Below are 60,948 nucleotides of genomic sequence, written 5' to 3' on the forward strand. Positions count from 1 at the left end.
ATAATGACCTGAGCCGAAGACAGCTGCTTTAACAAACTGAGCCACCCAGGCGCCCCTATTAATACTTTATATATGCGTCTTTTACATCTGTATCTTTGTCATCAGTAGAACTACATTTTGAACTATCATTAATTTTTTTATATGAAGCAGTTTTTGAATCTATATGAGGCCACCACTGAAAATTCTACAAGTATCCATTATCACAAGTTTTTTTATTTTGTTTTTGTACTGTAGATAACTGTTTATTATCTGTACATTTAACTATCTGCTCAGTTGCTTTTTAAAGTGGTCTCTAAAATGCTCTGTATATAGTGACATGCAGCACTCGCAACTGTGGAATCTTGGCATCAGAAACTAAGTTAATGTTAAATTTGTCTCTCTCTCTCTCTCTCTCTCTCTCTCTCTCTTTTTTTTTTTTTTTAAACAAGTTCTGTCAGGTGAATTTAAGAGTTCCCAAACCAGCACTGGTTGGGGTTTTATTCACACTAAATATCTTCTCTGATAAATACTTTTTTTTCAAAATACATGGATCAAGGAAGCCTTTTGTCAAATAAGCAACTTGGTAGAACTCTAGACACAATAGATATTTACTATGGATACATTTTGAAGAATAATTTTTCTTATATTCAGGCATACTAGGTACATACTCTGTAATGCACCTGTATGTGTTGATCAAAATTGAGATCTTATTTAAGCATTTTATTTAATCAGATTTAAAAATCCAGGATTCTGTTTCATTGTTCGTATGTACCATTTTTGAAATAACTACATTTGATTCTTTAGTCACTGGCTGATAATTTTTCATTATTACTAAAGAAAATAAAATTTTAAAACAACAAAATTTGTTTTTCTATGAATTTCTAAGCTTTTTTGAAAACAGATAAAATTCATATGACATAAGATGAGCCATTTTAAAGTAAACAGTTCAGTTTATTTAGTATATTCACAGTTTGTACAACTACCACCTCAATCAAGTTCCAGAACATTTTCATTGCTTCTAAAGAAAACTCCGTACCCTTTAAGCAGTCCATCCCCTTTAACTCCTCCAATCCCTGGCAACCACCAATGTGCTTCCTGCTTCTGGACTTAACCTATTCTGGATATTTTATATAAATGAAATAATATATTATGTGACCTTTTGTATATGGCTTCTTCACTTTGCATAATGTTTTCAAGGTTCATCCATGTCGTAGTAGTGTATTAGTATTTTATTCCTTTTTATGGCTGAATAATATTCCACTGTATTATGTCTTGATCAGTACAGGCTGCTATAACAAAACACTAGAGACTATGTGGCTTAAACAACAAACATTTATTTCTCAGAGTTCTGGAGGCTGGCAAGTTCAAGATCAAGGTGCTAGTAAATTTGATGTCTGATGAGGGCCTACTTCCTGGTTTGCAAACCGGTGCTTTCTTACTGTGTCCTTATGGTAGAAAGAGATTACCTCTCTTGTTTCTCTTACAGGGCCACTAATCCCATTCATGGGGGTTCTACCCTCATGACCTTAATTGCCTCTTAAAGGCCCCATTTCCAAATACTATTACACTGGGGAGTAGGGTGTAAGCATGTGAATCTTAGGGAGACACAAACATTCAGTCCATAGTGTATGGATGGATACACAACATTTTTGTTTATCTGTCATCTGTTGATGAATATTTGGTTTGTTTCTACCTTTTGGCTATTGTGAATAGTATTGATAAGACCATTTGTGTACAAGTATATTTGTTTGAATACTTCATTTGAATTCTTTTGGGTATTGCTGAGTCATGTGGTAATTCTGTGTTTAACATTTTGAGGAACTGCCAATCTATTTTCCACAGTAGTTTTGCATGTTTTACATTCTCGCCAGCAAGGTACAAGAGTTCCAATTTCTTCATATCCTTGCCAATACTTTTTTTCCTCCTCCTCTTCTTTTTCTTTTATTGTGCATTGTGGTCCTGAGTTTATTGCAATATAATGAATCATGACCAGGTAAATGCTATTTTCCTATTCTCTAATAAATTATACTCATAAGACAAATGGACATGAAAATAAATTGGCTTAGATTTTTAATATGGTATTGAAAATATTACAAAGAGTTTTATGAATGGGCAGTTTTCATATTGTAAACTAATAGAATCAGCTAATCTTAACATCCTTAAAAGTCTCTAAAGTTTTTATTAACTTCAACTGTGACACATGCCTTTAAAGTAAAGGCTCAGTTTGAAGAAGAATATTTGGTTTGAGCTTTATTCATACATGTCTGATATATATAAAATTTTTAAAAGGTATGAAGATTGTTTTATTTTGACATTTCAAATTGTTATATTTCCCAGAATATCAAACATAACTATGGTTCTCTGTATGTCTGAATTTCCATATGTATCTTTGAGGATTTAAAGAATGTGTGTATATTTGGTAGTGGTTTGTGTAGATGTAGTATGCAATCTCTATAGCTCCAAGTGTTTCTATGACTCTGCATATTAGTTAAAAGGATGTACATGAGTCTTTGTGTCTATCCAAATGAACTCTGTAAATATGTCCTTGAAATTATTTTCCATAAAACTAAATGTATTAAATTGAAAGTACCATCATTTTGAGATATGACCCTTCTTTTTTAAGTATTAAAATGCCCTGTCCTCGTAGCCATTCTGAAACTGAGCTATAATCTCCTTTGGTACTTTCTCCCTTTCTTTCTACATCAGTATTATGCTTGAACGGTATTTCTGTGTACGGACACAGCTGTCCCGGAAAGAAGTGATATTTGATGTTGTTATATTTGATCCTCTGTATTACGATTTTGGATCAATGCTTCCAAAGGATGATCTTGTTTACCAAGGCAAAGTTGTAACTGTTGTGCAGATGTGATTTCAAAGCACGTATTATTTAATAGCATTTAATGAATGATCAGAATAAAATGGGGTAATACAAGAGCTTGAAAAAAGGAGAATCAGTCACGCAATTGGTTATATAGCTAGAGAGAGTCCAGAGATAGGAAACTCTAGGGGTGGGAGGGTGTTATTGAAGTTCTGCTGTAAACACTTCCCCATCCTCACAAATTTTCATGGTCTGTACTAATTCCCCCCAAATGAAATAAAGATAATTCACTGTCTGCATGTAGTAGGTACTCAATGAATGTTTGAGTGACATATGCCACTTTTAAGTAAACATAGTATTGATTCATGCAACAAATATTTATTAGATATTTCTAGTGTTCCTTCTAGTTGCTGTTAGTGTTGGTTTTTTTTGTTTGTTTGTTTTTGTTTTTTGTTTTAAAGAGAGAGATAGAGATAACGAGAGAGCACAAGCCGGGAGGAGAGGGAGAAGTAGGCTCCCCGCTGAGCAGGGAGCCAGATGGGGGGCTTGACCCCAGGACCCTGGGATCATGCCCTGAACCAAAGGCAGATTCCTGACTGAGCCATCCAGGCACCCCTGGTGTTGTTTTAATTAACAATGTAAACCTACCCTTTGACTAGAACCATGAAGATTAAACACTTGAGTAAAACACAGGGTTGTGTTGAAGTAAAGCTTAACAAAGCTAACTGCACTTTGATGTTTATTACTGTGCCATGAGTAATTAGCTGTAAATAATAATTAATAGTATACTCATATAATTAAAACAAGTATTTCTGTGATCAGCTAGAGGAGGAAAAGAGAATGAACAGATACGGAACAGAAACCTTGGAGATCCTTTTGACCTTCTGGATCCACAAGTCAGATTATCAGATGTCTCATTTTTCTGCCTCTGGGGCTTCAGTGTTCTGGGACCCCCTGACTAATACTGTCTGCATCTAGACATTGGAAACCTAGACATACCTTTGGCACACCCTCTTTTCCTTTAGTCACTGGATCTCAAAGATGGGACATGAACTGAATCAGACCTTAAGCAGGTGGAATCAGGAAATTCCAACAGGGTTCATTATTTTCTTTATTCACCAATTCCTTGCCTATTCCAAGGGTGGAAAAATTGGGAAATAGGTTGCTTTCTGTATTTAAATGTGAGTTTCCAGTTAATCCCACTACACATTCCCAATACCAGTTCTCTACCTAATTTGTATGAAATTTTACCAAGTAAAGTTATTTTAGCAAACATTGTCCCCCAAGGGCAGGACAAGTTGGGGGTTGAGCAAAAGTGAGTAAAGATTATCAAAGCATTAGTATGATTTAGTTTAAAGAGTTTACTGTTTTACTACTTAGCTGGGTTATCTGAGAGATTGGTAGCTTTGTGGGGAGATATAGAGGAGTGGTGGCTTATTGGCTGGGCCTATTTAACTCTCTAATGAAAGTTAACATAGGATATGTGGGGCTGCCAGAGAGCACCATGCAAACTCGGGCAAATTGGATGTCTTGGGGTAAAGGGTAAGAGTATCTGCACATGAGGAAAGCAGATGAAATAGTAAAGAGCTTCCACAAAGCAAATGGAAAAAAGGACCAAAATAGAGAAAACAAAAAAATAGGGAAAAAGGGGGTGCCTGGGTGGTGCAGTCGGTTCCACATCTGACTCTTGATTTCAGCTCAGGTCATGATCTCAGGGTCCTGGGATCCAGCCCCCAAGTTAGGCTCCATGCTTAGCATAGAGCCTGCTTGAGATTCTCTCTCTCCCCTCTCCCTCTGCCCCTCCAACTTGTGCTGTCTCTCTCTCTCTCAAATAAATAAATAAAATCTTTAAAAAAATAAAAGGTAGGAAAAGGATCAGAGAGGTTTTTAAAAGAGTGTAAGTGTATGTTACAGAATAGGAAGTGATGAAAATGGAATTGAGAATAAGTTGGGGGTGAACAATAAAAGCAAGTGTTCTAGAATCCCAGTTCATCAAAGGGTTATACTTCCTTCATTTGAAAGCAGTAGATTACTTATTTATAAAATTTATTGTATGGAATTAAAAACTTTTTAAGTTATTGTAAATCATTATTTATCATCATTAGGAGGTTCCATGATCTTTGTAGCAATGAATTTTAAACCAATTTTCCTGTTATAGAATAGTGATACACATAAATATGGTCAGCCACCTTCTTAGCTGCCTTTCTATGTCCTGAGTATTTTCTTTCAGCCTGTCTCATCCTCAGCTACAACTAAAATGGCTACAGTGGGGACGCCTGAGAGGCGCAGTGGGTTAAGCATCTGACACTTGATTTTGGCCCAGGTCATGATCTCAGGGTCATGAGAGCAAGCTCTACATCAGACTCCACGCTCAGTGTGGAGTCTGCTTGAGATTTTCTCTTGCTCTCTCTGTCTGTCCCTCCTCCTCCTCCTCCTCCTCTTCTTCTTCTTCTTCTTCTTTTCCTCCTCCTCCCGCTCATGTTCTTTCTCTCTCTCTCCCTAAAACAAATAAATCCTTTAAAATTAATTAATTAATTAAATAGCTACAGTATTTCAGTGACCTGAGGTTATGATTCTTCTGATATTACTCTCAAGTTATTGTAAACCCTGAGTTGGGGTTTTTTGGTTTAGACCTAATATAGTTTATAATAGCAAGGATAAATTTACATAAAATAGAAACTCTTGATTTATATGTAGGATATGAATCAAATCACAAAGTGAAACTCATAAACTGTTCTAATTTGCAGTGCCCCTCTGCTTTTTTTTTTTAAAAAGGCTGAACTGTAAACTTTTTATGTGGCTATCCCTGTTTCCTTCTGTGTGTTCTTTTGAGTGAAAATGACTATAAAGGCCTTTATAGAACAATGGACTTGAGGAAATTTGTTTTAAACAAGTGGATTATTTTGGTAAATAAGAAGTGGAGTTGTTCATACTTATCAAGGGAGTTGATATCAAAGTTATTCTTTAATATTTCATAAGTAATCTAGAAGAATAAATTTTCTAGGTAAGCAAGTTGTACTATTCTAGGTCATAAAATGCTAAACCAACAGAGATACACTACAGGGAGAATGTAAGGAAATTCTTGAGTACACTAAAAGGAGGCAGATAAGTCTCTCAGTTCAGGTAGCTAAAGAACTAATGACAAAAATGTTGACTGTATTCAAGATTTTAGACTCTAAATTGTTAATTATTTATGAGAATTAATTGTCATTTTTCCCTGAGACTATTTTGTCCACTCTGTTTCTTTGACCTCAAACAATCACAAACTAGTATCTTAAAGTTCTGTGTGTGCTCTGGACAGATAGACTTCCAGGAAGACCAGACCACTGGTAGTATATGATGTATAACCAAGGTAATAAAGATATGCAGTATTGCATATGAAAGGAGGTAAGTAAGACCTAAAGTCTAGTTCTCAGTTTTTAACTAGTTGTAGATCTTAGTCCAGGTACTATCTCTGAGTTTCCTCCCTTTTAAAAAAAAGTGGAATAAAGAATATTCAAGGACACTTTCAGCTCCCAAATGCTGATTATAAAAATGAATTGACTTTAGAAAGATGAAGGAAAGAAGGGAGGGAGGGAACTAAACACCACAATAGGGTGAGTAAACAAACTCCATCTCCCAGGATTGAAAATATCAGCAGTCTTATTTTTAGATGCCTCAAAAGGTTATTAGCTAGATAAAATAATTCATAGTAATACTACATTTATTATACTTCACCAAGAATGGATTGATTTTTATATTCTTACAATAATGTAAGGTTTTTAGGTTATTAAGGCCTATTCTTTTTAATCACCAGAACTTTTAATATACTAGCATTTTGCTAGATAACTTTCAAAATACATCACTTCTATAAATGTTGTATACAAATGCATTCAGACATTTTTGGGTGACTGGTATAAATTGCGATGCTCCCTCTTGGGCAGTTCCAAGGCAAAGTAGACTTGGATTTGTGTAGATAATTTTGTAGTTCTCACATTAAACATCATTATAATCACCAAGAAACAATAGTGAGCCTTGTAATTATTTGTTTACTATTTGTCTTATCTAATTAATTTAGTTATTTAATTTTAACATTTAGTTAGAAACTTGGTCAGGGATTTTCTGGGCACTTTGAAATTGTTAGAAGAGGAGAGGAGCCATTAGGATAGGGCTGTTTATCTTTAAAAAAAAAAAAAAAAAAATCCAGATAAGCCACCTTAGAATTCAGTACTATGTGAGATCAAGTTGCACATCCCAGCCTTTGAATTACTGCTCAAAAAAAGGGACATGCCATTGTGAAAATCGTCTGAACCTTTTTGTAGAGAAATAGTACTTATTATAGAGAGCCACTGGCAATTTTCATATGTAGATAGGAAGCCTGATAACACAAGTGAAGACCTCAAACTAATTGTAGAAGAAAGAGTAAATCTGTCTCTTTTAGGGACTCCTTTCTAGAGATCTGCAGGGTCAGTTTCAAAGCTAATGAAGAAGATGACTTTCTACCTGATGACTGGTATTTTTTTACATCACCGTAAGAGAAGGTTTGGTAAACAAAGGGATTGATTTCTTCCCTCTAGTTTACACGTTGATTGCTTCTCTCAAATTTATCCTCAGCTTTCCCACTATCCACAGTTTGAACAAACATATACCCTACGTAGCCACTGACCCACTATTTCTATCCCCGTCCCCCCAGAAAAAACCAGGAAGGTTTCTTGTCTACCTCTTATCATTAAATTTAGGACTCATATATTTGGAAGAATAGAAACTTCAAGGAGTACTTAAGATTTTGTCAACTAGATTTATGTTTTGTTTTAATATTTTAAAAGATTGATTTATCAGGCAATCAAGTATGGTTAAATTCATTCAATTTATCTTTTCATGGGAATGTTTCTTTTTTCATTTACATTACAAACAATGGTGCAGCAAAATTCAGTTCAATGAATTTGGTCTGCCTTTTGGTTGATACCTATTTAGTTTTATTGATAACTTTTTTAATTCATTTGGCTTTTCTTTAAATAGTCCATTGAAATATTTAGTTATGGATCATGTAATGATTGATAATGCTATCAAAAGATTCTTGATAGTCCCTGATAAACTATATGTGGTTTTTGATGGCACAGTTTTATGGCATCTACAGTTAGTTAAAGAAACTTTTTGTTGTTGTTTTTTTTTAATTTTTTTATTTCTTTTCAGCGTAACAGTATTCATTGTTTTTGCACCACACCCAGTACTCCATGCAATCCGTGCCCTCTCTAATACCCACCACCTGGTTCCCCCAACCGCCCACCCCCCACCCCTTCAAAACCCTCAGATTGTTTTTCAGAGTCCATAGTCTCTCATGATTCACCTCCCCTTCCAATTTCCCTCAACTCCCTTCTCCTCTCCATCTCCCCTTGTCCTCCATGCTATTTGTTATGCTCCACAAATAAGTGAAACCATATGATAATTGACTCTCTCTGTTTGACTTATTTCACTCAGCATAATCTCTTCCAGTCCCGTCCATGTGGCTACAAAAACCATTGTTAACTTTTCTAAAACCTTCTGAATCTGTTGCCATGTTATTTTGAGCCATGTCTCTGAGATAAAGCATGGTCTGTCTTATTCTTCCTCTTCTACAAAGCTAGGCCTACTTCAGTATTATGGACCTCATAATTCCCTTAATTATCTCCCTAATCTCAAGCCTCGCAATGTTTATTCAATAAATATTAGCTTTCTTTTTAGGGGCGCCTGGGTGGCTCAGTGGGTTAAAGCCTCTGCCCTCGGCTCAGGTCATGATCCCGGAGTCCTGGGATCGAGACCCGCATCCGGCTCTCTGCTCAGCGGGGAGCCTGCTTCCCCCTCTCTCTGCCTGCTGCTCTGCCTACTTGTGGTATCTCTCTCTGTGTCCAATAAATAAATAAATAATCTTTTTTTAAAAATTAGCTTTTTATTTTCAGTCTCTTCTACTACACTGCTTATTCTTTGTCTAAGAATATACCCACTCTCTCTGATCCTGAAAGGTTCTTTTGCTCTGCTGTTCCTGTCCTCTAAAATACCATCCTTTTTTATATTCTTATGCTCACTCTGCAGTTTTTATCCACATTCATTGTCTCAGTTTCCTTACTGCTCACTGTCCTAGATAGACGGGGAGACTGGGAGTGGGTAGTAATTATCATGAGCAAAAAATCATTTCAACCATTTTGTGCCAGCCCCATAGTCTGTCCCCACAAAAGGGACAGACTTTAGTGTAGAGAACAGGACTATAACAAAGTATAAGGAGGCTTCCTCTTTCATAGAGGCAAAAGTTATGACAACAACCTCTCTGAAGTAGAGGAAAGCTGATGGAAAACAGTGAACCTCAAGGAATTCCTATAGTTAAGGAAGAGAACAGTGAGTTATAGAGATTGGGGAGGTGGTTAGAATTTCTTAAGTTTTAGAATGTTAGATTCAAACAAATTTGCAAAAGCCCTCCCCTCCACCCAAAGACTACTTATTGACTCTAGATTAAGAATCTAGTTCTTTTAGTTATTTTGTGGACTTTACTTACTCTTCTCTTTGTCTTTGGATATGGCAAAACCTCCAGAATCCATAGCTTCTCCTTTACTTGCCTCTTATTTTCTTAACTTTTCTCCTTTCCTTTCATTAGTTACCCCTCTTTCCCTACTCAAAACCAAAATGGCTATCTCCTCCCTAAGGAAAAAGAGGTTGCTTTTTTTCAAGCCCTGCCCCTGTGTATGTGACATCCACAAAATGTCACATAAAACCACCAATCCCCCTCCACTGGGCAAACAGATACACAGAAAGATGGATGATCTGATAAAAGAGAGTAAATAAATGGGAGAAAGTGGGCAACATGGGCCACATGTGACGATATTCAGTTTATTTTAAAGATTATCTTAAAAGTGGCTTTGTCAGAATGTCTTATCTTAAAATCTCTGGTCATCTTTTCCTTTTTTAGATTTTCTTTTAGATGTTGGGCACTTGGTCATAGAGATCTTTTAATTTAAAAGTGCTCGTATCCTAGGGACGCCTGGGTGGCTCGGTGGGTTGAGCCTTTGCCTTCGGCTCCGGTTGTGATCGCAGGGTCCTGGGATTGGGTCCTGCGTCAGGCTCTCTGCTCAGCGGGGAACCTGCTTCCCCCTCTCTCTCTGCCTGCTTGTGATCTCTCTCTCTCTCTGTCAAATGAATAAATAAAATCTTAAAAAAAAAAAAAAAAAGTGCTCGTATCCTGAATAGGTTGAATGCCTTTCTTGTTAGCTTATTTGTCTTTCCATTTTCAATTTCTGTTGATCAAAGACAGTTATCTTTTTCTCTGTCCTGAGACCTACTACATGAAACACACTGTTTCTTGCTCAGTATTGATGGGTGGATGGGAGTATGGATGAATGGATAGATGAATTTTAAAGAAGCCTTTTTAGCAGATTTTAATTGTAAATGGGATGGTGAATCTTCCTTTTTACGTTAATGAAGAGTAACTACCACATCCATTAATTTTATTCTAGAACTGTAAGAGTCATCAGCCATGGTAATAAGGATTCTCTTGCTTTGCTAGGTATAAGATTATAGGTTAAAATAGGACTAATGTGAAATAAAACACCCTAGGATCTTCCTGTTCCTCAGTGACAACAAATACAGCTACTAAAGCTGATTTTGAGAAAACAGCATCTCTTCAAACCTGATCAGTAGAGTAGTGGTTTTCCAACTGTCTTCCATCTATTAATTTGAGAAGCTGCCCTACATCTTCTCACTTAAGCAGAAAGAGTCTTCTTTCAGTTTTAGGCTTTTGCTCCCATTCATCTTTCACAAATCTTGGCATCAGCTTGCTGGTTGTTTTTTGTTTTGTTTTGTTTTTTAATCAGAATCTGGTATCATTTAGTACAAATTTTAGATATTTAGATGCCAATTTGAATAAGTCAGTAATGGAGCTTTACAACAGAAAATATTTTTATTTTTTTAAATTTGTTTTTAAAGATTTTATGTATTTATTTGAGACAGGGCAGGAGGAGCAGAGAGAGAGGGAAAAGCAGACTCTGTGCTGAGTGTAGAGCCCAGTGCGGGGCTCAATCTCATAACCATGAGATCATGACCTGATTTGAAATCAGGAGTTGGACACCCAACTGACTGAGCCACCCAGGCACCCTCAGAAAACATTTTAAACTATAGTATTAAAACACTGTTTTCTTTGCTAGGGTCTCATGGGGAGGGATGAATCAGGAGTGACTGCTGAAAGGTTTTCCCTTTTGAGTAATGACAGTGCTTTGAAACTAGACAGAGGTGTTGAATGGTTATACAACATTGTGAATGTATAAAATGCCACTGAACTGTGCACTTTAAAATGGTTAATTCGGGGGTGCCTGGGTAGCTCAGTCGTAAATGTCTGCCTTCAGCTCAGGTCCTGATCCCAGGGTCCTGTGATCGAGCCCCGTGTTAGGCTCCCTGAGCCCCGTGTTAGGCTCCCTGCTCCGTGGGAAGCTTGCTTCTCCCTCTCACGCTCCCTGCTTGTGTTCCCTCTTTCGCTGTCTCTCTCTCTCTGTCAAATAAATAAAATAAAATAAAATAAAATCTTTAAAATCTTTAGTTTTATGTTATGCAAATTTACTTTAAGATTGTACTATTTAATTTTTTTTATTCCATGCCATATCTGTGAATTGTCAAAATGTATGCTTTAGCTCAGAGAATAATGTCTTCCTGTAGCTAGTATGGTTGATTCCTTCAAATTACAACACTTACTAGAGTGAAAATGAAAGCCACTGGGTAAATGCTCGAATTACAAAAATTAACAGAGTTATCCTTGGAGGACCAGGAGAACGGTCACATTACCTAAAGCTAACACCTACATACAGAGACTTGTATGTAAAAGTTCACCACACTCTATCTGTCTACATCACTAGATTGGACTAGATCCAATATCATCGTAAATTATTTCTTGAGACTTACATATAGGACTTGATTCTTTGAAGAAAGCCACTCTGTATAGAATTGATAGAAACTTCCACATGCTGGTAAAAAGCCTATTTCAAAGTAACAATCTTACTGAGTTAGAAAGCAAAATAGAATGGAATAAAAACATTCTTATTTTTAATAAAGCAATGAAACTTTAACAGGTAGATTGGTCCATGCATGCAGTGGTGCCTACACACACATACACACACAGTATATTTAAATTAATGAAAGATGGAAATATATCTTAGTAATATGCTTATTCTCAAACTTTTGGCCAGTGTAGTTCCCCAGGCTCCCTTTAATTCTCAGACATATCCTAATTTTAGCAGATAGTGCCTTAGTTATATGTACAACATTTCTGTGGACTTCCTCTGTAAGTTGATTATTAGCTCATTGATTTAGTTTTAGACGTACTTTTATCATGTCTTTTTTTCTTTTAAGCCAATGTTTTAATGTACTTTATGTTTATTGTTACCAATAAAAGTAGTTTCACATACCGAGTTAAGAATGGGCTCTAATATGTGTCTTACCTTTTCTTTAGAACTGTCAAGTAATCCACCTCTAGCTACCATCCTTATTCCTCCTCATGCTCGGATTCAAGCAGCTGCTTCAACCCCTACAAATGCCACAGCAGCCTCAGGTGAGAACATAAGTGTCTTCTCTAAAAACATTCTATTTTTTTTAAAGAGATAATGATTACCTCCATTTTATTTCATGTGATGTATGTGAACATTTAATACCCTCCAAATTTCAAAAACATAGCACAGCCAAATGAATAAATGTGAATAAAATGTTGCTTTATTTTCAAAAAAGCACAAAAGGACCCCATAAATTCTTTATATAAATTATAAATATCTTACTATAATGTTAAATTCTGTCCTCTTAGTTACCTTTAAAGTCATGCTTTCTGTATAATTTCTTGATAAATATACATTAGATGAGATGCCCATAGCAGAAAGCAATCTGTACAAATGTAATATTATTGAAGATATTTTACTTCAGTTTCATCATTCTGAGTATGTATGCTGGAGAGGCAAACTTTCAATAAGTATAAATAAAATACAGATTGGTATAATTTGAGCATTTGAAAGGACTAAAACTAATGCAAATACATTTAAGATTTAGATCAGTATATGACTATATCTTGTCTATCTTTTAAAAAAAAAAAAATGCCTTCATGGTCTCCCAGGTTAGAGCTCTGGTATACTGCTGATCTCTTAGCCAGCTAATGGGGCCTTGTTTAGTAGAATTGCAGATATTCTGAAAATATCCAACTTTTGAATGAATTTAAAAGTTCTTTAAAGAATCACTGGATGCTGTTTAAATTAAGTAAGAAATACAATAACACAGTTGGGCTCAGAATTTGGTACACTTTTTTATCCCCCTCTAAAAAGCAAATGTCAGGAGCTGACTCTCTTTTCATTAAATCATCTAATACATTGAACTGAGTTGGATCAGACATATTTTTGCCTAAGGGCATTGATGCTGCACGAGATAAAATCTTTCATTATCAGTTCTTGCAATTCCACAATAAGGTCATAATCCATCTCCTGTTGTCTGGCACACAGTTGTTTGTTTCTGTGCAAAAGTTTTTTAGAGCATTGCTAATAAAGCTGAGAAACGTTTGTAGTCCATGGCCTACATTTGTTCCAGAAAAAGTCTGGAAAGAAAAGTTTCTTTTCTAGTTCTAGTTCCATCTAGTTCTAGTTCCAAAGTAGCACATGCTACTTTGAGAAAGTCATTTGAACTTTATTAGTTTTAATATGTCTTACTAGTTTTCTCGATCTGTAAAATGCGTGGCATTGCTCTCCTAGAATAATGTTGTAAAAATAAAATAATGTGCTGAATTGTGGTTTAAATGTTTTAAATATAAGAATTTTAAAACTATGACCAATTTATTTAGAAGGAAGATAGAGTTGCTTTTGTGAGCTATTAATAAACCTAATAAATCCCTAACCCAAGTTAGATTTTATATGACATTGTTTGTTCAAAGCATGAAATAGCCCCTAACCCTGAACTAATGCAATTACTTGTTGAGCTTATTCCAGGAGTTTTATTAGAATTGCTTTAGAGTATGATTAAAAATGAAGTTAGAAATACAATAGCACCAATTATGATTGGTGAGTTTTGGGTAATTTTAAATGATTTTCTTTAGTGTGAGATACTAAACAAGTTAAAGTAGGTTTTTTGGGCATTGCCTAGTATAACCTGATTTTTATGTGGCTTCAATACAAGTTACAGCAGACCCCCCAAAATATTTCATTGCTATATATATATTCTTAAAGCCATTTATATCACATTTTGACATAAATATGCAAAATGATTGGACTCTGATCCTGAGAGTTTACTTCAAAGTTGAAGTACATAAGAGTATAAGGAATTTAATAGAGGAATAGTAGGCTGAGGCTAAGGACAGACTTAATTAGTTGAGAAAAATGCCTGCCTTCAGTATCTTGATAGTTACCAAAGAGGATATCAGATACTACTTTGAGCTTCCTAGTGGCTAAATAAAGGAATGTTACATGTTAAAATTTGTTCATTGTTCATTAGATTAACACCCTGATGGCTTAGGAGAAACAAAATGTTTCTGGGCCTGCTGTTTGAGAAGTATTTCTCCCTTGGGGCCTCAAATTTGTTACTGTAAGAGATAGATTAAATGAAGTTCCCTTTACCATTCCAACAGTAAATGTAATAATGAGCCTCATATGGATACTTTTTTAAGTGCCCCTCGGTGTGAGTCTGTGGCAAAACACCACATTATGGTCAGGGGAAAAGTTTTCTTTGGGGCCAAAGTAGTGAGAACCAAGTATGTTACCAAACATATCTCAGGAAATGCTGATCTAGATGGAGGACTTGATCGTGTGACATTGATGGCTATCTATATTTAAATAAATATATATGTATGGGTATATATATTTTTTGAATAAGAATTTGGCAGTGTGGGTTATATTCTTTAATAAGACCTTAAAATATTTATGCTCTTGTTATCTCTCTTGGCTTCAGTTTCCTTATCCATAAAACAGGAATAATAAATACCCGCTATATAGACTTGTAAGAAGTAAGATGTAATGTGTACAAGGTACTTAGCTTGTGTTATGCTCAGAGTTCAGAAAGTGACTGCAAGTGAATTGATTAAGACCTGTTGGAAGGCATTATTATATAGAACAAGAACTATCATAGTTCATGCTTTTTAGTTCGCTAATCCCACTTCAGAAATCTTCAGGATACTTCTAACAGAAGACAGAAAGCTACCATGTACAGAGGTAGAAATAGGAATAATTATATAATAACAAAAAGGAGATCCAGTCTGATCTGACTGGTCAACAGGAAGAAATTGTTTTGCTACATTATAAAATCTCCATCTTTATATAATCACAAAAATATCAGTTATGTAGCTTATAGACATTTGTAAAAATCTTCACCAGATCTTATGTGGCATGTTGGTAACTGCCAAAATGAATGTTTGCGTGTGGATAGGGACAAGATAAAAATATACAAAAATTGAAACAGTTGTGTTAAATTAGTGGGTATGGATTCTGATTTTTTTTTCTCTCAAAAATTCTCATACTCTTTCTAAATTGTTTTTAAAAAGTACCTCAGTATCAGGAGGCATTATAGTTGATCATGGCTCTGATGAGAAACTTTTGAAATTATATATACTATTCTTAATAGTCCATAAAGTATGATTTTATATATGTGTAATATATAATTTTAGTATATAACCTTAGTATATATAATATATAATATATAATTTTAACATATACATGTTTTTATATATGTAAATTCTTATTTTCTCCATGACATCCTCTCATTTACTCCATTTGGGAGACCATTTGTCTAAACTATTTAGAAAAATAAATCTTGAGAAATTATAGTTTTACTGTTCAAATATAAACCACTTTAGAGATTCATGTAGTCCAATGCCATGTCAATTAAGTGTGAGATATGGTAGCGAATTTCAGCTAGAGCAGTTTTCTCTATCTTTATATATCAGTCTTCTGAGTAAGGTTTCCTTCAGTGCAGTGATCATGCTATTAAATTTAAAAAACACTGATTTCCACTCATGTTCTTACTGTCTGCTAAGAAGAAGCCATCTATCCCATGCTTCTGTATATCAGTAACTGGAAGCTCATTACTACAAAAATAAGTACATTCCATCTTTGTATCATTCTGTTAGAAAGTTTATCCTTATTTCACCCTGAAATTTGTCCTCCTATACTTTCTTCTTCTCAGTGATCCTATTCTTGGGTTACACACAAAGTTCCTCAAATTTTAATGATGGCTAACTGCCTTCCATATTAGTGAGGGTTTCAAATCCTAATCCTGAATATGTTCTAAGTGTCAGGTTGTTGGGTTTTCTATACAATTATATATCACCTACACATTTCATAAACATAACAGTTTTTTGCCACTGTTAAGCAGCTAATAAAACATACCAAACAGTACAAGGCAGGGCCTCCTTAGAGATGTTTTTGCCTTTTCTCAAATTACTGATAAAATAAGTTAAATGGTACTAAAAGCAAGACTTGCTAGAGATTATTCTTCTGGGGGTTTCTGAATGATTGTTTACCCCTCTTATTGTTTACTTAGCTACAGACCAACCTTACAATATTCATTTTAATGATGTTTTGGAAAACTTTGTAAAATGCTTTGTTGTTGTCAAAAAAATTTAAGAAAGTTTTCCATCCTTAAGTTATCACTATCAAGAATGGAAATCAGACTTTTTTTTTTTTTTTTTAAAGACTTAGGGAGATTTCTAATGTCTGCTGTTTGTCCACTGTGAGTTTCTGTAATCCATTTTAGAATTTGTTTCTTGGACTTTAGATTCTGGATTTAAAGACATTTAAAATGTGTAGATTGCCCTCACCTTTCTTGGGCTGCATTTTGTTTATTAGGATTTTTGTTATATCCTTTCCAGGTTGAAAACCCTTCTAACAGAAAAGGGAATCATGATAGGAGTTGGACAAGGTCTGTCTTCTCTTTTTACCTGGTCAGGGGGTTTTATTTTTTTTTTTTGACCTTGCTTTGAATACCTTATGCTGTTTATTTAAACCAAATCTGACCTGTTTTTATAGGTTCACATTGTTATTTTCTATTCTTCCTTGAATGTGTTCCCTTCTTCTTAAAGTTACCTGTATTTAAAATGAGCTCATCAGAGAAAACCCTTTTAGTTGACTTCTTTGGTTCTTCTCCCTTTATTTTGCATTGAGATTATTTGCAATTGCTTGGTCAGAGTTTTGTTTTTTTCTAATTTTCTACTTCTTGTCAGTTTTGAGCTCTTTTTGAAGACTATAGCTGTAAAATAAAACCTATTATTCCCTGAACTTTTTGAAATCCATTTTACTGAGGTCATGGCTCAGATTTAGCCAGGGCCCATGGTTCCCTTTACATACTGTTACTTCAGAATTCCTGTCATCTACATCACCAGCCAGTTATTTCTAGTTGGGCAGAACTAAACCCAGAATAATTTATCCCATTGTTTGTTTGTTTCTCCTAATTTTGAGAGTTGAAATGTTAGACAAATTAAGCCCATGGATCAAATACTTTCTAAAATCATAGTTACCATCCTTTCATCCCCTCCCCAAGTACTATTATCCTTTGCCTCTTTGCCAATGTACAGTGTGCTTTGGGAAAGCTATATCCATATCTTGTCTGGTTTTATCATCATCAGGGTATTGCCCTCAAGTGTTCCTTTTCCCAACCCTTTCATTTCTGTTGTCTCTTTATCTTAACCCAAATATATATGGAATTTCTAAAAATACGTAGCTTTTAAAAATATGGGGATTTTTTTCTGTTAAAAAATAATATATAGTTATTTTAGAAAATAAAAGTCTTCCGTATTCTCAATTCCAAAGATAATGAAAGGTAACGTCATTTTATATTTTAGTCTGTGTATGAATGGGCAAAGAGAGAGATGCCTTCTTTTTTTTTTTTTTTAATGGGCCCTTCTATTCAAGGGATGGGGGTATATAACTGTGTATCCTAAGCCTGTATCATAATTTATTTGACTTGATTTCTTATTCTTAGACATTTGTATTATATCTCAGTGCTTAGAAGTATAATTGCCAAGTCAAAAGATAATAAATTTTTTAAGATTTTGATATATATCAAAATGCCTACCAAAAAGCTTATCCCAGATTATACTGCCCGCTTGCAGTGCACGTATTTTTCCATTTCTCCCATTACCTTAACATTAGGCAGCCCAGAGTGGGGTGGGGAAGGTGCCGCATGCATGTGTGCACATATGTTTTTAGGTATTACCAACTTGGTAGCCAAAGAATGTGGGTGTCTTTTTTAGGTACAGTGCTATACCCCTTTCCTCCTTTTGGCTTCTTTTGGTTTTCTGTGTAAAGTTACACAGAAAACCAGTCAAGCCTGCTTAGTCATTATTTTCCTCAGAGCGTCGTTAAGTATCACTTCGAGGAAATTGTTTCTTTTTATTCAAAACATGTTTTCTCCTATTGAGTCAAAATTTTTACCTTAATTTCTCCCCCTCCAAAAGTAATGTAACATCATCTTAAGTTGAGAAATGTTGTATGAAACATTCTTCTAGATGTTCTTCAAATGTTCCTCAGTTCCTTGCCTGAAGTCACCTATTGATATTCATATTCCTTTTCTCATTCTTTGTTCCAAATTAGATCTTTTAACCTAAAAGGCGAAAATGTTTCCTGTGTTCTCACGGCCTTCAGTTACCTACCCTGAACAACCAACCCTCCTAATTAAAATGTGCTCTACCCCTGAGCCCAGAGTGTCTAAGATCTCTCTGCTGCTGGCAGATAAGATATAAGGTCTTATTGACAGGCCCTCCAACTTTGTTAGTTTTTTGGTTGGCTCACTGGCATCTGAATTGCAGTCATGTTTTTGAAATGAGTGAAGCCACTCTGGTGTCTTGTGTCACACCTTTTCCTCAGAAAAATGAAGAAAGAGAGGTAATAATACTTTGCTGAGGAGGGGTTACCCCCCTCGTTATTATACACCCCAAATTGTCAGAGTCATAGTAGACATTATAAAGAGAAAAACGAAAATTGAGTCCTTCCCTTTATACTTTATATTTTTATTTCACTAATGTAGATTATGATTTCAATTTAAATGTAAGTTTAGAGTGTACATTTGATTCTCTGTGAAAAATGGTCTTTTTTGTTCCTGTGTCAGTTAGTAACACTAACACCTGAAACATAGTTGTTGTTTTTTTTTTTTTTAATTTTATTTATTTGACAGAGAGAGAGAGATCAGAGGTAGGCAGAGAAAGAGGGGGAAGCAGGCTCCCCGCTGAGCAGAGAGCCCGATGTGGGGCTCGATCCCAGAACCCTGAGATCATGACCTGAGCTGAAGGCAGAGGCTTAACCCACTGAGCCACCCAGGTGCCCCTGAAACATAGTTTTTTTAATAAAGATATTTCCACTTGGAACGGCTTGAATAGGAACTTTCTGAGTATAAATTTTATCTTTTAGAAAAGTTAACCTGTCATGAGACATTTGTAACTATTATAGAATGAGATAGTAGTAAATAGAAACACGTGAAATGGGCTCAGAGAGCATAAAGGAAATAAGGAAATAAAAGTGTACTTAAAGTTAACCAAACATACTTATAAAGTACATATAAAATATGAAAAGAATTTGATATTTGAAATATGTGCTTTTGCTAATCTGCCAATGATAAAAAATATTAAGGATTTTGTAGCTTTTGAGAACTTGAAATGTATTTATGATAAATAGGGAACGAAGTTTTTATTTTTACTTAATTTCAGTTAAATTAAGTAACCATGTATAGTTAGCAGCCACCCTATAAGAGAGTACAGATAGAACATTTCAGGCCAAACAGTGAAAACTTGTATCACTTAAAAGGCTTTATCTTTTAGATAGATCCATAGTTGCAGAACACTGATTCATGGTGGCAGAACATTTGGAATCCCAGCCGCCTATGTTACTCACTATGCTTTCCTCCCAACCTGTTTTCTTATTTGCTGCTCTCTTTTTATTTAAACACTTTGGCAACAGTTTATAAATGTGGGGTCTTCCATTCACTTTCCTTCCCTCCCCTTTGGCACATTTGATTAAACACGTTTGGAGGGAGAATGGACAGGAGTTGCTGATGCATTAGATGTAGGGAGTAGGGAAAGGAAAGAATCATGGTGACAACTTTTGGTTTATGACCTGAGCAACTAGGCGGGGCATTTTCCTCACTATTGAGACAGCAGCTCAATAAATCCATGACTCACTTATCTAGCAACTCTTAGAGATCTCTGAGAATATAGGAGGGGAGGTGGGGGAGCAACTATGGGTCCAATCCTAGAAAAATATATGTGTATCATATATGGAATTTTACACATAAAAATTTTATCTAGGATAAAAGTTACAGCCTCATGGATTCTATTGGGAACCTGATATCTTAGGGGGCATCACCCTTAGCTTCGCTATGGGGTTGCCCCACTTGTCATTTTTATATCTGAAGTCACACAGAATAAAATTGGTTTCATTAAATACATGTACAAATTCCCTTTGCCATATCCAGCACAAAAGCCATAGAACCATAGACTCTTCTTAGAATTAGGGAAAAACAAGTGATCATCTGATGCAATTTTCTTTGTCTTTTGTATATTTTATTAGGAGCGGACATACATATCTTGTAGAGGGACTAGGTCAGGGATGCTCTCATGGGCTTGTGGGCAGAAATTCTACCTGGCATTTAACTTATTTGACCTGTATGTATGTTCAAGATACCCCAAAATTTAGCAGCCTAAAACAAGAATGAATAAACATTTATTATCTCACATAGTTTACGTGGGCCAGGAATTCAGAAGCAGCCTAGCTGGATAGTTCTGGGTCAGGGTCTTTTATGAGGTTGTAGTCAAATGTCAGCTAGGGCTGCAGACATTGGAATGCTTACCTGGGGCTAGAAGATGTACTTCCAGGATGACTCATTTATGTGCTTAGCAAATCAGTCCCGGCTGCGAGAGGCGTCAGTCCCTTACCATTTTGTACCAACTCTTCATAAGGCCACTTAAGTGTCTCACATTGTTGCAGCTGGTTTTCCATAGACCAACTGATCCAAGAAAGAGGGCAAGGTAGAAGCCACAGTATCTTTTATGTCCTAACTCTGAAAGTCATACACCATTGTCTCTGCAAATATCCTATTGGTTATATAGGTCAGCCCTATTTTGGGGGGAAGGGACTACATTAGGGCATAAACACCCAGAAGACATGACTCATTGGGGCCATCTTGGAAGGGGGCTACCAAGTGTGTAAGAATGATCTTAATACCTCTGTCCCTCAAAGCTGATCATTCTCTCTATTCCTCAAGTCCTTCTTTGGTTGCTTGGTTGCTTGGTTCTGAAGTAGCATCAGAAAGATGGTAAGGGACATTGGTTTCTAGGAAGCCTGAAATAATCACCTCTGTATTTGTTTCCAAAACACTTTTATCTTTGCATACCCTATACAGACTAAGAATTAGGAAATAAAATAACTGTACTTTTAATTCTTATTATAAATTCCCAGATCTGTTCTAATGTAGTAACCCTTTTAGATAATAGAAATAGGCTTCTAGAAATCATAGTGGATTATGTAGGAGTTAGGTCTGAATGAAAGTCCCCTTAGGTTCTTTTCTTCCTTTGCTAGGAAATCTTTTCTGCTGTCCCTTGTAGTACCCATAAAGGCCATCATTCTCTTCCTCTAATACTTCTGTGCTTATTTCTCCCATTTGCAAAATGGGGGCATTAATTGTACCTATTTCTTGGGTGTGTACCTGCAATGTACATAGTATGATGTCTGGTACATTGGTAAGCATTCAAATGATAACAGTTGCTGCCACTGACATTATGGTGGTGATGATGATTATTATAGTCACACTAAACTGTACAGTTTATGTATTGTTAGATGTCTCTTTTGCCTTTCCACTTACTGAACAATTTCTATACCCAGGTACTGTGCTGAGACCTTCCTAGGCCTTATTTCATAGACAGGTGGTGGTATCTCCATTTTACAAATGAGGAAATTGAGGAATAAAGAGGTTAAATAATTTGTTCTATTGTCACAAAGCTGTTAAGTGGTACATAGCTATTAAGTGGTACAGCTGGGTCTCATTCTCAGTGTTTGTGGAGCTGGACGAGATTGAAGATGTATCACTGTGAATTTCAGGATAGCATCTCAGGACTAAAAACGAGACTGTATGGTCTTTGGTTATTCATAGTTGAATTGGATGCTTTATAATCAAAAGTAGTTAGCTGTCCTTAAAACCATAACGCCAGGAAGCCTCACTTTTACCAGTATGAATGTGAAAAGGGAATGTTGGAGACAGGAGCAAAATGAATTGTGGTGCTTTTAAGGAGTTTCTTTTTTTTTATTTGACAGACAGAGAGCACAAGTAGGCCTAGAGAGAGGAGGAAGCAGGCTCCCAGCTGAAGCAGGCTCCCAGCCAAAGCAGAGAGCCTGATGTGGGACTCGATCCCAGAATCCTGGGTTCACAACCTGAGCCGAAGGCAGAGGCTTAACTCACTGAGCCACCCAGGTGCCCTTTTAAGGAGTTTCTGTTTAAATATTTGAGAAGAAATGTTAAAGAAATTACTAAACATCCAAATCCAGTGACAGTTTTTAATTAATGAGCATTTTTATTGTAAAAAGGCCATATTAACTCAACTATGTAAAATAAGCTTACAGAATTGGCAGTAGGAGCAAAGTAAGTATGTACCAAGAAGAACTTAAAAAAATGTAGTTTTATTCAGTTAGTAAGCCTGGTGTTCTGTGGGAGCTACTCTTTTTTTTTTTTTTTTTAAGATTTTATTTATTTATTTGACAGAGATCACAGGTAGGCAGAGAGGCAGGCAGAGAGAGAGAGGGAAGCAGGCTCCCCACCGAGCAGAGAGCCTGATGCAGGGCTCGATCCCAGGACCCTGAGATCATGACCCGAGCTGAAGGCAGAGGCTTAACCCACTGAGCCACCCAGGCGCCCCGGTAGCTACTCTTGAGGTTGTAGAACTTTCCATTTTCTTTGTTGTATTTCTCCTCCCTGTACTTTGCCTCTGAAAAACATCTTTCTGTTCTTTTTCTCACAAAGGATGTATATAATTTGATTTTAAATGTAATTTGTTGCAGCAGGCAAAGGTTACTTGTTTTTGTTTGATGAATGAATACAGTGCCGTGACTTTAGCTTTCAAGGATATTTATAATCAAAATATTTAGCTGTTAAGATTTTACTTAATAGAGGATATGGAGATAATTCAGAGAAAAAAATAATGAAATCATTAAATTACAAACCTGAGGAGACTACATGTCTTTTCAAATTTTATTATTTAGAAGTTGAATTTGTTTCTTCAAATTCATACACACAAGAGGGTTTTGCTAGAGAGTAAATTAACATAATGAACTGGATGGCTACGTAAATGAACCTTAGTGGGTGTCCTCCAGTGTAGCTCATGCCTGTCATGGTCAAGCTGGTGAATTCCTCATGATTGGGAAATCTCTTAAGTCTGGAAGACCAGAACATGAAAGTTTTACCTTTCCTCTTCACATACTAAAAAGAGAGAGAAGTGCTGTTTGATGATGATCACGCATAGGTTCTCAGTGTCCTCCAACTCATGGGAAATGCTACAGTAAGTTTGGATTTGTGAGGATCATTACCATTCTGAAATAGCTCTGCAGCCTTTCAGGCATTTGCTAGACTTGTTTTTAAGGCAGCCTGCGGGAGCGCCTGGGTGGCTCAGTAGGTTAAAGCAGCCTGTGCCTGAATTACAAAAATGATTGTTTTTCTTGAGAAATCCTTACAGGAACATGTGACCTGGACAGAAATTGATGTTCTCATTGATGACAGAATTTGGGTGATCATTGAAGAGTAAAGTTCGCACTAGGAAGGGCATATCTAAGAAAGACCAGGAGTCATGACTGAAGTATTAGACATAGTTATGTAGTGATTATTGGAAAAGGCATGTACCTGCCTTCGAAGAAAGGTTCTGTGTTATATACCTTGCCACCTGTCCCATGTGCCATATAATGATTTAATATGACTCCATGCATGGACCCTGATCCTGTAACGTTTGCACTTATTTTCATGAAAACAGGACTAGAAGCAGCTATAAGTTTTTTGAAGGAAATTAAATGAATTAAACATAACCAGTCAAATTGAGAGATTTGACATTTCTTCCCCAAAGGCTGAGTTAAATGTATATAAGGGCAGATTATTTTGAGGGCAGGAAAATCAGGAATTTAGAAAAGATGTGTAGTTTTTATAGAGTGGCCATTGGAATGATAAACTGAACAGCTAATCCTTAAGTAAAGCGTTCCTTTGTGTCCTCGGGGTCTTCTGTTTCTTGCTGTAATTAAAAATTGAAACAAAAAAGACCCAAAGACAGATGTTACATTCAGCCATGACAGTTGTTTACTCTTCAAAGGATATAGGAGCATTTCAGTCTCTAGGGAGACAGAACTTCGGAACTTGTTTTTTTGGTGTCACCAGCTTTGATGGTCAAGGGCGGTATGACTTCTAGGAAAATGGCTCTTAGAAGTTATCCATCCCAGTCAAGCCACTTCTCTTCTTGCTCAGGGCTCAGTGTCAAGTGTTGGGAGAAAATATGCCCAGTAGTATGTATTAGCAGTCACATGCACAATGCCGCAAGGACACGGCTGGACGGGCAACTGAAATGGCAGTCTGTTGTCTGCCTGAGAGCAGTGCTGGTCCAGATGCAACTAAATGCCCACTTAAATGTTAATAGGTGCTGCGAAATAATGATGGACCTTAAAAGGGGTGTAGGGGAGTTAAAGTTAAATATAAAGTTAGACATATTTCCAAAAGATGAGGTGAAGTAAGCTCTGTGCCAAGATATTTGACTGCAAGATGCTTCTTTGAATTGAAGAAGTGAATCAGTCCTGCAGTGGCTGTTCCTTTTTTGCTCATTATCTTCCATTTCTACAAATAGTGAAGAAGGACTATACTTAGAAAGTAAGCAGCTGAGGTTGATTTACACATGGTGCTTCTACCTCTCAGTGCTGACCCATGTTATGGTCAGTGCCTCCACCCGTTTTACCCACTTAAGCAGATGGCGAACTGTAACCTGCTTCAGAATGTTTAGCAAGTGTTCCCAGCTGTGCACTGTTCACTTATTTATTTTCAAGTGAGCCAGACTCCCAACTGAGTATTCATGCATGTACTGCTACTCGGACCCCAACTAACTCAAAGACACTTGTCTTTCCTGCACCAAACACCAGGCCAAGTCATGGACTCAGCTCTAAGCAGAAAGAAATTCAGATTTCATAGTATTGGCCATATTTAAACAACCTTTTCAGATACAGCTTGGAAGACCACACAGCTCAGTTCGCAGTTGAGGCAGTGTACTTTTCTCTTTGGGGTGTTAAAGCATTGCTCATGCTCTCTCTTGGGACTTTCAATTTGCAGATGCTAATGCCGGAGACCGTGGACAGACCAACAACGCTGCTTCTGCATCAGCTTCCAACTCCACCTGAACAGCCCCAAGCAGCCAGCAGCTGCACGGGAAAAACCACCAGTTACTTGAGTGTCACTCAGCAACACTGGTCACGTTTGGAAAGAAAATTAAAGAGAAAAAAACCTGCTCATTTTAGTGTTCAATTTTTTTATTATTATTGTTGTTCTTATTTAACCTTGTAAAATATCTATAAATACAAACCAATTTCATTGTATTCTCACTTTGAGGGAGATCCAGGGGGTGGGAGGGGTTGTGGGGAGGGGAAAGCGGAGCACTAGAACACACAATCTCTCTCCCACGACAATCTTTTTTTATCAAAAGTCTGCTGTTGTATACTTTAAAAACAGGACTCCTGCCTCATGCCCCTTCCGCAAAAGAAGACAACTTTGTTCTGTGCTGAAGTTTTTTTGAACTTTGTTTTCTTTTAAAGTCAAGTGTAAGACTTTGGTATAGTGCACAGCTTGAAATTGGTTGGGAGCTTAGCAGGTGTAACTCAGTGGGGACTTCAATGTCACTTGTAAAATTAATCCATATCCTCGGGTATTTGAAGACTTGCCTTTGGCATGTTGGTGGCAGGTGTGGCAGACAAAAAAGAAAATGTGTATCATTTGTATGTAACCCAGGGAGGTCAATAAAGTTTGAAGATTCTTAATTGACTTGATAAGGTTTTCTTTTGCTCTTAATCAGTGTTAGTGGTGAAGAAACTTAAATTGGAGGCTATCAAAGGAGGAGCACACGTGCTCTGAGGGTGGATCTTTGTTTGCTTGACCAAAGGTTCTCTGCAAGTCTTAGTACAGTTTGAAACTAGTGACCAGAAGACTGAAAAGGATGTTGAGCCAGTCACTCTGGCTGCAGAGGTCAAAAGCTGATGAACCTGGAGGAAGGGACAGGTCAAGAGCAGATCTCACCACTGTGAATGAATTTGTCCACATTTGTTTCTAAAGTTGCTTCCCTTGGAAAGATACACTTGAGAGGACATTATAGTTAAATAATGTGAACTGTAACAGTCTACTGGTTTATTTTTCATATTTTTAATTACAAATTGAGCTTGCAGAAATTGCCACATTCTGCACATAGTTCTAATTTTAAATCCAAATCTAGAATCTGTATTTAATTTCAGCTTTTTTTTTTAACCTCATGCTTTTAAAATTTTATTTATTGATGTATGTCAGATAGATCATTGTGGTTTTAGATGGTAGGAATATTAAGAACTACACATCAAAACGGTATAAACAGTCACGTGTACCTGCTGACTTTATAGGAAAGCTGATTATATAAATGTGTGTATGTATATATGTTATATATACATAGATTCAATACTGCCTTTTATTTTTGTTTTTGTCCACAGTATCAAAATCAACTGGTTGAAGCATGAGAAGAATGTTTCCCCCCACACCCAGCTAAGAGTTTCTGTTTCTGTTTTCTTTGTGTATCAGTGAATAGTGTAAGACTCAGTTCCTGTTTTTGAAGAAAAAGCAATATTCCTTGGAAAGCAAAGAAGATTGAAGGATTATGTTTGCAGTGAGGAAATAGATTTTCACAACTAGTTTGTTTTATACTTTTAAGGTTGACATCTTTGTGGGCCTTATATACTCTAAAATGAACCTTAGTCACCTTGGTGCTTATGGGCCATTACTTGACCTATGAATCTTTAAGGCACAATCAGTTGTACTTTACATTTAAAGATCACTTGAGTGATGGCCACCTTTCCCTTCTACCCAGTCTTTCCCTACACACCTTCCAAGGTTAGTTGATAACTGTAGGGCGATAGAGCTGAGCCCTCGATCATGTGTAACCTCCCTTCACCTTCCTCATTGCCACCTTAGGTCGTGTTAGGGGTCTTGCCCTCCAGGTGATTCGGAAGTGGAGTCTCTTGGCAGCCCTCAACGCAGGTCCCAGTACCCTGTCCTGCTTCTTTACCAAGTGTGTGCGACTCTCCAAGAGAGTCCTACTGCCTGCTGAAGTGAACCAGTACCCAGAAGGGCAACTGTGAGCCATCTTAGTTTTCACTCACTGTTTAGCTAAGCTCTTTGGCCACAAAAGGGGTTTCTCCAACCTCTGGTTATATCAGAGTTCGTGAGAAAGGAAACACACTCAGTCAAACCAAATCGAACAAATTGACTTCTACATTTCATAATGTGCTTCTGAGAGCTAATTAAGCTTTGAAAGAAGTCTGAATCAAAGTATTTGGCCGGGTAATTCCTAAAGGGAATGCTTTGGTAGACCATTTTCGGAAAGGATTTATAAAGAAGCTGAACGGCAGGTCTATGGCAGAGAAAAGGACCTGCTTTCACACCAAACTGCCCAGCCAAACATTTGGACACAGACACTACTCTGGACTTAGTGTATTTGCTAGAGTCCATAAAAATCTGTGCTTGTTTTAGCAAACACCCCCCTTTGCCCCCATGAATGGGGTAAGAGAAAAAGAGAAAAGTCAGGTGCTTTTCTCTCATTTCTGTATGTGTGTGTGTGAGGGCTGAGGTGCATGATTTTTCTTTCTCAAGGATCATGGTGGTATCACAGAACTCTTTTATACAAGTGAGATCCAGGTCTCTGAATATCTTTTTGTAAATAATAATAATAATAATAAAAAGCTCCTCACCAAATTCAAGCTTGTACATTATATTTTCTTTCAATGTTTTTAAATTTAAGTTTTATTGTTTTGTATGTAAATATGTGGACCCAGGAACTGTTAATTAATGAGCAAAAAGTTACTGTTCAGGGCAGTGATTCTGTTTAATAATCAGACAAAATGTAGACGAGCTTTTTAAAGCCATATAGTTTTAACTCTGTACAGTAGGTGCCGGCCTGTATTATTGTAACAATAACTCTAGCAATGTATAGTGTATCTATATAGTTTGGAGTGCCTTCGCTTCCATGTGTTTGTTTTTGTTTTTCATTTCTCAAATTTTAATTGGTTTTTCTATCCATGTCTCCCTGTCCTATCCTTTTCCCTTTGAAATAATAACTCACTCCTAACAGTGTCTTTGCCCCTTCCACAGTTAATTTCAGTGATACCATGCTCAGGAGTGGAAAGAGGAAACCGTGTTCATGATCTCACTGTGTTCAAGCCCTGCCTCTGTTTTGGTTCTGAGCAGCTGTTTCCTCCTCAGTCAGTAGCAGTGACCGGTTTCAATTCATAATTGGTCCACCCAGGGACTTTGTGTCATGCCAGGGAGCCCTAGAGCTGGAAGAGACCGAATAGATTCGAGTTTGCTCATCTCTTCCCCAAATTCCTTCCATGGGTCTTAGACAGCAAATTCCAGGAGCTTTCCATGCTCTCTCCCCCTTATCTACTTCCTTCCCAAATGAAAAAGAGAGAGTTGGTTTTTATAAATCCAAGTTGCTTAATAGTATCAGGTTCTGCTCCATCAGAGGTCTAAAATGCTCTAGTGCAACTACGAGCAGTTACTGCACTGAGTGCCACCGTGCCGAGAGAGGACTGTCGTATTAACGAGGGAACTCAGCCCATCCCCTCCCTCCTGCCACCTCTCCCCTTGTTCAGTGGAATGTCATTTTCATTTCCTTCTTAAAAAATTTAATTCTTACTGTGTGCCCATCATGAAGGCCTTTTTTGAAAGAAAAAAATTAAAATTTGTTTTGCCTCCAAGTATTCTATATAAGATGTCTTGAGTAGAAGAAAAAACAAACTTTACCAAACCAAAGGTTGCTATTTTTGAAACATCGTGTGTTCATTCCAACAAGGCAGAAGACTGCACCTTCTTTCCAGTGACATGTTGTGTCTGTTTCTTAAGTCCTCTTAATTTTTAGACACATATTTTTGGTTTATGTTTTAACAAAGCCTGCCTAACCAGTCATCTTGTCTGCACCAATGCAAAGGTTTCTGAGAGGACTGTTGTATTCTCTATCCCTGTGGATATAAAGACACTGGCATTTCATTTCTTTTTCCCTTTCCTTTTTAAGGGATTTAACTTTGGAATCTTCCAAAGGAAGCTTGGCCAATGCCAGATCCCCAGGAGTTTGGGGGTTTTTTTTCCTTTGTTTTAAACCAAAATTATATCTGATTTCTGTTGTTCATGTTAGTGATCATCTAATCACAGAGCCGAACACTTTCTCCCCTATATAGAAAAATAAAGTAAGCATGCTTTACAATAAAATCTGTCTTTTCTGGTAGAAACCTGAGCCACTGAAAAAAAAAGACAACTAGAAGCAGAGTAGAGTCCCAGATTAAGGTCTACGTTTGAGAGGCTTTGAAAGTAATCCCTGGGGTTTGGATTATTTTCACAAGGGTTATGATGTTTTATTCAAGTTTGTTGCTCCGTTTTGCACCTCTGCAATAAAAGCAAAATGACAACCAGTACATAAGGGGTTAGCTTGACAAAGTAGACTTCCTTGTGTTCATTTTTAAGTTTTTTTTTCTTACTATATCTGTCTACAGGCAGATACAGATAGATGTATGAAAATGTGCTTGCCTGTAAAATTTGCATTTATAAATGTGTTGCCGATGGATCACTTGGGCCTGTACACATACCAATTAGCGTGACCACTTCCATCTTAAAATCTAAACAAAATTTATTATATATATATATATATATATATAAAGGACTGTGGGTTGTATACAAACTATTGCAAACACTTGTGCAAATCTGTCTTGATATAAAGGAAAAGCAAAATCTGTATAACATTATTACTACTTGAATGCCTCTGTGACTGATTTATTTTTCATTTTAAATATAAACTTTTTTGTGAAAAGTATGCTCAATGTTTTTTTTTTTTTCCCTTTCCCCATTCCCTTGTAAATACATTTTGTTCTATGTGACTTGGTTTGGAAATAGTTAACTGGTACTGTAATTTGCATTAAATAAAAAGTAGGTTAGCCTGGAAATGAAATTAAAATTCACAAGTGTGTGGTCTTTATTTCAGTACCCACCCCTCTTTTCTTTACCCTGCCTATTTTGCTACTGAAATATGTAGTCACATCACCATCTCCGTTCCTCCAATTAGAGAAACATGGATTTTTGTTCTAAAATCAAGATACGAACACTAGTTCTCGTTCTTTAAATTATCATATTCCATTGTATAGCCCCAAGAGGTGCAGCTTCCATCTTGGAAACCTTTGGATTTGATGTAGAGGAAGCTTTGCAGACACTGCTTTGAAAAGAAAGAAAATGTCCTTGAAAGGGACAAATATTTAAAACGTGTATAAGCTGCTGTCTTTGATTACTGTGTTCATGGTTTGGTGTAGCTGTATTTTCTTTTAACTTTCATCCCATTAGTAATGGTCTTTGGGAGTATTTGTAAAATATATGAACACCACAAACCGTGGGGCTGTACCTCCAGGTTACCAACACATGTTGTGTTTGAATCTGCTCATTTCCAATACTGGATGATGTATGTAAACATGTTATGTCTCTTAGTGCAAAAAGAAACATCATTTTTTTTTTTAGGGCTGGCTCACTCTTGTCAGGCCTAATCTAAAGGCTAGATATGAAGTCATGTGACTGCTGCTTCAATAAAAACGAATTTATATTGGATAAAGTCTGCTCCTCTGTTTATTTTCTTATTTTACTTATTGTGGTGGTGGGGTTAGCTAATACTTGAAAAATAGTTAAACATGTTTACCAGTTGCAGGGAGTAAGGGGAAAGGAGGGAAAAATGCAAACATAAAGATGGCACTTGTGGGATGATGGGCCTCGCGATGGCTTTGACGTGTTTGTTTGGGATTCACTACTCTTCTATTTCCTGACCTATTTGAGTTGGAATTGAGCACGATACCCTTTTAATTTAAAAGCCTGAAAGACTGCCCTCCAAAGAGTACCGACTAACCTGTCTTTCGGGTCACATTTCCAGGAGAACAGTGGTAGTGGATGCCATTTCATAGGTGTTCTAGAAAGAGTAGTGAGGAAAGGCAGGGGTCAGGTTGCAGGGCTCTTCATGGAGAAGTTTGTGAAAGGAAGTGACCCAAAGTGATGATTCATCCTCCTGTTTCTCAGGTATAACATATTCTTCTGCTCACCAGCACTGTGGGCATGTTAAAGGAATGTGTCCGGAGGAAATGGAAGCTGCTGTGTAACACAGCATGGGGCCCACGAGTTGTCAGAAACTGGGAAGGGACGGTCAACCAAATGTCTTGTTTCTACTTACAGCCTCTTCTCCAGAAAGGAGAGGCCACCTCAGCCTTCCCACAAGAAAACTTGTTGATGTCAGTGCTTTAATTGGATCCTTAATGTCTGGGCCAGGTAGAGATTAGCTGCTGAGTGCCTCCGGCTAATGAGGGGGCCAGAAGGCAAGCAGTACTTTCTTAGAAGGGCTTTTCTCCTACCTTTGGAGATGGACTTCATCCTCACCTGAGACAAGACCTAGAAAATGAACAGCAGCCACAGGGATGCCTAGAAACTGACACTTAGTTCTGTGTTCAAAGAAAGGCTCAGGAAAGGGAGTAATGGAGCCATCCAAATGTTTGAGAGGAGCAAAGTGGAGTCTGGCTCCTAGCTCTGTAAAGTCAAGATCCACAAAGCTACTGAAGTATCCGTGTGAGCAGTTTGATGTGTCTCACCTTGAATCTTACCTACACTTAGGCTACAATAATTTTTATAAGATACATAAATCCTATGTACATATCAATTCAGCTACCCAGGTATTTTTAAAATCAATACTACGATATGGGAGTTTACATCCCATCTTAATTTTGCTTTACTGTAGCCTATATTTAATAGCCATTTCGGGCTCTTGAATGAATAGCACACTCAAAATTATTTCAATGGGGAAGAGGCAAGGCATATGATTTATGAATTCAGTGGAATAAAATTTATAATTCCCAAGGAGTGTAATTAGACAAAATTCCTGGAAACAAATTCATCTGTATTCATTGTATTGGGAGAGAGGAGCTCTTTTTCCCTTCAGTTTCTTTTCTAAAAATGTGTGTGTTCTATATCCTTAATGCAGAAGAGGCTGGAAAATCTGAGGAGATGGCAAGGAATATGTTTGTTTGCTTTGATTTATAGTGTCAGCAATCTCTTATGTTCTCAGAGTTTGGCCTGCTTCTTGTAAAATGGTAAAAGCTAATCAAGTATCTGTTCCTTAAAATTCAGTTAACTTGTAGCTTCATTGCCTCAAAACATTAGACATTTAAAATTAATCCAAATACTACAGTTTTAATTCTGGTACATAAACACACCAACACATATACTATATTGCAGGGTGTATCATCTTTATATGGATCTTTATATGGAATAGTTTTATGAGCAAACCAAGTTAAATCATTTTTGTTTTTATACCAACAGCCTTCAGATGTGCAAAGGGCAGTAGTAAAACCAGTAGTGAAGAAATAGATATGTATATTATGAAATAATATTTCTATTTTCCCACCCCCACATTTCTTTATTCCCCAGAAAAGAAGACCAAAAAAAAAAAAAAAAAAAGGTTTAAATCTCTAGCCACAAATTAATTACTTAGTCCTCTTGACTTGATTTGACATTAAACTCAGGAACATATTTGCTAAATCTTGTCCTTAGGTGCAGCAAGCCTTATGTAAAATTAGTCAAAACGTAAGTTGCACCAAAGGCAAAAACATGTTTACTCAAAATGGGTATAAACAAAGCGAACACTTTCATACTCTTCAGCTTTCCAAACAGATGTATAAACAGGAGCATACAGGGCGTGAAAGCTAGCATGTTTATTAACATACCCTTGTTGCAGAGAGCACCCTAGTGTTCCACCCTTGGGGGCAGACCCAAGCCCCAGGTCAGACGCAGAGCCAACCTACACTAAGTCACGCACATGTGCACTCAGCCAGTTAGTGCCCTTCCTCCCACGAACACATGTTCCAGAGATCCCTCACTTGGGTGCTCAGGTGCGTGCAGAACCCCACATAGCTCAGTGTTCACAGGAAGAAATTCCTCATGCTTCTTGTGGTCCTTACCACTTCTTTGGATCAAAACTCTTGTGTTTCTGCTTTGTTAAGTTGAACTTGAAAGTCTTGGAGTTCAGGAGCTATGTCTGAGTCGGCAAATACCCCACAGAAAGCTGCATGTTGTTGGTGCTTACGAATGTGTTTGCATGGCTACAAAGACACAGAAAGAGGGTCCAGAAGGAAGAAAGAATAGACACAGCGGTCATGACAAGCCTCTGACATCTGCTGCAGACCTTCTGGCTCCTCTCGCAGACACAAATACACCTGCTGATGAACACAGGCCTGGAAACTCACTGAGCAGGTCAGGACAGGTGGCTGCGGGCTGGGAATGAGTGGGGTGAGGGACACAGGGGTATGTAGTGAAAACATCCAAGAAGCTAATGAATCTGGCTATGGGCACAGACTCTCAGATGGTCCAGCCCCAGGCACCCCTTCCCCTCTCCCACCATGACACTAGATGCCCAGACCACAGGGCCATCTCTAAGGGGAAGGTGCTCTTGCCTCTAGATGGGCCAGTGCTCTCCATCGAAGTGTCTATGGCTTCCCTCTCCACAGACTGGGTTGGAGTCCAGGGAGACCCTCGTCCCTTTCCTGAGGAATGCTAGGCAGCACTGTCAGAGCTGTGGTTGTGGATTCCCTGGGGTGGGCACGACCGGTAGGGCATTGTCAGCTCTCAGCGGTATCCATCTGTCTAGACCCAGGAATGGCAGCTCCAAGGGCAGGGCTCTGGCTCCGGCTGCCCCCCCACCGGAGGCTCTCCCAAGGGGGCAGCTTCTCAGCCATCTGAGATGCCAAACAGCTCCCGCATGAGGGGGCTGGCGAACGGGTGTATGTCTTGAATGCGCAGCAGCCTCTGGGTGTGCTGGGCATTGATGCTGCGGAGCTCGGTGAGCATGGCCATGATCTTCAGGAACAGGAACCTGCAGGCCAGCCAGAGGAATAGTTGGGGGTGTGGCCCACCCTTGTCCCCATCCACCAACCCTGGGACTGCTTTGAAGTTGCACAGGTTTGAGGGTATTACTCTTAGAACATCTCAGGCAAGCCAAGAGACAAGGTTCAGTCCAATTCCTTGAGCTCCTCCTAGTCTGCGGATGAGAAGTGCAGAACAGACTTGGAGGGACTGAGGTGTGGACTTACACTCCTCCTTCACCCCTCATGCCCTCCATGGGAAAATCCAGGTACTGCAAAGGCCGGGCACAGAGAGCAACCTAGGGAACAACATGGCCTTGGCGCATGGCTGTGGGCCAGGCCCGAGCAGCGGAGTCGTGGAGGCAGCAACTACAGGATGACCTGCCGATCCTTCCTGGATCCAGCCCAGGATCTAGCGTCTGACACCAGCCTCATGCCTTAGTTTTTGCGTGATGCCTCCCAGCTCCATGCAGGGGAAGACCAAGAAAATCAGGATGTGGCCCAGAGGCTGAGCTCAAAATAAAGTCAAAGCGGGCCAAGTAAGGACTTGGGGTTTGAAGTTCAGCCAACACACCGCATGCAGGCCTTCACCCCTCAAGGCCTGGGCCCGTGGCACTGCTGAGAGCTAGGGCAGGGATGGAAACCCCTGTCTGGCCGAGCCCCGAGCAGCCTTCCTCCTTTGGCTGTGGCCAGCACAAACTATGGACTTTCCTACCCTGCCTGCTTGTGCTTGTTCATGGACGGGATCGGGGAGCACTCAAAAGGTCCACCTGCTGCCACCTCCAGATCCCACCCATCTGGCTGGGGACCCTGAGGCAGTCGCCCTGGGTCTCCAGCCCCTTGCAGGGTAGTGGTGGCACCCATTTCATGGGTCGGTGTTCAAGATTAAAGGGGTCAAATCATGTAAACTGCTTGGCCCCAGGGCTGGCACTTCTCAGTGCAAATTTATTTATTATTACCATCACGGTTTTTGTCATGGTTATTTTTACTACCATGCTGGTTACTGCTGGCTATTGGTAGAAGAGCCTGTAGGAGCCTCTGGGGGGACTCCCTGGTGGTTCCTATTCCTGCTGACAGGAGTGGAAAAGGGCAGACAGGAACAACGTCCACAGCTGGGCATGGCCTCTGGCCCTCCTTCAAGTTTCTCCATTGCTGGGCTGGAACTCAGGCCGACCGGGCCGGGGCCTTAGTGGAGGTCACAGAACGGGGCCCCAAAGCCCCAGGAGTCAGAGGCTGCCCCAGGAGAAGCTCTGGCCTGCCCTCTCCGAGAGGCCCAGAACAGGTGGGGCGCCTAGAGGACAGGGCTGCTGGAGGGACCCCTCACACCCTCCCAGCTTGCTGCTCACCGGTGGGCAGGCTGGGGCCGGCTGCACTCGATGTAGGCCTTCAGGGCAATGGCAAATCTCTCCTGCAGCTGGTCCACCACGCTGCGCTGCACCACACCTGGGCGGTCTGCGGGGGATGGGAAGACAGCGTGGTGCCAGCAAGGCCGTGGGGGCAAAGACAAGATCGGGGCCAGCCAGAGAACGCAAATGGCCACCTTCTGGAGCCAGAGGCACCCAGGCGGGGAAGGGAGGGTGGCACTCAGAGGGGACACCACCCCACCGACCCAGGGAGAAGCCAGCCAGGGACCCCCTCCTGGCCATGCAGCAAACGGGGACAAGGCCAGAGGCTGGGACCCTCCCTGGGGAGGGCAGGGGTGGGCCTGCTGCCTCCTCCTAAAGCTGAGGGAGTGCAAGCAAGCCTGGGGCTGGGGGGGCCTGGGGGGAGTGGCCAAGCAGGCCAGGTGGGGTCGTCACCTGGAGAGAAAAGAGAGATGGCCTGCATCAGCACGTACTCCTCCCTATGCAGCTGCAGCTTCTTCAGCCTGTAGTGGAACTTCAGCACCGGCTCCAGGAGAAGCTGCTGGAAGCCACCTGTGGGTGGGCAAAATTCTCAGCCTTCCCTCACAGAGGGCTTGTTTCTCTGCCCTGCAACCCCAGGACCCTCCGCCTGTCCTGATGTGGCTCCTCCCCTCCCACCACGCTCGTGTTTGCCCCCCTCCGCAGGGGCAGGCGGGCAGCTCTCGGGCACCTGCGGGGTCTTCCAAGCAGTAGGACAGCCGACCACACTCCCAGGTTCCCGTCTCTGCGTTGAACACCGTGTTGAATCTCAGCTGGCACAGCTCAAAGGTGGCCCCCTTTAGCAGGGAGATCTGGTCCTCGATAGGCAAATCCCTAGCAGCGAGGATGGGGGTGGCGTGCCAGTTTCCAGACTGGGGGCTACAGGCCAGCCCCCTCGCATATCCAGAAATGTGGCTGGGGTTGGGGGGCGGGGGGCTGCAGATGCTTTCAGATCGCCTCCAATCCCTCCTCTGACAGCAGCCAAGCAGGTTGCTCCTCCCCACACCTCCCACGGGGCTCCTGCTGCTGGGGTCTGTGCTGCCAGTGCAGCCCGCTCTCCCCTACAGTCCAGCCCATCTCCTCCAACTCCCCCACAGCCACTGGTCCACGGTCCATGCCGTGGCTCCAGTTCCCCAGCCTCCAGTTTCTGCCTCAATTTCCCCACTTGGGATGACCGCCCCTCTGGCTTCCCTTTAGGTAAATCCTGCTGGTCCTTCAAGACAGGCTGTCGCGGCACCTCCCAGAAGTCCTTCCTCTGGCGCCGCTCCTTTGACAGGAGCTCCATGCCCGTAGGCATATCTGCTTCCTGCTGTCTGTTTTGGATTGACTGTTTCTATCGCTTCGCTCAAGGCAGCCCAGATGCCCCGAGCCCCCTCCTGGCGCTGAGGCCAGGCCAAGACACAGTGGCCACCTCTGAAATTCATGTTTAGGCTGACACCGCCCCCCCAATCTGCGAGTTCCCGACTCCCCACAGAGGAGCATTGCTACTAAGACCCCAGAAGGAACGACATTTCGGCAGGCTGTTGAGGGGCCCCCTGCCTGTCTTTGGTCTCCTCCGAAATTTGGTCCCTTTTTTTCTGCACCAGCCCCTTTCTTTCAGATCTATAATCTCAGGAAGTCGATCTTACTCTCTTATTTCCCAGCGCTGGCTCAGGACCTGGTGGGTAGCTGGCTTTGAACTCTGCGCTCTCTGCTCCCAAATCTGGCCCCTCTGGTTAACTGCGACCCTGTGCAAGTTCCTTGACCTTGGTGAACCTCAGTTTTCTATTTGTAGAATGAAGGAGATCATCATGCACACCTCTAGGGGGGACAGAGCTCACAACCGTGCTCACAAGAAATGGCAAGTAACCTCACACCACGATGTTCCATCGCGGGTCACCGGATGTCAGTGGGGATCTGCCAAGATCCACACGTGCAGGCAGGCCTTCTCTTACTCCCCTGATCTAATGTGCTACCATCTGACTCGTGGCCACCCTCACCCCATTAAACAAGGCCTCGGTGTCACAGGGGAACAGGTGGGCTCCTACAATATAACCTGCCCTCTGCCTGTTGATGGGAAGGGTAGGTGGAGATAAGGGAGGGTCCCTTAGCACCAACATCCCCCAAATTCAGAGGAATCTACCCTAGACCCTTTAAATCTGCTGGCCACTGCCTGCTCCTCTCCACACCCCTCCACCCCGCCGCTGTGTCCTACCTGAAGGGGGAGATGACTTTGGCAAAGTTGATGATGCCTTTGAACATGTAGGTTGACATGTCAGCCATGTGGGGCAGCAGGGAAAAGATCTCTCTCCCGCTGCTATCAGGTTGGGGTCTGTAGTTCCAGACGCTGCCGTCTTCCCCCCGCAGCCGCAGAGAGACCTTCAGTGAGCACAGATCTCCCCTGATCTGGCTCCACTTGGCAGCTTCTTCCCCTGCTGCAGGCTGCAGGGATTCCGGAACCTCGTGACCACTGCTGGGCGCTTCTGGCAGCTGGGACAGGAGCCGGAAGATGGAGAGAGGACAGGAGAGGCAGCATGTATTCTCCCAAAGAGGTTTCTACACAGGCCACTGCTTCAGCCTGAGAGGATGCCAAGTGCAGACACACACACGCACGTGCGTGCACATACACGTGCGTGTGTGTGTGCATGCAAGTATTTGTTCCTTCTCTCTGGTCCTCTCCTGTCAAGTGGAGTACTTCCTGGATCTATCAATGTTCCCTCCCATCCCTGCCTGGTCAGAAGTGGGTTTGCTCTCTGCCCAGCGGAATGTAAGGGATCTCCACCTCTGGGTGTGTTCCAAGCATCCCTGACTTAAAAAGGAGGTTGTGGGAGCCGCAGATGGAAAGGACAGACTCCAGGGGTCACTGGCTGCCAGCTCTCTGAGTGGAGCCAATCGCCTGAGATACACCTGTGAGCACAGAGCAGGAAGAGAGCACCGGGATCAGACATGGCTGACATTGCTGAGATCACAAATGTGTCTTAGATCTATAAATCCCTTTCACAAATGCCAGATCCCAAACAGGTCCCGGGCCTGTCCTCAGAAAGCCCTGAGGGCCAACCACCCTGGAGCAACTCAGCTTCCAAAACTCTGTTTCTGGCTCAGGCCCACTTACTACCTGCTGTGGAAGGAGAGAACGGAGATTCTCTCTCTGAGCACGTGTCAGAATCACCTAGGTGTTCTTGTCAAAACACCAATCACTGGGCCCCACCGTCAGCATTTCTCATTTGGCAGGTCTCGGGTGAGCCGAGAATTGGCATTTCTAACCATTCCCTGGGGCCCCCACTGCTGTGCAGGCAGGAGCCACTCTTGGAGAACCCTTGGAAATGAGACTGGGGTTTTGAGGAGCTAGGATAATGTCTGAGCCAACTAGAGAGAGCCTCATACCCGGAAGTCCTTGAAATTGGAGAAGGTGGTGTCGAAGGTTTTCATCTGAGCATCCATCAGCTCTCTGATCATTGTCTGCTGCTCCTGAGTCAGCCCCTTGGCTCCCAGGGGCTGAGTGCCCATCCGTTCTCTCTTTTTCCTCCTGATCAGAGCCCGTCTCTGCTCCACAGCGGCATCGGACATGATCACTGAGGGAATAACCAGGGGCAGGCTCAGGCACCTGCAGGAGCTTGGCTGCACTTGGTGAGCCTCCCATGCAGCAGGAGGACAAGGGCTGGTGACAAAAAACCCACCCTGTCCTAGATGGTGGGCTCCCCTGGAGAAACACTGGGTTAAGGGCAGAGAGTGAGGTGCAGCTGGTAAACCGCCTGAGGCAGTGGGTTTGTGACAACTTTGTGGAATGGTGGGAAGAGCTCGGGCTGCAGAATTAAAAGATGCTGGGTTTTAGTGACAGCTTTGCCACTCGCTAGCGGTGACCTTGAACCAAGCACCTTAACCCTTCCGGGTTTCAATGTCCTTCTTCATGATCTGGAGCAACAGTGCTCCCCTCACGCTGCTGCCACAATGAGACATGGCATGTAAAGTGCCAGGAGATCTCCTGGCACATAAGTAGTCAGTCAGTGCACCTGACAGTAGTCTTCTTTGGTGGATTAGACACCAACTGGACTCCTCAGAGTTCCCCCAAGGCATCTGGGTCTCCAAGACCCTAGGGAGCTGGGGCTGCTGCTCAGCACGAAATATCAACTCCAGCCATTTCCTACATAGGTTGGAGCCTTAGGGCCTTCCATGGATTTCTGGAACTTTTGCGTGCAGAACAAAGAGGTGGGCGTCAGTGCAAGCAACAGTGGGGACAGCCACATGAGGGCCTGACTCTCAGCTGGCCTGCAGGATAGGCCCCTGTCCGCAGGCCCAGGGAACTTGTCCCCTGAAAGAGGCTGCCAACTCTGGGATCAGTGGAGACAGATGCACTGGAAGCTTCCAGCCTTTTCCTTACCAGCCTTAATCTCAGAGTGACCTGGGAGCACAATTATACACCCAAGATTGACAGGTAGAATGAGAGCATCCTATGCCACCTGTCTGATTCCTCTGGAATTCCTCCCAAACACCAGGTTTGGGAGGCTGATGGGCACTAGTTGCTGGAAGGTTGGGGGTGGTATCACACCATGTGTCTCTGGCTTCCTTCTCCCCAGTTCCCCTGGCCCAATTTGGCTAAAACACCATGTGGACGATTATGAAAGCGACGAAAAGAATCGTGCAGGGGCACCTGAGGAGTTAAAGGAGCATGAGATGCCCACCACACCTCCCAGAGAAGAGAATAAAGATGCACTTTCTCTGTCAAGTCCTTGTAGGAGGGGCCTGTGGTGGTGGTGTGGGCAGGTGGCCCACGAGCTCTCCTCCCTTGGCCTGCCTGCTGTACACAAGTCACAGGCATGTGCACACCAATGGTGCGTATCTGCACACGTGCGCGTACATGGCACCTCGCTTCGGTCCAGCTTGGGCCCGGGGCTGACCTGGCCCAGGCTCACGATGCGCATGCGCCCCAGCCCGTGCCCGCCCAGGGCACTCCCCGCTGCTCACTCTCCTTCTTCATCCCGCTCTCCAGGCACTTGCGGAGCCGGCAGGCCTGGCACTGGCGCCGGGTCTTCCGGGTGATTTCGCAGGTGCCCTTCCGGAAGGGGCACCTCAGCCAGGTGTTGCGTTTCATGGCTCTCCTGTGAGAGAACAGAGAGCGAAAGGCCGGTTCGAGGAACACCGGGGCTTCCTGTGCGCGGGTGTGTGTTGGGGGGTGGGGGGTGTTCCAAGCTACACGTCTCTCCGGACCCTGTTGTACTCCACACGACCCGGAGTGAGGCTGCCGACGTGGTTGCTTCGGGACCCGCACTAGACCAACCGAGCCCCACGGGACTGGAGAGCTTCGCAGCACCGGCCCCAAAGCCGGGCTTCTTCACTAGGGAGACGTCCAAGCTGCCGCAGCACCTCCCTGGAGGGCCTGCTGTGGGTTCTGGCCCCCCACCCAACGCAAGCTGACTGGCAGTCCATCTTAGAGATTGCGGGATGGGTCCTGCTCTAGGGTCCATTTCTAGGCACATGTTCAGCTGCCAGGAACTCTGCAGACAGCCAGCTGGCTGTCCTGGGAGCTTCCTAAGTGGGCCCCTAGGTGGGAGCTGCTCTCCACCTCCCTGGCCCTCCTGGTGGGCTGACTGCGAACTCCTCACACATTCTTTCTCTGCTTCCCTCCTTTCTTGGCCTGCTTCTCTTCCTTTTGATCTGAGAGCCTCGCAGAGGGCTTTGGTCTTTACTCTTTCTTCATTTGGACAATGTGAACTGTTCTGTGTAGGCCTGTCTTGCTATGAGCTGATACTTTGCAGTCCTTAAGTTTTCGACCTCCCTGTTTGCCTGTTTCTAGATGAGACTGTTTTGTCCTATTCTTCTTTGATTTTATGCCATTCTTTGCTTAACAAACACTCCCTTTAGTTGATTTGAGCACTTGAGTTTTGGCTTTTTGGATTCTTTCCTCTTTTATGAACTGATTTTCCATTTTATTCAACACATGGAGAAACAAAACGGTTATCTTAGTGGAAGGGGCCCTTTCCCAGGTAAGATAGAAAGATGGAAGATGAAGTCCTCTGAGATATTCACAAATCTCCTGAAAAAATAGAAGGCTTTTGAATTGGCAACTGCCCCATACTCTGAACCCGGGATAGGTCAAGCTAAGACTCTAAAGCAGTTCCCAGTGGACTAATGGCAGAACCCCAGTTAGATGTGACCCAGTGTGTTGGGGTGGCAGGTGGGTAAAGGCTGGCAGGTAACTCTACCTGAAAAAGCCCTTGCATCCTTCACATGTCATGACATTGAAGTGGTAACCAGTCGCCTTATCCCCGCATACACGGCAGATTTGGGGACTCCCATCTCCCTCATCTGCACTGACGGCAGGCTTCCCAGGTTTTGAATCTGCCTCTTCATAGGACACAAGGTCAGCATGGTTCCAGCTTTCTCCAGGTCTCACCTCCAGGTTTGCTTCCAGGCCTCTTGGGCTAGAAGTGAAAAAAACAACAACAACAACAAAAAAAAAAAAACACAGGAAATGAAGGGGCCGGGCAGAGATGTGTTGAGACAGTCCTCCCTGTGTGCTGCTCCCACATGGTTCTGCAGACCCAAGAACTGAACCACGGGAGAACTGGGGGTGGGATTAGTACTCATTATCAGGAAAGATATCATGGTGGCGGTGTGTATGCTTTCCTGTAGGAAAGCATGTGAACAGGAACATGGCGAGAGAAGGGTAAGAGGAAGAAATGAGAAGGAAAAAGAAAAGGTTGCCCGGGTGGGGTCACAGAAGCAATTCCTGAGTGGACTGGGATTAAGAGCCCATAACCTGGTCAGAGGCCCAAGGGACAGGTCACTTGTTAGAGATGGTTCTGGGACTAGGGAGACCCGGGGAGACAGCCTCTCAGGCATGTGGTGGCCCAAGCTCCCAGAGAAAGTTGAAAAGGCAGGACAGAAAGGCAGTTTTCAGCTGAGTAATGAAGCAAATGGGGAGAAAAACAGAGAGGAGACGGGCTCTCAGAATGCAGAAAGACAACGGCCAGCATCCCAGTCAAGCGGGGGCATAAGTGAATAATCAAAGAACTTGTACCCGTTAGTAGACTTGTGTTTGAGATGCTTGCCCCAGGGAACATCCACCTGACAGTGTGCCCAAATTCTATACTTGGAATGAGCATGGAGGAGGATGAGCAGAGATGGGAGTTGTCTTATTCATGATGTCTCCCAAAGCCTCTCTGGGTACTGATTGCCCAGGGCCACCACACCACAGATGATGTTGCCTTTTCTTAACCCCAAATAAAACTTTTAGTAACATTTCAACACAAATGTTTCTCTTTCCAGCAGCAAAATAGATGAAAGCAAACATTTCACCTGTAAAAATGAATTAGAAATTAATCTGTCCCACAATCCTGCTTCCGGAAAACTGTATATAAAATAGGCTGATGGGAAACTTGAACTGAACAAGTGTGGGGGGAGATCCCCCCTGATTTTTCAAATCATGATCCTGACCACATATGGGCTTGCAGACAAAATGTATATTGAGAGCCCTCCCCAAAACCTGAAGCTAATTATTTGATTTAAGGAGATCTTGGGTGGGCAGTGCTCCCAGACACCCACAGAAGCAGACACACTCTTCTCAAGGGAAATCACTTTCCACCGAGGTGCAAAGAATCACACAAATAATTTTCAAGAAATATGAGCAAAACCTCCAAATCAGGAATCAAACACTAAGGTGGCACCATGAGCAAGAGCCAGCAAAAACAACTTACAGCAGAATTAGACGTGCAAAGAATTGTCTGCCAAGGGACAAAGGGAGGAGACATTTACTTATTGCACTGTGTCTGACTGATACAACTCTGTAATGAGGAGGTATTAGGATTAATGCCAGAGTCTCACGTCATAGTATTTGTGTAACTTTTACTTTGTTTTACCCAAGTTGACTGTTACACAGATCTGGTACATTCTGTAGTTCATTCTCTCATATATGAAGCCCCAGCTAGAGAACCCATGACAGCTTTGCTCCGAAGTCTGCTCCCAGCAAACACACCTCCTGGGGTCCACACCCTAGTGCAGTCCTCTCACAGGAGGAATCTGGGATGGCCTGTGACTGGCTTTGACCAACAGAATTGAAATGACACTGTGCCGGTTGTGGGCTGAAGCCGCAAGAAGGCCTGGTAGCTTCTGCTTCTGCCCTTTGGGGGAGCCCTAACCTACCGTGTGAGAAAGTTTAGCTCTGCTGCTGGGGTGACACCCAAGGGAACCATGCAGAGAGACCATGTGCCGAGGGAAAGCCCTCACATGGCTAGATGAGAGAGGCCCCTCTGCCCCGGCCTTCCAGCCCTCCCCACCAACCTCCAGACAAGTGAGCAAACCCTCGTGGACATCCCAGCCCAGCTAAGCATCCAGCTGATGCCACAGAGCAGGCTGAGCTCTGTCAACACAGAATCATGGGAGAAAATAAAATGTTGGCTGGCTTCACCTGGTAAGTTTGGGGGAGGTTTGTTACATGGCAAGAGATCATGGAAACAGAACCCCTAGAGTTCTGTTCGAAATAGATTGGACATGGGTGGATGGGGGTGCTGGGTGTTGCCTACAGTTCTGACCCTGCTTCCCCCTTACAACAGTCCTTCCAGCACGGTGCCCTGTGGACAGAGAAATGACAATGCCTGGGCGACTGGTATGTGCCAGCCACATCTCTTGTTCATGTGAATTTAATCAGACTAATTAAACATGCAGTGTTGGCTGAATCCAGCTGGGCTTGCTCTAAGGGTTGCACCTGTTCCTCACCCGGCTTGGTAATCTGAGCATGCTGGAGAACTTGCACTACAGGGAGGACAGGGTTGAACTTGGGGAGAAAGAAAGGAAGGAGAGTGGTGCATCCCAGGGTGATAGCGGAGAGAAATTCTAAAGGAAACACAGAGTTCAGTTTCTGCTATGGAAAGAGGAAGGATCCCCAAGTGCGGCTGGGGGAGGACTCCGGGATGCCCAGGAGCCGGGGAAGGACTGCAGAGGCAGGCGTGGAGGATGAAAACTGCATGACCGCTGGGTTGGCTTTGACCATGAGGACGGTGGCTACTGGAGGCCCACACTGACAGCCCTGCAGAACACCTGAGTGGTGCTGGTTGAGCAGCTTCAGGCTCCAAAATGAGGCCAAATGAGACCCTGTCCGCAGACCTGGCATCTGCCAGTCAAGGGGGATTGAGCTGTGAGAGGCAGCACACGAGGCTTGAGTGTTCACAGGACCCCGACAGTATGGGGTAGATGGCTAATCATGATGGAAGACCAAGAAAACCAGAGAAGTATGTGAATATTCACACTCCCCACCAGCAGAAGGAACGTGTGAAAAGGTGGTGCTGGGGAGAGAGTCTACTTTGGGGGAGAGAGAGGGGTGGGAAGCCTCCACGAGTGACCCTTGGAGCCAGATATTGAGAGACTGTGTGAACACGGTGAGCCATGCTGCGGATACATCCAGGCTGGACACCGAGTATAGATGTGGGAAGCGCCTATCTTTTTGTTTTTAGGGAAGAAGGAAATGCCCAGTAGAAGGCCCACCATGTTGCCTGTTGGGTTGCCAAGTGTAGCAGAGATGTCTGGAGGTGGAGGAGAAAATTCTCACCAGAGCAGGAAGAGGAAATTGCTAGAAGGGGAGAGAGCAAGAGAGAAGCCCTCACCTGGGTGCCAAGGTAGATTTGGGAAAGAGACAGCACTAGGGAAGTGAGAGTGGGGGAGACTCAAGGGCAGAGAGAAGGAATTTCAGGGACCTGCGTGACCAGTGGCACGGGTAGCGAGGTGGGGGGCAGCATGAAGACCCGAAGAGGGCAGAGTAAATGTCCAAAAGGGAGATCCCGATGATGGGTGTTTTCCATAAGGCAGCAGGAGAGAAGAGAGACTTCGGTCAATACTGGGGCCAGGAAAGAATCCCAGAGAGAAAGCCGGACGTGATCATCTTGGAGCCCCAAGACAGAAAGAGCAGACTGGCCGAACCAAAAAGCATCATGGCAGTTGCCAAAGCAGGACATCTACTGAGCTCTGAGTGCCACGGTTCAGGGGCTCTTCCACCTCCCCCAACGGGCACCCACAGAGCATAGCGCTCATCAGAACATCCCTTATAGAATATGGGCATCCTGCACTTTGCTCGGTGATTGTCCGGAGTCACCGTATGAGACACAGGTATTCTCCTCTTCAGCTATTCCCAGGTTCCCTTCCTGGCCAGTGAGCAGAACCACCCCCACAGACTCTGCCCAGCTAGTGTGGGAAAAATTTCGTCAAGTTCTCGACTCGGTCAGTGGGCAAGTAGAGTTGCCAGGAGTCAGCTTATTCACGTGAGGTCTGAGGCTTGTACAACTGGAGGGGTCTTCTTCAAGAAAAAGAATGCACATTGCAAATACGGAATTAGGTACCAAACAGAAGACGTATTTGTGAGAAAGACTGAGAAAAGAAATCAGAATAAATCACAACTATTAATATTGTCCTTTGTGGGAAACAGAATAATGGTCCCCAAAGATTCACATCCTAATCCCTAAAACATGGAAATGTGTTTCCTTATATGCAAAAGAGTCTTTACAGATGTGATCGAGGAAACAGACCTCAAAAATCAGAGAAACTTTCCTGGGTCTGGTCAGAGAAAGAGACGTGATCATGGAAAAGTGGTCAGATGCTACCTCGCTGGCTTTGAAGATGGAGGAAGAGGCTGTGAACCTAGGAATCCAGGCAGGCTCTAGAAGCTGGAAAAAGTGGTAAACAGACTCTCCCCTAGACCTTCCAGAAGGCACCAGCCTGCTAACATCTCGGTTTCACCCCAGTAATACTGACTTTGGACGCCTGACATCTAGAACTATAAGATAATAAATTTTGTATTAAGCCACCAAGTTTGTGGTAATATTGCAGCAGCAATAGAAAACAAATTATTCCCCTCAGACAGCAATGATATTGTAATGTCATTTTTTATATAAAAAAGTTTATATGGAAACTTTATATTTAAAGTTTTTTCTCTAGAATCATTGACCAAAATTTGCTTTTTATTATGATAATGGGAACATTTTCATCTTCACATGTAGCTGAGGATTGTTGTCAAACATAAGAAAACCTCTATCAAGTTTCTTTCGTGTAAGACTTCATATTTGGAAGAATTTTCCATGGTCTAATTCTTAGCTCCACACATTTCAAACTTCACTCCCCTTCTTTAGCTTCTGCTGGGCACCTGCCACGGTGGTGGACAAGCAGCAGAGCGGGACATTCCTGGGACCCATTGCTATGCTGGGTCCAACCCCACACGCAAGTAACTGCCACTATATGAATATACCCAAACTATAAGTATCCCCAACTCAATCTCCAACAAGCCCATGGCCACTCCATCAACACCTGGCTTCAGGGAAAATAGGACAGTGGTGTAGAAACCGTCTAAAAACAACCATACTTAAATATCTTACTTATGAAAATGTTATAAAAGCATTCAACTGTGGGAGGGAGCCCATGTACGGAAGGGGCCCAGAGCCCCAAGCTTCATTGGCTAAAATCAATCTCTGATCTGTTTCCATTGTCCCTGTCAACAAGGGGACATAACCTGCTGGAGTCTCCAGGAAAGACCACGTCTCAGACTGGCTGACAGAGCCTTCACTGCTCAGTCTCCTCCGTGGGGCAGACTGATGCCAGTGTCAGGCCCAAACGCCTGGACAAAAGTGCCAAAAGGAAGCCCTCAGAGAAGCCCCTTCCTGGGATCAGGCAGAGCGGAACTGCTCCCCCTGCGGTTCCCCCCACCCTGCTTCTCTGCCTCACTGTTCACTCTTTAATCTTCTTCAGTGACAAGGACTAAGTCTTCTTTTTCTGTCCCACAGCTCTGAAGGGGAAAGAGTGGGCTTTGGCTAGGACAGAGGGGTCGGCAGCAAGGTGGGAGTTACAGGGAGATCTGGGGTTTTGAAAGGAGACCCATCAAATAACTTTTTTTTAAAGCAGAGAGATCAAGGAATGCTTCTAATAGAAAAAAACATTACTACCTCCCCAGGCCCCTCACATCAGAAGAAGACAGGATGTGTCGGATAAAATGCCAACATTTTATCTGAGACAATTACACGAGAAGAAACGTTGTGGCAGACAAGTATTCACAGCCTCCCCTCTGTCCTCGTAAAGGAGACTCACAAATTCGTCCAACCTGACCTCACAGGATGAGGGTGCTCAGGAGGGCTGCCCCGCCCATGGCCACCCTCAGAAGGGCTCCTGGTGGGACTAGGTTCTGGGGGCCTGTGAGGGATGTTGTGACTGCTCTCTCCCAGGGACAAGGGATCCACCAACCCACTGAGATCCTCTCCTAGTGACACGGAATGTCAGATATACAGACAGAGCCAACTCAAAGGGCCGATAGCTGAGCTTCTCCGTAGGAGCCACCATTTCAAAGGGTGTCAAACATTGCTGGAATAACTGAGAAACAAAATAAACCATAAATTGTTTCCTTTCCTACACTCCTGGATAGTGTAGACGAGTCTCTGTGGAGTGACTGGGGCACTCATGCATGTCACACTGGGTCACTCCAGCCAGCCACCGGAGATAAGGCTTTGACAACCCTGAGCACCCTGTGAAAACTGGCAGACAGAACCAGAGACAGAATCATGTGTGGTGTAGGGCTGTTTGAGGGGAATGAGTAGACTATTTTATTTTCTAAACACTTAAACATGCCTTCTAAGAAGTTGTCTGGCTTGGAAAATGGCACAGAATGAATTACTCGTCTTGACCATGAAGGACACGATACACATTTTGCATTAAAAAAGCATCGCTTGCCAATAAATACATGAAAAGATGCTCAATGTCACTGATCGCTAGGGAAATGCCACGAGACCTCCCTCTACACCCACTGGGGGTGCTGCTGTCACAGAAACGGAAAATAAAAAGTGCTGAAGAAGATGTGGGGAATTCAAACCCGCATGCACTGCTGCTGGGAACGCAAAATAACGCAGCTGCTCTGGGAAACAGGGCGGCGGGTCCTCAAAAAATAAAAAACAGACCATATGATCCAGAATTCAACTTTCTGGATTGAAAGCAGGGCCTCAAAGTGGTATTTGCACACCCATGTTCACAGCAACGTTATTCACAACAGCCAAAAGGGGGAAGCAACCAAAATGGCCACAAACAGATGAATGGGAGACACATGTGATGCAATATTATCAGCCTGGACAAGGAAGGAATTCTGGCACAGGCTACGACACCAATGAACCTTGAGGACACTGTGCTAATGAAAGAAGCCCGTCGCAGAAGGACAAGTACTGTATGATTTCAGTGTAGGAGGTACCTAAATGAGTTTAACTAAAGCAGTTCAACTCATAGAAACACAAAGTCGAGTGGTGGCAATATACAGTCATTAGAGTTAATAACACAGTATTGCTAACATGGTTAATGAGCTAATAATACAGTATTGTTTATTTGAAAGTAGCTTGGAGTGGGAATTAAGCATTCTTCACACACACACGCACACAGAGTTAACTGTGTCTACTGTATGGGGTGATGGATGAGTTAATTATTTGGACGTTGGTAATCATTCTAAAATATATGTCTACCAAATCATCACATTGTATATTTTTTTTAGGTTTTATTTATTGATTTGAGAGAGAGAGAGAGAGAGAGAGAGAGGGAGAGGGAGAAGCAGGCTTCCTGCTGAGTGGAAAGCCCAATGTGGGGCTCGATCCCAGGACCCCGAGATCATGACCTGAGCTGAAGGCAGACACTTAACCAACTGAGCCACCCAGGTGCCCCACATTTTACATTTTAAATATATATAATTATATTTGCAATTATTCCTCGATAAAGTTTAAAAAGTAGGAGAATGTTTGCCAGGGCCTGAGGCAAGAGAGGAATAAGGAGTTACTGTTTAATGGGTAGAGTTTCAGTTTTACAAGAGGAAAAAGACCTGGAGATCAGTTTCACAACAGTCTAAATATACTTAATGTTACTGAACCCTACACTTACAGATGGCTAAGATGGTAAATGCTATGTTATGTGTATTTTACTATAATTTAAAAAAATACCATCACTTGTCACTAAATAAATGTTAATCAGATATTTAAAGAACATTAAAAGGGAAGCCAATATATTTGACTGAAGTGTGTGGCCAGATACCTCAGTCCTGCCTTCCCTGGGAGGCCCTAATGCCCACAGAGAAGGCGGCCCCGGGAGCCAGGCAGGGCTTTGAGGAAGCAGAAGGCAGGAGGCAGAGACAAAGCCGGAGGAAAGTAGTTAAAGAACCAGAGGACAGAAGGAACAACAGTAGTTCAAAGCACTACAGTATGGAATAAAAAAATAACCAGGTCACAATCAAGCAAGCTGCCCTGGAGTTGGCGGTCGCCAGCTTTCGAACCACACCTCGGAACCTCGGTGACAGTTAGGATCTCTGTCTGCTTCAGAATCTGCACGGGGTGAAGTAACCCAGAGCACATGTTTAGAATCTAAGATCAGGGATTCTCCAACGTTAACGTGCAAACAGATCACCTGGGGAGCTTGTTAAAAGCACCTTCCAACTCCTGGGTCTGGCTGTGGGTTTCGGATGTTGCCAGCGCTGCTGGTCTGATTTGAGTAGCAAGGACCTAAGAAAGCCAACTAACCCAGATGGAAAATGGGCTGTACACAAAAGGGACACAACGGAGAAGATGACCGAGAGGCAGGCAGAGGGTATGGCAATTCAAACATTTTTAGGGTTCAAGAAGTTAGAGGAAGTAATGAAACACACATGCAAGATAACTGACATCGTAAACTGTTGTTGAAAATCGAAATGCGTTTGGGGGTGAGATAACTCCTTCCCAAGAAAAGGGTGTGGGGAGGAGATGAATATATATTTAATCTTCAAATGAGTCAAATCAAAAGGCTTTGAAGCCAGGTCACCAAGACTATGGGGAGGCAAGAGTGGGCAACTTGGAGTTGAAGCGTCAAGGAGTCTAAGTGGAGAGGAAAATGATAGAAAACTTGTGATTTTAGGAATAGAAACTATTGGAAGCAGTGGGATTATAATATACTTATGTTTTATATGTAATATGTCTTATGTGTGTAGTTATATGTACGTATCTACATGCATCATAAGCGTATACAATCAGAAATGTATGTGTATACGCATGTGTGTATGTGTGTGGATATATGTCAGAACTGACCAGAGGGTAAAGAGGGAAAAAAAGCAGCTGAAGGGAAGTTACATAAGTTTTGGGTTTCTGGGGTGCCTGGGTGGCTCAGTCAGTTAGGTGTCTGCCTTCAGCCTGGGTCAGGATCCTGGGGTCCTGGGATAGAGCCCCACTCAGCGGGAAGCCTGCTTCTCCCTCTCCCTCTGCCTCTCCCTGCCACTCCCCCTGCTTGTGCTCTCTCTCTGTCAAATTAAAAAGAATTGAGTTTCTAAGAAGTTGACAGTGAAGCTTGCAAACTATTGGTTTTGTTCAATGAAGGGAGAAGGTTGGCAGATTTTAACTCATATGATACAGGTTTTACTATTTACTAAGTGATTGCCAAATCATCATCTCCTGCAGGGGCACCTGTGAGGTCAGCGGAGAAGGGCCTCTCTGCGGTTGAGCAGGGCCAGACAAGTCTTATTATCCCCTTTACGACTGAAGCTACTGGGGTTGTGTGTCCAAGGTCACAAAGGCAACAAGTGATAGAACTTTTCCCTTGATTCTAATTCTTCTTATAGGGCCAATGGATACACTACGTACAGTGTAAGTTGCATTTTTTTGTCACAAAAGACACAGGGATAAAATGAGATCATATATTTAAAAAGTTTTTTTTTGAAATGGATCAAATACTGTGAACAAAAGTGTCCCCTTCTCCTTGGCCCTGGCATGGGACAGGCACCTAGAGGAAACTCAGACAGGAAATGTCACATTACATAAATTCAAGTGAGAAGTCTGTTGCTATCTTCAGGTGGCCATGCAGTTTGGCCTTTGTGCATCCTGGGATGCAGTCATCAGACCCAAGGGGTCAAAAAATTTGTTCCTAGACACAGATCAGGGTTGAGAGCTGGTGTCAGCCCAAGTTAAAAGTACACCCCGTACCATCTTCCAATATTTAACAGAGCACAATGACCTCTGAGTCAACTGCCTGTCTCTTTTATGTGTTTGCAGTGTTCCTACTGCGTAGCATTTCAGAGTGTGACTAGAATTCATCCAGACCCAGGAGAGTTGTTTCTGACATTACATGAGGAATTTGGATGTATCTCTTTATCTTAATTTTCATTTGGATATTGTTATTTCAGTGTTTCACAGAAGTTCACGAGATAAGGCAGGTGGATGAGCAGGTGTTGGATGACAGGGAACTCTTCCCAGTCCCCTGCAAATCCTAACACTTAGAAGGCTCCTGTATGCAAGAAGAGTCTCCTACACACTCCTACGTCAAAGAGTCCTACAGAGGAGTCTCCAGGAAATAGGAGTTCACAGTATGAAATAATAATGAATTAAAATCAGAAACATTGGGGGGACTGGGTGGCTCAGTCAGTTAAGCATCTGGCTCTTGATTCTGGCTCAGGTCATGATCTCATGGGTTGTGGGATCGAGCCCTGCATCTTGCTCTGTGCTCTGTGCAGAATCTGCTTGCCCCTCTCCCTCTGCTCCTCCCCAGCTCATTTTCTCTCTCCTCTTCTCTCTCAAATAATTAAAATCTTCAAAACAAAAATCAGAAATGTGATTAAAAAAAAAAATACCTAGACATTGAAGGATTTGTGAATGGTGTCCCTAGAATTGTGCAGTGCACAACTCCTACAACTTATGCATCAGCCCTGAGATTCTCCTCAGTCTTAATTATTACTCTGCATTGTGCTGGAAGGCCAAGAAAAGGCAGTAAGAGAAAAAAATATTTTTCTCTGTGTAAAGATGAGGGAGGCAAGAACAAAACTCTTTTACATATATAATATAGTTGTCTACCAGGAAGTTCCAACAGAATCAACTGATAGTTTTACAAGTATTAAGAGAATTCAGTAAAATGACCAGACAAAATATCAAAACACAAAATAGATTTTTGGGGCATCTGGGTGGCTCAGTCACTTAAACGTCCGATTTTTGGTTTTGGCTCAGGTCATGATCTCAGAGTCATGAGATCAAGCCCCATGTTGTGCTCAGTGAAGAGTCTGCTTGAGTTTCTCTCTCCATCTCCCTCTGCCCCTTCCCCCCCAACTCTCTCCCTAAAATAAATAAATAATTCTTAAAAAAAAAACACCAAACACAAAATAGATTTTGTATATGTCAGTAAAAAAATCAATTAGAAACAGTAAAGCTATAATAGAAATTGACTCTATAATATTTCCTATGATAGAATAGGAAATAAATTTTTTTTTAAAAAGTAGCAGCCCACATGTAAAAATTAGAATTTAGTACACAATAGAGGCAATGTTCAAATGACTAGGGAGAGGGCAAACTTAATTTGGAATATAGGACTAAAGGCCTATTTTTTTTTAGGTGATAAAGTTATTTAAAGAAACTATGCTAATACTTTATTATCATCATAATCTTAGGAGGTTGAGAAGGCTTCCCTACATAAGCTCCAAAAAACAAAATCCATAAAGGAGAAAATTAATAAATTCAACTAACTCAAAATAATAATAGCAATAACAATAACAGTAAATACTTCTGTTGACTAAAAACATGATGTAAACAAAGTTAAATAACAAGTCACAGACTTAGCAGGAATATTTATTATATGTATATCAAAGGATTAGCACCAAGAATAAATATTAGACTCCTATAAGTAAGTAGAAGAAAATAACCACATATAAAATGAGCTAAGAATATGAATGGGCAATTAAGAAGAGGAATTACAATGGCCAAGAATGATATAAAATGATGCCCGATTGCACTAGTTGTTATGGGCTGATGTGTGTCCCCCCCATTTCAGCATGTGACTATATCTCTAAGTGTATCTTTAAAGAGGTAATTAAGGGGCGCCTGGGTGGCTCAGTGGGTTAAAGCCTCTGCTTTCGGCTCAGGTCATGGTCTCAGGGTCCTGGGATCGAGCCCCGCATCGGGCTCTCTGCTCAGCAGGGAGCCTGCTTCCTCCTTTCTCTCTCTCTGCCTGCCTCTCTGCCTACTTGTGATCTCTGTCTGTCAAATAAATAAATAAAATCTTTTAAAAAAATAAAAAATAAAAAATAAAGAGGTAATTAAGTTCAAATGGAGTCATTAGGGTGGGCCCTAATCCCATATGACTGATGTCCATGTAAGAAGGAGAAATCTGGACACAAGGCAAGCCACCAGAACTGGGCTCTCACAGAAAGCCATGGGAGGACACAGCCAGACCTCAGAAGGAATGACACCTGCCAATCCCTGATCTTGGACTTTGAGCCTCCAGCACCGTGAGAATATAAGTGTCTGGAGTTTAAGCCCCCCAGCATGTGGTGTTTTGTTATGGCAGCTCTGCAAACTAACACATTAGTAATCAGGGACATTTACATATTTTACAAATGGGTTACTATTTTCACTCATCTCATCGGAAAAACAATAAATGTTTAATAGACAGCAAGCATCAGGGTGTGGGGAACATTAACTGTCATTCTCTGCTGGGGGGAGTATAAATTGTTGCAGTCACTGTGGAGGGCAATTTGATAACATTAAAATGCACATATTCTGAGGCGCCTGGCGGGCTCAGTCAGTTAAGCTTCCGATTCTCAATTGTGCCTGAGGCCATGATCTCAGGGTCCTGGGAGGAGTCCAACGTGGGGCTCCAAGCTGGGTCTGGAGCCTGCTTAAGAGTTTCTCCCTCTCCCTCTGCCCCTCCCCACCGAAAAATAAGTAGAAAACTTTGAAAAAAAAATAAAACGCACATATTCTATGTATAATCCACAAAATTATTGAGGTAGAGCTATATACAGAGATAGGAAGTCTCCATATGGAATATGGATATGTAAAGTTTGTTGGGTGGAAAACCAGAATGAGAATAATATGACAACAAACAGTTTGCTAGTACAGGTATGTATATGTGAATGCAGAGGATTGGCGATAAATGTACCAAACGGGTTATAGCAGTTACTTTTGGGGGACAGGGGACTGGCACTGGAAGAATGGCTTAAGGAGAATTTAGCTTTATCTATCCTGAAACATCATTTTACTTTTATTTATTTATTGTTTTGAGTTTTTATTTAAATTCTAGTCAGTTAACATACAGTGTAGTTTTAGGAGTAGAATTGAGGGATTCATCATTTGCATATAACCACCCAGTGCTCCTCACAACAAGTACCTTCCTTAATGCCCATCACCCATTTAACCCATCCCACGCCACCTCCCTCCTTCAACCCTCAGTTTGTTCTCTATAGTTAAAAGTCTGTTTTCTGGTTTGCCTCTCTCTTTCTTTTCTCGCCCCATGTTCATCTGTTTTGTTTCTTAAATTCCATGTGAATGAAATAATATGGCATTTGTCTTTCTCTGACTGACTTATTTTGCTTAGCATAATACTCTCTAGCTCCATCCACGTCATTGCAAATGGCAAGATTTCGTCTTTTTGATGGCTGAGTAATATTCCATTACACACACACACACACACACACACACACACACACACACACACCACATCTTCTTTATCCATTCATCAGTCAATACACATTTGGACTCTTTCCATAATTTGGCTGTTGTTGATAATGCTGCTATAAACATAGGGGTGCGTGTGTCCCTCCAAATCAGTATTTTTGTATCCTTTCAGTAAATACCTAGTATTTCAATTGCTGGGTTGTAAAGTAGTTCTATTTTTAACTTTTGGACCCATTATTTTACAAAAAGCACGTAATCAGGCTTCATCACTTTAAAAAGCTGTTACTTACTAACAATAGTTTAGTCAGTTTTGTGGTTGTTTATTATGTTTATTCCATAATAATTGAAGAAAAGTTGATAGCTTGAGACTAGGACTTGATAAACTTTTTCTGTAAAGGACCATATAGTTAAAATTTTAGGCTTTGGGGGCAATATTGTCTTTTTTGCAAGTACTCAATTCTGTTGTCCAAGGGCAAATGCAGCTGTAAATAATATGTCATTAATGAGCATGGCTGTGTTCTAATAAAATGTTATTTATAAGAACAGCTGGTGGCAGGGGTGCCTGTGTGGCTCAGTCGGTTAAGCATCAGTCCCTGGGTCCTGGGATTGAGCCACGCATCGGACTCTGCTTGGCTGGGAGCCTGCTTCTCCCTCTCCCATTCCCCCTGCTTGTGCTCTCTCTCTCTCTCTCTCTCTGTCAAATAAATAAATAAAATCTTAAAAAAAACCCCAAAACATCTAGTGGTTCACATTTGGCATGCACACCATAGTTTGCCAATACCTGGTTTAGATTTAAGTTTATTATATAACTTAAAGATATTTTCAAAAGTATATTGAAAATTATACTTAATAAGTATATGGAAAAATTAATCTTTCTTATGAACCAACTAATTAAATAAGTAGTAGCCTCTGGGGCCTTGCTTAGAACGTTCTGGACTCTGGCCATATCATTCAAGATCAAACACCCATCACAGTAGAAATAATCCAGTCACCTTGGCCACCTTGGTGCTGACCATTGACCTTCCCAGCACCAAAGTCACACAGCCATCCCGTGTGTGAGGAGTCTAGTGCCTGTCGCAGCTGACTCACTGAATCAGGGTTCAGCAGCCTCAGAGGTAACTCCTGACCATCCCTACATATGGTGTTACCTTCAAACACAGCTGCTGGGCTGCTATGTGGGGAGAAGGGTGGCACTGAGCTCACGTAGAAAAGGTTTTGTTCTGCGGGCCAGGCTGCCTACCCCAGCAAGTAAAGGTAGAACACTGACTGGGCCAAAGCCAACTCAGCCTGAGGGCTGGGGAGGGGTTTGGAAGAGCCTCTGAGGGACCCCTTGCAGAGGAGATCAGGCCCTGTGACTGTCCTGCAGCTGGGTCTCCGCCCTGGCCCCAAGGACTGAGAGGAACCAGGGCTGAGTTGCTCCCAGCCCCCACAGCCCCGCACCTGGATATTTTTCTGGATCAGGAGACTCCAACTCTGCAACAGAGAGGGGGCCTATTGTGTGTATGACTCATCGTGGCTGATATAAAATTGAGATTTCCACTGTGATTATTTCTTTAGGAGGCAAGTGCATGATCAGGAAGCATGGTTAATGGAATATTAATATTCCAACTCAATATTAAGTGATTATCTGTATGTTTTTTTCCATCCTAGAAAGCTGAACAGCTGTAAGGCCAATATGACCCTCTACAGTGTGGGCCTCAAATGTTAAGATATGTTTGCGTTCCCACCTTTTTTTTTTTTTTTTTGGCAGGGAGCTGGGGAGGCAATCTGCCCCCGGCAAAAGAGAAAGGAAGAAAGAAAACCCATACCTGCTTGGTGGCAACTTCTTTGCTGTGACTTCTCCTTTGGGGTCCGCTTTGAATAAGCAGGAACAAAGGATCAGGGAGAAGCTCGGCAGCCCTCAAGTCCTTACCTTGCTGAAGACTGAAGCATTACCTTCCTCTTTCGCTTGTTACTGTGGTGAACACTTTACCCCAGGGAGAGGCTGTGGCTCCTGCTAGAGTTCCGACCTAGGTTATTTCCCAGGATGTGAGCCAATCTTGTCTCTCACCTACATTTCAGTCCAGGTCAGACGTAGGCTGTAGGCTCCCTGTGGCCCCCATCTGGCACTCCTAAGTCCCAAGTCCAGAGCTCCAACTAGCAAATGAACTGATTACCGTATTTACTCTCATTACGTGCCCCCACTTTTTTCTCCAGTCTTCACTGTAAAACACTGGAGATGGGAGGTAGTGTTGCTAGTATGTGTTTGGTCTAACTGGTTCTGTGCATATTCATGCATCTGATGCTCTCTGTGCTGTGCCTCTGGGGCAAAGTTAATTCGAACCTAGGTCTCCTAACATATGTGTTCCTTTGTCTAAGCCACCTTCCTGGACAGTGTTACTTGACCAGATGATGAGCGAGGGCAGCATGTTCAGGTGAGAGAAGGCACACAGGGAGAGAGGAAGAGGGAGGGATGAAGGGGCTAAACCCATTGCAGGGGAGAGTGACCTGCAGCTCTAGTACTGGGACTGACAGCTGACCAGGAACCAGAGAATGGGTCCAAGGCCCTGTCCTCCTCCAGGCTGGCCAGGAACCAGCAGCCCCGCACCCTGCAGCTTGATCCTGCAGGTTCCCTGGGAGGAGCTTGATGGCTGTTCTAGCTCTTAAGGAAAAAGAATAGACAAAAGCAGTGGGTTTCCCAGGATATGTTTCTTCTACTTGCTTTGTTTTAAAAAATGTTTTATGGTAGGCGTGGAGAGTGGACTAGGTATGTTCTTCTGACAATAGTAGAGCTGGGTCTTGGGGGAAGGACAAAGGGAGGAAGAGGAGGAAGGGCGAGGGAAACTGATCAGTTAGATGGATAGGGATAAGAACTAGAGATTTCTAAACAATTATCATGGTCTTCTTGGGAAAATTTGGACTGCCTTACACATGTTTCTGATTTAAATTGTTTTTATCCTGAATTAGATATTTTCATCAAGCCCTCCTGATAAGAAAAGCAAGAATAAGTATGGTTTTCTTGCTTCTCAGCGAAACTGGTTTCTTCTCTTCCCTTCAATTTTCCTCTCCTGGATGTGAGGAGGACTGGAATCTAGGTCAACCTTTATCAAGTGGTTGTTCACCTTGCTCTCCTCATCCAAATGCAGAAATAAGATGGCACACGCGTCTCACTATTGGAGCTTCAGCTGCAGTGGTGACTGGGACCCATGGCCATGGGACTCCTTTCTGTCAGTCCAGTTTCTATCTGTCCAGAGGGGATTCTGCTAGGGCTGGGGAGCATTGGATTATAAATCCCACTAGTTGGGAGGTTGACTTGGGCCTCAGACAGGGAGGACCTAGAAGAGGTGAGATACTGGCTTGGGCTCCTGGGGGAAGCAGCCTGTCTAGGGTGCTCTGGGGGCTGTATTCTGGGCCTGGTGGCACCTCTGGTATCCTGCAAAGCTATGACCAACAGGTCATGACTACAGCCAGCGGTGGGAAGCCTGAAAAGAATAGGAACTCACTCCAGGAAACCTTTATTTCCAAGATTAAAAGTAGGTCTTTTGGGGAGTACAGAGACTGTTTAAGGCAGGAAAAACACTCTTGTATGATACTGTAATGGTGGATACATGTCATCAAACATTTCTCCAAATCCACAGAATGGACACCACCAAGAGTGAACTCTAATGTGGACTATAGACTTTGAGTCATTACGATGTGTCAATGTCGGTTCGCTGATTGCAATAAATGTACCATTCTCTGGGGCGTGTGGATAAGGGGCTGGCTGTGAGGCTGAGCGTATGCAGGGTCAGATAGCGTATGGGGAATGTCTCAACCTTCCTCTTTATTCTTCTGTGAACCTATAGCCACTCTGAAAAAAAAAAAAAAAGAAAGAAAGTAGATCTTTTGTAAAGATAGGCATTTCTGTGTCTAGAGGGAGAAAGGGCAGGATCCCAGCTCAGGTGGGTCAGCTTGCCAGAAGTCCTTGGGTTGTGGGCAAAATACACGGCTTTCATCATCATCTCAAATCTCTCCTGGCTCACAAGGGCCTGGCCTTATCTCACTTATAAAAATGGTGAATTATTTACAGCAGCAACAGGGAAATAAGAACAGGTCCTAAAATCACTGAGGCAAAGAAACTCTTCTCAGGTTTCTGCAGGAATCTTCTGGGGGCTCTTGTGAGCTCGTGCACCAGCAGGCGGGAGGAAGCCTACAGGAGGGCTAGGCCTCTGCCCACCTGAGAGCGCGGCCTCGACAGGAGGCAGCCTCGAAGCTACGAGAACAGCTGGAAAAGACACGGTAGTTAGTAAGGGCAGCAGACGGATGCCCCGATGCCAGCGTTGAGGGACTTCGTGAGCCCCAAGCACAGCTGGCAAGTAGGAGAAATTCGGTCCCTGCCTTCCGCTCTGCATGGGGTCTGTGGCAGACCCCAGAAAGGCCGAGCTGCTGAGCCGCTCATAGGGGAGAGCAGATCAGAGAAGCCTAGGGAGTTTCTACGGGGTGAATTCACAGAATGCGTCACCAGGTCAAGGAATCTTTATATTTAGAAAGAACAACAGAGCAAGGCTGCTCAAGGGGTATTGCCCTAGCGGTGGAGTGTGGGGAGAACAGGTGTGTACCAGCCAGTCACGTGGTCCCCCTCAAGCTCTCTTTGGACTCCTCTGGGGTGCGCTCAGGTGGTTGGTGAAAAGCTGAGGGTCTTCTCAGGTCTTTTTTTGAGCATGTGTCCTGTCCCGGGCAAGCGGGTTACCTTCTAAATCTTTCTTTGTTGTGGGCTTTGTTATTTCTCCTCTTGCATTTCTGGTTTTGTTAGAGCCATCTTTCTCTCTCCTTTTTGAGGCATCTGGCTGAAGGTTTATCAATTTTGTTTAACTTTTAAAAGAGGTAGCTCCTGTTTCCATTGATCTGTACTTTTATTTCTGTTTTTGTTTTTGTTTTCGGCTCTGATATTTATTATTTCTTTCCTTCTGCTGGTTTTGGATTTTGTTCTTTTTCTCCTTTAGGGATAAGCTTAGGTTGTTGGAGATTTTTCTAGCTATTGCTATAAACATCCCTCTTAAAAATAATTTTTTTAATTTAAATTCTAGTTAACATACAGTGTAATACTAGTTTTAGGAGTACAATGCAGTAACTCATCACTTCATACAACACAAGGTGTTCATCATAACAGGAGCACTCCTTCAAGCCCAATTACCTATTTAAGCCATCCTCCCACCAACCTCCCTTCTTGTAACTACAGTAAACTAGCAAAGGGGAAAGAAAGAGGGAGAGGCAAACCAAGAAATAGACTCTTAACTAGAGAGTAAAATTCCCTCTCAGAACTTCCTTTGCTGCATCCCAAAGATTTTGGACTGTTGTGTTTTCATTTTTATTTGTCTCCATGTATTTTTTTTAAATTTTTATTAAATTTAAAAAAAATTTTTATAAACATATAATGAATTTTTATCCCCAGGGGTACAGGTCTGTGAATTGCAAGGTTTACACACTTCACAGCACTCACCATAGCACATACCCTCCCCAATGTCCATAACCCCACCCCCCTCTCCCGACCCCCTTCGCCCCAGTGACCCTCAGTTTGTTTTGTGAGATTAAGAGTCACTTATGGTTTGTCTCCCTCCTGATCCCATCTTGTTTCATTTATTCTTTTCCTACCCCCCAAACCCCCCACTTTGCATCTCCACTTCCTCATATCAGGGAGATCATATGATAGTTGTCTTTCTCCGATTGACTTATTTCGCTAAGCATAATACCCTCTAGTTCCGCCACGTCTTCGCAAAAGGCAAGATTTCATTTCTTTTGATGGCTGCATAGTATTCCATTGTGTATATATATACCACATCTTCTTTATCTATTCATCTGTTGATGGACATCTAGGTTTTTTCCATAGTTTGGCTATTGTGGACATTGCTGCTATAAACATTTGGGTGCACGTGCCCCTTCGGATTACTACGTTTGTATCTTTAGGGTAAATACCCAGTAGTGCAATTGCTGGGTCATAGGGTAGTTCTATTTTCAACGTTTTGAGGAACCTCCATGCTGTTTTCCAGAGTGGTTGCACCAGCTTGCATTCCCACCAACAGTGTAGGAGGGTTCCCCTTTCTCTGGATCCTCGCCAGCATCTGTCATTTCCTGACTTGTTAATTTTAGCCATTCTGACTGCTGTGAGGTGGTATCTCATTGTGTTTTTTTTTTTTTAATTTTATTTTTTATAAACATATAATATATTTTTATCCCCAGGGGTACAGGTCTGTGAATCGCCTGGTTTACACACTTCATAGCACTCACCATAGCACATAGCCTCCCTAGTGTCCATAACCCCACCCCCC

At 42.1% G+C, this 60,948-nt stretch overlaps 2 protein-coding genes across 3 annotated transcripts in view; one reads left to right on the forward strand and one right to left on the reverse strand.

Moving 5' to 3' along the window:
* The window catches only part of LOC111149921 (glycogen synthase kinase 3 beta), a 229,491-nt gene extending 199,507 nt beyond the window's left edge, over positions 1-29,984 (forward strand). For both annotated transcript variants that reach the window (XM_022507206.1, XM_022507209.1), the window contains 2 exons: positions 12,240-12,338; positions 25,079-29,984. In XM_022507206.1, coding sequence (XP_022362914.1) covers positions 12,240-12,338; positions 25,079-25,146 — 167 coding nt within the window. In that variant the 3' untranslated portion in view covers positions 25,147-29,984. The remainder of the gene's footprint in view (positions 1-12,239; positions 12,339-25,078) is intronic.
* A 3,791-nt stretch (positions 29,985-33,775) lies between these two features.
* On the reverse strand, positions 33,776-56,771 carry LOC111151789 (nuclear receptor subfamily 1 group I member 2). Its single transcript, XM_022509994.1, is given in 10 exon segments — positions 33,776-33,920; positions 35,256-35,444; positions 35,446-35,618; positions 35,620-35,825; positions 35,983-36,125; positions 37,486-37,760; positions 38,655-38,842; positions 40,233-40,366; positions 41,471-41,689; positions 56,473-56,771. Coding segments are annotated over 9 exon segments (1,485 nt in total). The 5' UTR covers positions 41,503-41,689; positions 56,473-56,771.
* Positions 56,772-60,948: the final 4,177 nt, after the last annotated feature.

Source organism: Enhydra lutris, unplaced genomic scaffold (assembly GCF_002288905.1).
Source record: "Enhydra lutris kenyoni isolate GAN:26980312 unplaced genomic scaffold, ASM228890v2 scaffoldscaffold2, whole genome shotgun sequence".
NCBI classification, from domain to species: Eukaryota; Metazoa; Chordata; class Mammalia; order Carnivora; family Mustelidae; genus Enhydra; species Enhydra lutris.